The sequence below is a fragment of the Camellia sinensis genome, chromosome 5, assembly GCF_055761805.1.
Source record: "Camellia sinensis isolate YWXY chromosome 5, ASM5576180v1, whole genome shotgun sequence".
Lineage (NCBI taxonomy): Eukaryota > Viridiplantae > Streptophyta > Magnoliopsida > Ericales > Theaceae > Camellia > Camellia sinensis.
In genome coordinates this window covers 22,370,570-22,425,127 of record NC_138965.1, presented here as the reverse complement: position 1 = coordinate 22,425,127, position 54,558 = coordinate 22,370,570, and the positions used below count along the sequence as shown (strand labels likewise).

General features: G+C 36.3%; 1 protein-coding gene across 1 annotated transcript; it reads left to right on the top strand.

The window, feature by feature from the left end:
• Nucleotides 1–15,638: 15,638 nt before the first annotated feature.
• On the top strand, nucleotides 15,639–21,594 carry LOC145790479 (bHLH transcription factor RHL1-like). The gene is made up of 7 exons (XM_082868389.1): nucleotides 15,639–15,860; nucleotides 15,982–16,490; nucleotides 16,573–16,809; nucleotides 16,928–16,993; nucleotides 17,998–18,063; nucleotides 19,071–19,139; nucleotides 21,040–21,594. Exons 2-7 carry the CDS (start codon nucleotides 15,984–15,986, stop codon nucleotides 21,478–21,480), a joined length of 1,386 nt encoding a protein of 461 aa, XP_082724515.1. The 5' UTR covers nucleotides 15,639–15,860; nucleotides 15,982–15,983; the 3' UTR covers nucleotides 21,481–21,594.
• Nucleotides 21,595–54,558: the final 32,964 nt, after the last annotated feature.

The following is a 54,558-nucleotide window of genomic DNA, read 5'->3' as shown; positions in this document are numbered from 1 at the left end:
AACCGACCATCGGGCCGCTTGATTGTTCTAGGTCATCGGGGTGAAGGCCTAGCTCTTTGTAACATCTGACATACATGATGTCACAGGAGCTGCCTTGATCTATTAGGATGCGTTTGACTTGGCACTCCCCGACCTGTAGGGATACTACCAAGGCATCATTATGCGGGTGTTGGACCAGTTCTAGGTCGGCTTCAGTAAAGGCTATTATTGGCCCTTGGCATTCTTCTGTCCGATGTCTCTTTTCCCCGACTTGATAAATATGCTGTAAATGTCTTACCCTCTGGGTTTCTCCTCTGATTTCGTTTTCATTGACCCTTGAGTGGATTACATTGACCACCCTTGGTTCTCCTGCTTGCGGTAGCTGTGCTGGGGGAGGGGGTGCTGCTGGTGCTTGGGGCAGCCTTGCCTGCTCTTCCCTTGTTCTGGCCTCATCGACCAGGTCCCTCAGAAGGCCTTGTCTTACTAGGTCCTCCAAGTGTGCTTTTAAGGCTCTGCAACCTTGAGTTGGATGCCCTTCTTCATTGTGGTAGGCACAACGTCTACCAACGTTCCTTCCCATGAATTCCCCTGGTGCTCTTGCCGGAGCCCTGAAAAAAGGTTGATTTCGAATCCGATCCAAGATTTTATGGATTGGGATCCGGAATATTGTGGTTACCGCCTGTTTATTTCTTAATTCTATTTCTTGTTTGGTCGGCCCATTGTTGATTCGGCCTCGCTTTGGCGAGCCGTTTCCCTTTTCTTGTTTCACCTCTTTGTTTCCCGATGTATCTTCTTCGGCCCTGGCATATTTCTCAATTCTTGCCATGAGTTCTTCCATGCTTTTTGGCAATGTTTTTGCCAAAGACTTCCGTAGAGGGCAGTCATCTTTCAGGCCGTTCTTGAAGGATACGACTGCTACTTCCTGGTTGCATTCAGGTATTCGGTTGAACACCTCGTAATACCTCTTCGCATAGGCCCTGAGGCCTTCTTCTTTGGTGATTCGTAGAGCCATCAAAGCATCAACCCTCAGGGGTTGCAGCTTGTTGGTCACGAATCTGGCCACAAACATCTCGGCCAAGCCTTCCCATGTCTTTATACTTCCTTTTGGTAACTTGTGGAACCAATCAGATGCAATTTCCCTAAAGGATGAGGGGAATACTTTGCAGAGCAACGGCTCGTTTCCGCTATATAACGCCATTGAATTTAGGTACAACCCAACATGAAAGTTTGGATCTAATTTACCGTCATAGATTTGAAACCTCGGCATACTGAATCTTTTGGGCGGTTCGAATTTGTCCAGTTCCGCCAAGAAGGCTGTCTTTGGTTTCACTGGGGAGTTTACCTCGACTTATGCATTCTGTTGCCTCCTCTTGAGGTAGTTCCTCAAGTCTTCTTTGTTTTTCCCTGGAGCTCGGCTGTCTTTGGATTTTAGTCTTTTTGGTACACTGCTTTCGGCCTCGTGGTGGGGTCGTTTGGATCTTTCTTCGTGGGATGTGTCAAAATGGAGTACTTGCCCCTGAACATGTCGATGTTCTTTGGGGTCTGGATTCTTCATGTGGTGTGTTCGTCGGGACTCCTCTTGCCTCGGCTTTTCCCGTCCGACTTCCCTGGAAGGCCGGTGTGAATGCCTTCCGCTTCTGGTATGCTGAGGGACCTCGGGGATTGTTTTTCTTACCTCCTTCTGAGTGTTGTTCGCTGGCATCGGCGTATCTTGCAGCGGGTATGGTGGCTGCATAACATTATTCTGCATCATGAAGTTGACGACTGACTGGAGGTCCGCCAACTTGTTTGCTAGTTCTTTTACTTCCTCATCCCTCCGTAGGCACCTGTCCCTCCATACCTGGAGGTTATCTTCATTGTAGTATTTTCCTTGGTTAGCTCTTTTTGACGTGTCGCCTTCTGGGATGACGTCGTTCTCTCTGTGACCCTGGTAACGGGCTTCTACATTGCGGTTATCTCCTTCGATATCAAGATCAATTGGGCTGTCACTCCCAGTGGGAGCGTCATCCCCAATATTTTGCTGTCCGTTACTGGCCATCTATTCTTCCTTCGTTCCCACAGACGGCGCCAAATTGTGTGGGTGAAAATCTGACCACACTGCCCGTCTAGTGATCAGCTGGAGAGCACAAGCGGAATAGATGGCTTAAGCAACCTGAAAGAAAAAGCTCCGACGGTGGTTCTTCCACCCGGGGATACTCCGACGATCAAGTCAGTATATCTCTCAAAGATAATCAAGTACTAAACTGAATACTCAAAGTATAAATTACATACCTTAGACCCACGGGGGTGCCTCTCTTTTATAATATACTCAATCCAAGTCCCACTAGAAGTATGACTTCTATGAACTCTTGTTCACTGCTTACTCTGGACTCTTTTAAGTGATAGAGATAAACTCCCTAAGAGTTTAATCCTTATCTTGATTCAATCCTCTTCGCCTTAGGATTCTCGCCCCTTATCTCGGGCTCCGACATCTTCGGAGATGACCTTGGCTTCTCCGATATTACCTCGGCTTAACTACCAGGGCACGTGGCACCTCGGCTGACACGTCGGCGTCACTATGCTACGTGTTGGTATCCTGAAAATACATCCCCACACTTTTCATTACAATTTAATTTTTGAGTGTATATAGACCAAAACAAAAGTGTACACACACACATATATATATATATATATTATCAATTGTTAAAAAATAACCATATCAAACATGTAGGCCATCTACCTTGTTGATGGTAAGGACAATTTCTTGTCATTTTACAACTTTGGGAACACACATTGCCTCATGTCTATTAGCATGTGCTTGGTTAACAATAAGGAAGTTGAGTAACCAAGAGTTATCCATTTTGTAAACATTTTCCTCTAATCCAGCCCTACGTGTCTTGATACATGCATTCCATCATCTTGTAGGCTAGCTTTATCAATCTTTATTTAAGTCCTTTCACATAGCACACAGTCTTCACTAGAGAAGGAAATTTTAGAATCTTATCTTAACCTTTTTCTTTTTTTCTTTTTTTAATTTTTTTTTATTTAAATACTAAGAATATTTGGAGCTTTGTCGAAACTAGTTCACAAGTACATGCAGTTCTCAATCCTACACATGCCATATAATTAATGAGTTCATACCTTGGAGGTCATCCCATCATATAATCAAGTGTTTCATGAAATTTGAACTCATCACTTACACTTTCTGAAGTGCTAATCACTACTTAACTTAGTATTAAATTAACTCCTTGAGGATTTGTCTTAATCCTTTGAACCTAAAATAACTTTGGATCATGTTTGTTTGGCGGGCTAAATTAGATGAGATTATCAATCTCTTTCAATTGTGTATCCTATCTTACATTTGGATTGACCCATAATTACAAGAAGGGATTGACAAAATCATATCAATTTTTTAATTTAGACAATTAGTTTGAAATCTCTCCTTAATCAACTGTTTTGCATCCCACCCTCTTTTTGGGATTAAATAGTTCCCCTGTATGAGAAATACCATGTCTGAGTCAATTATTAGTCCAAATTTCAATTTTCTTAACTAAACATGAGATTATGTATATTTTTATTAGATTATTAATCCAATTCTAAGACCATGTCCTTTTACAAAGCAATAGACTGATTGGATTCAATGGTTTATTTTGCTTCATTGACATTATCAGAAAGGTAGCTATGGAATGTGTGAGGGTATAAGTAAATACAGTTGCATTGCACCAAAACATAAAAGATTTTCAACTTTCAATTCTCTGTCATCTAACAACTATATACTTTTATATTTGAGTAAAATTCTATATAAAACACAAAATTGAGAGTCGTTAATTGGTCAAAATGTTCTACCCAAGCCCTATGGAGGTGAATTAATAATCTTTCATGTGTGTTTTATACCTAGTTTTTATGTAAGTGTTAGTATTTCCTAATTATAGTTGTTTTTACTTTTGATGGCACTAATGATAGTTAAAATTAGTGGGTGACACACGCGATGGATGTGCAATTCAAATAAATAAGAATAAAATAATTAATAAAAAAATATTAATATTATATTATGTATGTTGCCTAATTGATTAGTGTATTTTTAATGAAACTCAAGGTCTTGGGTTCAAACCTTATACACTATTTCTTTATATTATTTTTTATTTTAGAATAGAAAAATTTACCACGTGACATGAGGAGAAGATAATAGAAAAATCTACTATGTGGCATGTGGAGAAGACTTGGATACTAAATGGTGCCTTCACTTAATAATAGAAGAGAGATAGATAGAAGATGTAGATACACTAGAGAATGTTTCCCACAAATTTTCTTTATAAATGCACTATAAAGTCTATCTTTTAGTATCCAAAACTTACATATTTTATTTTATTTTAAAAACTATACACCTTTTGAGGAAAATATCCCCCTTGCATCAAGAACTCTAATGTATATCCAAATGGCCATATATATACCATTTCAAGGTCTGCCAAAATGAAAGGTGAAACTATAAAATTAATTAATAAGATGACTCTCTCTCTCTCTCTTGATAGGTGACTCTCTTAAAAATTTAATTACGTTCAAAATCTCAATGAAAATTGTACCAAAGATGGGTTTAAATCTTTCTAATACAATCATTGAAAATAATGGCTAATATGTCATATAACAAACTCGAAAGTTGGTCAATTTACATGTAAATCTTGCTGCCATAATTCTTGCAACCATGTTTTTTTACGGTTAAGTTGAATGAACATGCCTAAAATGATGAATAAGCCATGTATGCCGAATAAGGTTTGCCATTAACATTCTAATAACGCGTGTTTCTGGAAAGAAAATAACTTACACCCAAAACATCTTACCCTTTTTAGATCTCTCGCTTTTATAGGCGGCTTGTGCACTAGGTCGTCTTTTTTATTTTATTTTATTTTTATATGCCTAATTATATCAAAAATGTAAATTGGGACCATCCAAATCAAATTGTGAACTCAAAAGCATATACTAAATTGTGGCACTTTGATACAAATTAATTTCGTGTTGACATAATAAAATAGATTAAACTACAAGAGTATATTGATTGTCAAATCTCACTCAACAATTAACAATAAAAGAGACATGCATGCCACCATGTCATTCTTCTTGCCATGCATTATATATATATCATTTTTTTCCCTCTCTATGATTTAATATATCTTTTAGATCTTATTTTGATACAATGAATATGGGCATCAACAACAAACCAAAATCATCTTCAGAATGAACTAACATGTTTGACATTATTACTAAATATTGACATAGTAGTCTAGATCTTATGCTTAATGGATATTCAATTAATTAACAGCATTATTATCGAGATTGAACATTCTTGGTCGGATTATAGCAAACATGAATCAAACACGAAAATGTAGTTGATATTTATTTCATGACGAATATATATATAGTTTTGTGCATAGATATATTAAACTTCATAAAATAGTGAACTATTCATTCATTGAGATTGCTTTTATGTATCATGTTGGATCTTGAAAACTACATAATCTTGATTTTATTGATTTGTTTTGGCCTTTTAGTTATGCATTGTATCTTATATATATAAGGATGGGAGTGGATCACGGGAGAGAATAGTCTACTTTCGTTTCTTATTTTTTTGTACAAACTACGAATTTGTTTGACGAACTAGTTTAGAAAACTCTTTTTTTCAGAAATTTTTTATGAAAACAAGTCACTTTTTAGAAACAATAAAAAATTTGATTTTGAAAAAAAGAAAAAGAGAATAAAGAAAATATGAAAACAATGGATGTATTTGAACATTTCCTTGTTTTTGTTTAAAAAAATAAAAAATGAAAATACAACAACATAGACTACCTTGCTGATTTCAGAACTCTTTTTAGCATTTTCACTCATTTCTAATGTGCTTTTTAAAACTCTTTTAACATTATGCCGTAGAGCGGTTGAGGATCCTTTATTTCAAAAACAAATTATTCCTCTATTTCAATTGACTTAACTCCATTTCATTATGTCTTAAGATTTTCATATCTTAAAATTTTTACAAGATTTAACTATTGTGAGACTGAGAGACAAAAAAATTTTAGGACAAAGGATTCCCGACCCTCAAGATTGGGACACTTATTTGCATTTACCAATTATGTTTAGTTATGCTTTGTGTGCCCTAAAAATTATGGGGATGCTACATTACACTCATTGGAAACATCACAAAATAATAACCAATTGGTGTGATTCCAAGGAATTAAATGGGCGTGGAGAATCATAGATTTGGTAAGCCTTTTTTTTTTTTTCTTCATATATTCATCAACTTATTTGGAAGGAAAAAAAAAATTTATTTTAATGTTATGGACATTCACTAAAGAGAAATCGATCTCATCAACTTAACTCATTATATTAAAAGGAGCTTAAAAAGCATTGATTTTACAAGCAATTTGTGCGTAATTTGGCCAAGTGAAGTGGTCTTTTAAATTATAATTGTTGTTTTAATTTAAAAAAATAAAAGATCTTGCTAATAAGGGATATTTGTTAAGATAATAATAAATATACTTGTATCCATTGAAATGTATTAAAAAGAACTCGCAACTCATTACTTATCTTCACGACTTTTAATAGTAACCACAAATACTTATAATATTTTTTCTAGTGACAATTTTAGGCTTAATTTATTTGTACAGAGAGCCAATCCATCAGTGTGCAAATATGAGCCAACCTTTGGTGTAGTTTTTTTTTTTTAATTCTTTTTTACACTTGATGTTAACTAACTCAATTTTTTTTTTAATTTCTTGCTTTTTATTTATTTAAAACAAAGGATATATAAAATTACTCTATTCGGTTGAGTTTTTAAAATTTATTTATTTTTAAATAAAAATTTAGTTTGACAAAAATAAAAAATATATATTTTAAAATTTTTAAAAATATTTTCTCCCAAAAATAATATATGAAATTTATGAGTGCTTTTTATTTTTATACAAAACCAGTTTTCAATTTTTTTGGGGGGCCAAAAAGCTATTATTGAAAACTCAACCAAATAAGATATATATTTATATTTTGAATATAAATAGAACTAAAGTTTTGGTGGAAAAATTCAAAAAACTTTGGTGGAAAAACTCAAATTGGATGAAAATTCAGGTTGTCAACATTATACAAAATTATATATGTGAGCTAATAATTTTTATTTTCTTTTTATTAGGTTAGATGGAAAGTCAAGACATGTTAATACCATTTCAAACATTACTGACTTTTTTAATGGAATGGGCTGCTGTGAGGTTCGAAGAGGGCTTGTTCTGAGTCTCTTTCAATGATTCGAATTACTCATATTATAAGATTTATTGAGTAGATTATTCATGTAAAAATCAAGTTGATTGGATATTTGTAACATCATAACAAGAGCATATTTATTTTTTAAAAATTAAACGGTTAACATCATTTTGACAATTTTTTAAAAACAATTACGACTTGATCATGAGATTACGAATATCTAATTAACTTGATTTTTTTTATAGATAATATACTCGATGAATTCTATAATATGAACGGTTCAAATCATAAAAATTAACTTAGGAAACACTCCCAAAACTACTCACAACAGGGCTAATGTACCTCAGGATACAGTCTTCCAGTCCTCTTTTAATAGCATTCTCTACTATATTAAATGCTATTTTTTAAATTTTTTCCTATTATTCTACACGTCTATTTATATAAAATTAAAAAATTAATTAAAATAACTAGTTCTTAAAACAACTCCTCATAAAATATAGGATTCAGGATTTTGTATTAAGTGATTGAAGAATAAGAAATGTATGATTTATGATGATTAGTCATAAAATATGAACAAGTAGAGTTCCTGAAATATTGAATAACTTTTATTAACGAGGACACTTACTAACATTTGTCAAAAATAAAACTTGAATATATTAGCTTACAAATTTTAAAATTTGAATTTTGACATGAGTATCCAATTTAAAATACTGATGAGCCCAACAAACTATGAGAAATTTGGGCAGAAATTAGAATAATAAATTAAGAAAAATAAATTTGCTTGGTGGCTTTAATGCTAGGGGTGAGCATGGTTCGGATTGGATCGGATTGGGGTAAAATCAGAACCAATCAGTTATCTACGGTTCTTAAAAAATTGAAACTAATTCAATCCGTTTAAATCATGGAACCAATCCGAACCAATCCATTTAAACATAGAGTAGATCGGTTTAGGACCACAGATTCACATAATTAAATAACAAAAAAATATATATATAACATTTTAATTTCATAAAAACATAAACATAGCGCTATATTAGTTCCACAATAGCAACATATTTTTCTATAATAGCGAGATACTGTTCTAAAATTTAAACAACCCTAAAAAAATTAGTTTCACCATAAAAATTTAGATCATTATAAATTAAAACTAAAAATTAAAAAACAAAAGTAATAAAAGAAGATATTATACGGGTTTAGGTTTGAGTTTATGTTTAATATAGAATAAGAGAAGATATTATGAGGGAGGATATATAATGAAAATATAGACTATTTGTATACGGTTCGGATCGGTTCTAATCCGGAACCGTGGGGTTCAATCCAGAACCAATCCGTGAATTACAAATTTTTAATTCTTCAATCCAAAACTAAACCACAGATTCAAAAAACTAATCCAAACCTATCAAATTAGATTAAACTAAATCGAATTATAAATTTTACGGATACTTTGACCAGCCCTATTTAAAGCGTGAAAGTAGGGACGTGAGCCGCTGTGAAAATTAATTAGAGTTCTCTGATTAGACACGTGTCAGCTTATCTGTGTTTCATTCATGATTGGAACACACCACATTGGTAATTGTAAATTCTTTGTCCCCTCTTATCATCAATCTAAAAAAAAATCCAAAACTCAAAAATTGGAAAACAAAAAGATAAATTAAGGGTAAGACCAAAAGAAAATTATAAAATCATGAACATGTCTATAATTTCAATTATTAAAGTTGCTACGTTTTATTATTAATTTAAAATTTATTAAAAAAAATACTCACTAGGATGTAATTTTTTTTAAAATTAAGACCTATTTTAAGAAGATAGTAAAAAATAATTTTTTGACTTTTAACTAAATTTTTGACTTCTTTAGACAAATGATTTGAGAAGCTGATAAAAAGTTATTTTTGACTTTTTTTTATTAATATTTGTTTATAATATCAAATCACAATAAAATGGCTAAATTATCCCTATTTCAATTTAAAATATTTACAATTTCACCCATGTAGTACATTTTGACCCATGAGGGGTAGAATTGTAATTTCACCAGTGGTTGAAAACCAACTTCCCAAATTAAAAAAAAAATACAAAAAAGTCAACTTTTAACTTTTGCTACAAGCCTAAAAAAAACACCCCTAAATTGAGAAATACTAACAAGTGTTTGATGGCATTGTCTAACATTGAGAAATGTATAAAAAATCTCTTCAAAATATACTAATTTGAATAAAAGTGTATTAAAGTTGGTGATAAATATATTATATTTTATAAATATTTTGTCTTTACTTTGTACCTTCGGAGTACTTGTTAGCACGACCCAATTAAATTAGTGTTTCAGTTCAAAAAAAATAAAATAAAATAAAATTAGTAATTCTTACATTTAGTCTTTTGTGTTATTTTGATTCATATAATTTTAATTTTTAATTTTATATCAATTTAGTTCAATTGATAATGTCAATTAGAATTTAGAAAGAAAAAAAAAGTCACTGATATGGTTGAGATTAAGTCACCCATTTGAACAAATTTTTTATTTTATCTTAACACATGTTTGTGTGTAGGGGTGGACATTGACCCGTTGGCCCGCCCAGCTTGCCTGGCCTGTCTTATTTTTTAGGGCTTAGGAAAGTTATTTTAACCCACAGGGCTGGACTGCGCCAGCATTTTCAGCCCGAAATATTAATGGGCTGGGCTTGGAATTTATGCTTTTAACCCGTCCAACCCAACCCTCTAATTATTTATTTATTTATTTATAATACATTAATATATATTTTTGAGATCTAAACTTTATTTTTGTTGATTTTATTAAAACTCACATTTATGGTAATGTGTGATTGAATTTATTTAAGAAATTCTTCAATTTATACACAAAATCTTTCAATTTACAATGATACTAATATATTTATTTAAGAAATATAATATGTGATTGAATTTAATTATGAAATGTTTTAACTTTTTTAACATATAGCCCAGCGAGTGGGCTTGAGATTTATAATTATTTTTTGAACCAGACTTGGGTAGATATAGAGGTCTAATGTTAGGGCTTGGCCGGACCGGGCATGGGCAGATGCAAAATCTCTTAGTATGTAGTGTCGACCTGGTCAAACTTGACCTAGCCCAACGTTTGTCCACCCTATTTATGTGTGTATTTTTTTAATATAAAAAACGCTAATAATTGTAATCAATTGTTTCAATTGAAATAAAATTATAAATTTATTATCAAAATTGAATCAATTAAAATTACAAAAATCAAAATGATATAAGAATAATCATCAGTATAATTTGTCAAAAAAAAAAAAACAATTGAAATAAAAATTGCAAAAAAAGAAAAAAGAAAAAAAAGTGATGGATTTTGAGGGTATTTTCGACAATTCATTAAGGTTGAAAGATAAGCCTATTTGAAACGAGTCCGGATCGTCGGTCGCCTTCTCCTGCCGCCCTTCTTGCGGCGCCCCAAACGTTTTGGGGCCAAATTTCAATTAAAAAAAAAAAAAAAGAGGGAAGAAGAAGACATAACAGAAGTGAGAGGGAGAAGAAGAAAGAATGGAGAAGAAGGAAGGTAGAGAAAGACAGGAGGAGGAGGATGAGGAGGAAGAAGAAGAAGAAGAAGAAGAAGAGAGGAGGAGGATTAGGGATGGCAATTTGAACCCGGCCCGACGGGGACCCGACCCCCCGACCCCGATTAGAACGAGTTTTCCTTGAAAATAATCCCCATAGGGCCGGGGATGGTATTAAAAATTCAATCCCTGTTGATTTTCGGGCCGGAGACGGTGATAGATTCCTTGGCCCCGGCTCGGCTCCAAAATCCCCGAATAATCCCCTGTATATATATATGTTTAGGAGTGCACTAGATATATATGTACCTACACTCAAACTATTATATTATACCTTTATCTGAGTTACTATTATTACAATTATATTATATTATATCTAATATTATACATGTACCTACACTCAAAGTTACTATTATTATATTATATTATATCTAATATAATATCTACCTATACTCAAACTTATCTATCTAAACTCTCTCTCCCTCACTGACTTCTCTTAGCTCTCTCTATCCTTCAAACTTATCTAATATAAAATCTACCTATACTAACTCAGACCTCTCTCTGTCTCCCCGGTCTCTCATCTCTCTCTCTCCTTCACTGACTTCTGTCATCTCTCTCGATCCCTCACTCACTGACTCAGATCTCTCTCTTTGAGTCTCACCGTTTCTCTCATCTATCTCCCTCACTCACTCAGCAATCATCCAGATCCACCACCATCGATCTGAAAAAATCCTGAACCGTGGCCTGTCCGTGAAGCCTCCGTTGCCACCGATCTGAACAGGATCAGGACCGTGACCGTGAAGCCCCCCTCTCTTTCTCTTTATATATATATATATATATCTATTGTTGATGTTTTAATTTTTTTTAAAGTTGTTATATATATATATATATATCTAAGTTGTTGCCACCGATCTGTTGTCTGTTGTTGTTGATGAACAATGTTGGTGATGATTGTTGTTGATCTGAATAGTTGGTGTGGTGTGGTGTGTATGTGTTGTGAAAAGATAAGTCAAGGATTTTTCGGGATCGGGGAAACCCAATCCTTGTTAGGAGACGGGGGTGGGGGAGGTAATGGTTTCCTCGCCGGGGTTCGGGGCCGGGGACGGGGATGCTTTCACTTTCGGGGATCGGGGGCGGGGCGCCTCGTTGCCATTCCTACGGAGGATCGATCAATTAAAAAAAAAAAAAACCCAAAGAAAGAAAGACGAGACAGTGTCTTCTATCATCATCATCATCTACTCCTACTACAAGCTAAATCAACCAACACTCCATAGTTCAGAAGTGAAATTCACTATACACATACACAGATATAGGCATAAGATTATTATTATCATAAGCACACAATCAATCATGGGAAATTGTAAATCCTGTATCTCTGTAGAGCCCCAAACCGGAGCGATCCTCATCGACGCTTCTGGAATTCTCAAACAAATCAAACTCCCAATCACAGTTAAACATTTGACTTGGTTTGCTCCACATCTTAAGTGTCTTAATTTTGAGAGACCAAAATAAGAAATATTTACTACAAAGTTTCCCTTTCATTTGACTTGGTTTGCTCCACATCCAAACACAGTGAACGGAAACATAAAACAGGGTTTTCAAATTCAAAAGAAGAGAGAGAGAGAGAGAGAGAGAGAGAGAGAATGGGACAAACCTATAGTCTGCAACCATGGAGTTCGAAGGGCCTCGTTGAGATCGATTTCAAAAGACCTGGGTCAAAAATTGGTACCGGGTTTGGGTAAATCTGTGATCCTCCTCCTCTCCTTCTCTTCTTCTTCTTCTTCTTCTTCCTCCTCCTCTCTTTCTTTGCCTTCCTTCTTCTTCATTCTTTCTTCTTCTCCCTCTCGCTTCTGTTCTGTCTTCTTCTTTCTTTTTTCTTTTTTTTAAAATTGAAATTTGATTCCAAAACGACGTCGTTTTAGAGCGCCGCAGGAAAAGGCGATCGACGATCCGGACTCTACTGAAACTGGCCGACCGCGCAAGGGGAGAAGTGACCTGTGTGTTACAGACTTAAACATCACACTCGCATTCAAGAGCGTGAATATCAGTCATGCCATAGTAGCCATTAGCAGTCGTGTTTGTGCTCCGAAAAGTAAAAAAAATTCGACAAAATTGAAACGGATAATTTTTAATTTGCTTTTTTTATAAAGTACATATTTTCTTTCTTTTTTTATATTGACAAATATTTTTATATTTTATTTCTTTGACTATTAGGAAATAAGTCATTAAAAATACACATTTTATAATAAAAATTAGAGAGATATGCATTTATAGATTATCTTTTATCTTATTTACTTATTTATTTCTAATGTGGGTTTTTACAAATTTTATAAAGCCCTTTAAAATTTAATGTAATCTTTTTTTTTTTAACACAAAATTAGAAAAATCGACAAAATCAAATTGTAATATGTGATTTGTTTCGATTTCTTAATCAACAAAATTGAAATATTCGGTTCAATGCTAAATTTTCTCTCAATCCCAACAAATTTTGATTGGACGGACTGGATAAGGGGGGATTAGAATCCATCGGACTTGAGTCCTGGGACTGTGAATCCCCTGGACTATTTGGTTGGATTGGATATGTTTCCGGTGTTTGTTTTTTCATGCGATTAGAAGTCTGGAAAGGACTATTTTTAGTAAATCCAACATTTAGTTGGACGGATTGGATAGGATAAATAAACAAAAGATTATTTTATCCTTTTTCAATTTTTTACTAAGTAATAGCAATATTAAACATATCTCTAATATTTTAATTATTTTTAGATAGATTAAATAATTTTTTTTTACACAATTAAATAAATTTATTTTTTTAAAATAAATAAATAAATAAAATATCAATAAAAATTTATATTATTTTTTTTAATTAAAATTTTAAATAAATTTGTTTTTAAAAATAATAATAATTAAACAATGAAATTAAATAAAACATCTATTAACATTTAAAATATAAACAAAATTTTAAAATAAAATATCAATAAAATATCTATAAAAAATTATTTAAAAATAAATAAATAAAACATCAATAAAAAGTTAAATAAAATTATTTTATTTTTAAATTGAGACATTTAAATTTTATTGAATTTTATTAAATATAATACATAATTAAATAGTAGAGGGTCAAAATAATTATTTCACCACCTAATCCCAACAGTAAATAATTCCCCAAAATTATCCCACACCCCCCTAGGACAATATAATCTCCCATATGGGGGATAAGGAGTCCGGCCGGACTCCATGTCTGGCAGACTAAAAAAAAAATAAACATCGGAATGGATTTACTGTGCGGATTACAATCCGCACAGTAAATAATCCCCCCCTTATCCCCCAATCAAACACACCCTTAGGTCATGTTTGTTTGGGTGGACATGAACTTGGGATTGGATTAATAGTCCAATAAAATTATTAATCCGATGTTTGGTTAAACAATTGAAGTACGGACTAATTATTTTAAACTTGATTATTAGTTAAGATAGGATACATAATCCAACGGATTCGTAGTCCTAGGACTATTAGTCATGGGAATGCTAATCCAGTCCGCCCAAACAAACATGGCCTTAGTGTTATGTCGGATTCTCTTTATTCCTATGAGTTTACATCATATTTCAATACAAACTAATATAAATGAATTAAAAATTCACTGAAAAGTCATAATCAATATTGCTTTAATAAATTTTTTAGTATCATTATAAATACCAAATGACTATTCCACAAACCTATATCTAAAGTCTCAAGCCTGTACCTAATAAAAAGTAATTTTAAATTCAACTCTTTTAAATTCACTTTAAGAAAAATAATTATTATACCATGAAATGATGAAAAATCAGAGGGGATGATGACTATGAATGATGTGAAAGGGTTATGTTGTGGTGGTCAAAGGTGAAGAGGGGGTGGAGTTTGACGAGGGAGTTGGATTAAGGATGACAAAGAGTGCAGAGGGGTTGGCGAGTGGCGGAAAAGCCGGCAAGAGGTGGAGAAGGAGGCTGAATAGCTTTCGAAGATGATAATTATGGACCAAAGTTGGATAAATTTTTAATTATTTTCATTTTGGATAATTTGATTTAACAGTAACGATAGCTAAAGAGAACTAAAATGTCAAGTACACAATTGAAATTTTAGAATACATTTAGATACTTATTATTAAGAGAAGTTATTTAGTGGCCTTGAAATATTACTCTACATTATTCATTGACAGATATTTGTCCATTTATCGCTTAAAACGAGACAAAAAAAAAACGATGAGTTTCATTATTTTAACGAATAAAAATCAAATTGAAGCATACCAACACGAAAAAATAATTTTCCCATTACAAATGAGCAATATCATCTTTATTATTCAAATTATTTTAAAAAGAAAACAAGGCCTTCACGCGCCAACCGAGAGAGTGGTGGAATGTTTGTTACAACAGACTACCCAATAACATCGCTCCACGTTTCACGACAGACGGAGAGTGTGTGTTTTAGCCATGGATATCAAAGCATAGAAACATTGTTTGCTTTTGGAATTTTATTGTGTCTGTTTGGTTTGAATTTTTTATATTTTTAGTGAATATTTTTAAAATTTTTAGTATTTTTTTTTATTTTTTTAAATATACCTTACTTACATGTATTCTAAAAATAAAAAATTTATAAAAAAATATTTTAAAAAATTAATAAATACATAAAAGTATAAAAAAATATATTGAATTCTTTTTTTTTTTTTATATATATATTTTTAGTATTTAGTGAATTTTTAAAATATTTTTTTTTACAAAAATTATATTTTTTTATGTGTATTAATGTTAAGCATGTCTAAAAATTTTAAAAAATTATTTAAAATATTAAAAAAATTCAATAAAAGTGAAAAAATCAAAAAATAAGAAAATATAATTTCTGAAGAGTTTTGGAAAAACTAAAAATAAGTAAAGTGATTAGTATATAGTTGAATGAGAGAGCGAGCTTATATATAAACAATTTTTTTTTGTTTTTTTTTTGTTTTTGGGAAGGAGAGCTTATATATAAACATTCGAAGCCCAGAAAAATGATGTATTGATGCTGTGTTTTGTGTTTCTCTCTCTTCATATACAGAAGCAGCATAGAGAAGAGAAAGAGACTCTCTGATCACTCTCTTTCTCTCTCTCTCTTAAAACCAAACCTCAGGTATGCAATGAATTCATCAAAAACCCTTTTCCTCTCTCTGCAAAAAACACTGTATTTATCTATGTATATATATGTATATATGATGATATAATGATGTAACTGTTTGGTTGTTTTTTGAAAGCAATGAAGTCAATCCTAAACCAATCTCAAATGTCTCTTCAAGATCTTCAAAACGGTCAACAACAGATCGAAATCAACCCTCAGATTCAACAACACTTCGATCCGACGTCGTCTCACGACGATTTCCTCGACCAAATGCTCTCCACGCTCCCTTCCTGGGACCTCTCCTTACCAAACCCTAAGTCCCCCTGGGACCTCTCCTCCGCCGACGCCCCCCTCAAGTCCGGCGACGACGACGACGACGACCAGTTCCACTTCAATCACGATCACTCGGCGGTGCTGGCCTCCAAACTCCGGCAACAACAGATCAGCGGCGGCGGAGCAGCGACTTCTGCGGCGGCGGTGAAATCGTTGTTGCTTCAGCAGCAGTTGCTGTTGCAATCGAGAGGCGGTGGTTTGCGGTCGCCGACTGGTGGTTCCGGCGGCGATTCCGGCCTGTTGCCGATGATGAATCTAGGTAACGGCGGCGATGACTTTGTTGACGGTTCTTCCTTCAAATCCCCCAATCCGGTGAGTTAGAGAGAGATTTTGGAGATTTGAATCGATTCCGTGATTGAATTTATTATTTATACAATTGTTTTGATAATTACAGGGAAGTGATAGTCAAGTTCAAGCTCTGTACAATAAATTCGCTGGATCTATGCACGGTACTGGTCAGACATTGAACCAAGCTCAACATTTCCAGAACTATGGAGCGGCGGCGCCGGTGATGAACCAAGCACCGGCACTGGCGGCGGCGGGGGGAGGAGGAGGTACGGCGGCGCAGCCGAGACAGAGAGTTAGGGCTCGGAGAGGTCAGGCCACTGACCCTCACAGCATCGCTGAAAGAGTAAGTATTACATGTTTTTTTTTTTTTTGGGTTTTGGTTTCGATTTTGCTTTTCTTTTTTTTTTTTTTTTTTTTGGTGGTTTTGAAATGGAAACGAGGGGTTTGAATTGTTGTGGCAGTTACGCAGAGAGAGAATTGCAGAGAGAATGAAAGCTCTGCAGGAACTTGTTCCCAATGCCAATAAGGTAATTTCACATTCCTGCTTTTAAAAAAAAATAAATAAAAAGAAATTGTATCAACAATTTTATCATGTATATGGAATGCACTGTCTTGTGCTGAGAAAAAAAAAATTAAATGAAAAATAAGAAATTGATTACTAAAAGTTCACTTTGAACTCCAATTTTATTTATTTTGGGTTTTAAAAAAAAGTTAAATTACACTTATTTCTTCATGAGATTTGAGAAAAATATAATTATGACACGACATATTGCCATTCTTTTGAATGAGATTAAAATAATTAAAATTAATATAGATAGTAAATAGGCATAAATTTTATTAAGAAAATAGATGACAACGCTATCCATTTTTTTAAGGGATTTAAATAATTATTTAAATAAAAAAATTGAGAAACATTAATATATTTATATCAAAATTATAGAATTAACTATGAAGTTGTTTGGGATGATCTAAATAAGTGTATTTTTTATCTTTTTATAAAAAGATATGTAAAAAAAAATAAAGATGTGATGCGATGAAAAAAAAAATAAATAAATAAATAAAATTACCAAACTTGACCAACATGTGCTTTCTCATTCTATTAAAAAAAAAATATTGTACTTTTTAACCGCCGGAGAAGACAGGAGTGTTCTTTAATTTCGCAATTAATGAAACTTTTTTGGGGACTTTTTTGTCAATTTATTATGTGCTTTTATCAGTGACACGCGTCCGAGGTTGTAAGCGAGTATGTGAGATGTTATATATACTGTCGTGTATAGATAACATTTGTGACAAGGATGTTTGTATATCTTTCCGTGCGTACTTAAAAAGTAAAGCTGGAAAGCACAGACGATATTAGGGATCAGAGTCGCATTCAGTAACAGGAATGTTTATTTTAGGGTTAATTTAGGCTTTTTACATCACATTATTATATGTAATGTTATATATATATATATATATATTATTTTGATTTTTAATTGAAATTATATTTATTATTATATGTTGAAGTGTTTGTGGGTTTCGGCTTTGACAGACAGACAAGGCTTCAATGCTTGATGAGATCATCGACTATGTTAAATTCCTCCAGCTCCAAGTCAAAGTATCTCTTACCTCTCTCTCTTTATAAGTATTTTATTTTTCTAATAAAAATCTATATAGTGATTTTTGGATTGCGTTTGGTTAGAAGATTAATTGAGGAAAAAAATAGAAATGTAATTTCACTTTTTGTTTAGTTTACAATAAAAATCACAAGAGAAAAGAAAGTGAGAAGGAAATTCATTATCACTTTTTGACTTTTGGATTCACTTAGGTTCTTTTCTTTCCCCAAATCTTAACTTAACCAAATATAACTTGAAATTCAAATTCTATTAATTTTTTTCCCTTTTCTTTTGGAAAAATTAGTGAAATATTCTTTTCTAACTTTGGATAGTAAGAGAGGTCCAACATATTTTTTTTATTAGTTAAGATCTCTCAATATTTTCACAGAGAAAATTTGACTAAGAAAAATTTCGCCTCGACTCAAAGAAATTTCAATTTTTATAGAGAAAATTTTTGTGAAAATTGAAATTTTTTAGAGACGAATTTTTTTGGTAAAAATGTTGAGAGACCTTAACTATTATAAAAATATTATATATCTTTTATCTTATAAAATCTTAATATCAAAAATCTTAAAAAAAATTTCTCCTTTTCTTTCGGTTTCTCTGAATAAATTTTTTAACCAAATGTGACAAAGAAAATCAGGTTATCCTTCATATATGCAGAATTGTGTTTCTTATATATGACAGATACACAACGTTATGTTTTTAATATTTATACTCACATTTTGCATAAAATATTACACATTACGCCATTTTCAACACATATTTAATAATAATTTTATAGTTTTCAAAACATATTTAATAGCAAATTTACAGTACAATTGAAAAGAAATAAAGTGCTTTGTTTAATATAATTTTTTATTTATTTATAAGATTCGACTGGATGGGTTGACAAATTTTTATGGGAACAAAAACATTTTATAGTGGAGAGTTGTTAGTTGTTACATGGGGGGTAGGTGTGGGTTCTTCTAAAATTCCATTACTAAGCTGAGGCTCTGGCTTTGTTCAGGTTCTGAGTATGAGCAGATTGGGTGGTGCTGCTGCTGTTGCTCCCCTTGTTGCTGATATGTCCTCTGAGGTATTAATATCATCTCTCTTTTTCTATACACATGCAATGACACATTTAAAATAAAATAAAATAATAGATCTGTATGCATATACCTACCAAGTTTGTAATGTGAAACTATTACGTGCTACACATATATATTATGTAATTGTCTTATTATTATTATTATAATTTCTTTGTAGGTGTGGGGATAAATATAGGATCGTAAAGTTGTTAAATTTGAAAAAAAAATTAACTAAATTTAAATTATGTTCATATTTAATTCGTTTACCTTTAGACTCATGTTTTTTGGTTAACAATTTTCTTTTTCTTTTTCTTTTAAATTTTCTAAAAATAAGACTGAACTTAAAAAAAATTAGTAAGATTTAAAATGTATTCACGTGTAATTCATTTATGTAATGGATCAATGCATTCAAATAAAATATCATGCTCTCATTCTAGTTTCTTTTTAGAGAGTAAGACTTTGTTTGACAACGTTACTTTTTAGTTTAAAAGTAAAAAAATCACTAAAAAAATTAAAAAGTAAACAAATTTTTATAAAAAAATTAAATATTTTATTTTCTCTCTACTTTTTATATATCTTTTCGTTAAAAATTAAAAAATTATTTTAAATATATTAATTTTTTTATATTATATTTTAATTAAAAAATTATTAAAAATATCTGTTTCTAAACTAGGCCTAAACGTGTCGTAAGCAAACCTTATAAGCATTCCTTAAAAAGAAACGCAAACAAAAATGCAAAAAGCGTCAAAACTATTATTGAAGAACCCAAACAAGCCCCCACCCCACAGCTCTCTCCTTCCCTTTCTCTGTCGCATCGAAGTTTTCAAATTCTCAATCAGCAAAAACGACAAAAACAAAAAGGAGCACGCGTGCCCACTTTCCAGATTCCACTCTCTCTCTCTCTCTCTCTCTCTCTCTCCCTCTCCCTCTCTCCCTTTTCATTTTTCTTCTCTCTCTAAATACTGTACTCATATGTCTATCTGCACATGTTTGTTTGTTAGACAGACTCAATAAAGGGGTTATCTCACATATTGATAATTTTGAGATATATAATTTTTAAATTATTTGACTAAAAATAATATGTATTTTAAGGTAATTTTTTCAAAAAATTAGATGTATGAAAATAATTATTTTTATAAATTTTATGTTTGATTTGAAAATTATAAAGTATATTGTTTTAAATTGTTTACATGGTATTAAATTTGAAGTATAATTTATTTAGTTTAATTTAAATTTATTTTATTTTTATTTGAAATATATTTAATTTTATTTTATAAAAATCACATTGAATTTTATTTAAATATTTATGATTTTGTTAATACAAAGAAGAAAAAGAAAAAAAAATAAGAGAAAACTATTATATATCATGAAATTAATATACAAAAGTTCAAAATAATTCAACATGTTCAAAAAAAATTTAAAAAATAAAAGAAATAAATTTTGTAGAGAGTTAATTTCATCATTTAACTAACTAATCTGGGGATTAGTTTAGTCCGACCATTTTTATCCCACACTCCCATGAAATTGAGTTATTTCACATATGAGAGATTATTAGTTTGACTGGACTAATAGTCCAGTCTTTATTTTCCAACCAAACATTAAACTATCTCCAATGTTGGACATGAAATCCAATCGTATGCCCTAATTCCACCAAACAAATACCTCCTCTATGTGTGAAGTTTCAAGATGGTATTGACACAAACACAAAATATTTTATATTTCAAATTTTTTTTAAATATTCATATAATTGATAATTGTGTAAAAATTTTGGTAAGGGTAAAATTATTTGAACAAAATATTTTATGTATATATTTCTTTTTGTCATTATTATTATTATTATTATTTTGAATTGCACAGTGATCGATTGTGTGAATCATTAGTATAGATAATGTCTGTATATCTGTGTAGGGAGGTGGTGACTGTATACAAACCAGTGGAGGAGGGAGGGGTGGTAATGGAACGCAGACGGCGTCAACATCGAACACCAACACCACCAACAACAATAACAACGACAGCATGACGATGACGGAGCAGCAAGTGGCGAAGCTGATGGAGGAAGACATGGGGTCCGCCATGCAGTACCTTCAAGGGAAAGGTCTCTGCCTCATGCCCATTTCTCTCGCCACCGCCATCTCCAGCGCCACCTGTCACTCCAGAGCCCCCATCGCCACCTCCAACCACCACCATCACCACAACCCACTTCTCAACGGAGGAGGAGCTGACGGTGGTAGTGGTGGTGGGCCCTCCTCGCCTAGCATGTCCGTGTTGACTGTCCAATCCGCCACGATGGGTAACGGTGGACTTGACACTGCTTCGGTTAAAGATGCTACTTCCGTCTCCAAGCCGTGATGACGGCGTTGACCCACGACCGCCACTGTTTGGTTGCTAGGAAAAAGAAATGAGATAGAGACAAAAAAAAAAAAAAAAAAAAAAAAAGATAATAAAAAAAAGAAAAAAGAAAAAGGGGAGACTTTTTGACTTTCAGCTTCCAACGCCCCTCCTCAAGTCTACCGAAATAAGGGTCTCTTAGCCTTTCGGATTCCACGTAACGACGCCGTATTTACGTAGACTTGGCATCAGCTCCACCTCACACTGTCAAGTTTTTTAATTTATTATTTGGAAATGTTATTTTAATTTTTTTCTTTTTAATTGTAAGATCTATCTATTTAAATATGGATTTTACCTTTATTTATGAGCTGTCACGATCCTATTATGAGATGATTAACTAAGGTTATTATTATTAACTTTAAAAAATTACTAATACTTTATGTGATGTATGAATCAAATGGTTGGCAGCTTTAATTGGCCTTTTCTTTCTGTGTCATTTTATACTTTTATTTTATTTTATTTTATTTTTATATTTGGTTGTTTTATATTAATGTAGCTTTCTTTCTTTTTATTTATTTGTTTTTCATTTGATTCGTAGCTTTGATCTGTTTTCTAGTACGTTGTTTTTATATTTGGTTGGTCCTTTTGACTCTTCTATAAAAGAATCGATTCGTCATTATTATTATGATCGGATTCATGTATGATATAAATAATGTGTAGAGGATTAAGGTGAGTCAACGGGGTTGTGGTGACTTTTGTATGCTATGAAAATGAATAATATTATATGTATTAATTGGTATATATTAATTAGTATATTAATGGATAATGCATTATAATTTTTTAGACTTTGAATTTTTATAATTTGTATAATAGGTGGGGTTATAATTTTTAAACGACTATCATAATTATGTTATATTAATTACTATACCTAGGCTTATCTTGTGATGAATCATAAATTTGAGCATGTGTTTAATTTTTTTTTTTTTCCTTCTTAATATTGTGCTTAGCTGTAATTGATACATAAAATTTTTATATTGAGATTATTTTATAGAGATAAACAAGGGGGTAATGCTATGGAATACACTGTGTTCCATATACCAATATTACTAGTAAATTTAATTATCACAAATGATATAACTCAATATTATGAGAGTTTAAACTTAAAAAAAAAAGAGAGAGAGTCGTAACTAAACAATATATAAGGTATAACAAAGAATTCTTGAATCATAATCAAAATAATATCATAACTAATATCACAATAAATCACAATTAACAATATAATAGGCCATACTCAAATATCACAAATATTGTAAATAAGGTACAAATGGTATAGAATTTTTCTAGAGAAGGAGGGTATTCGTTAATATATATATATATATATATATATATGTTAAATTTAAATCTCAAAGACCTCACCAACAAGAACTATTTAAAGTTTTTTCTTTTGGGGTACTCTTATTAGTTTTGGTCCTAAAACTGTTCAATAGCAAACTTCAATAAGTTTTAAAAAAAAAAAAAATTAATTATATTGACAAAGGAAAAGGGGACGATTTTAATTTTTAATTTTTAATTTTTAATTATCAGATTGAAATTAAACAAAATTGTGTCATAGTGAACTTGGATTACTACACTTTCGTTTGGAATGTGGGTTGAATTTTTGACTTTTTAGCTATTTTAGCCTCGAGCAAAGTCTCGTTTGGGATGAATTTTTTAGTTTTTTTGACTTTTGTGAGAGAAAAAATGAAATGGTAATTATGATTTGGATGTGATATTTTATTTTATTGAACTAAAAAGTTCATTTTATTTTTTTGTGGCTAAAATAGCCCCAACCCAACCCAACCCAGCCTAACCCAACCCAAAAATTCATGCCAAACGATCCCTACCTAAATAAAATGAAGCTGAAAGATGCTTGATCATTGACCTTGCAAAAAAAAAAAAAAAATGCTATTTAGCATAAATTTTTGCCCTATATTAAAAATAATATATATATATATATATATAAGAACTGCTTAACTGCTTGAGGTTCGTCTTTTTTTTCTGATTTTTTCCTTTCATTTTAAATAATTTACTAATGGTAGCTTATACATTAAGTGAATATTTTTTCGCAATTACGCAAACATTGGTCAATTATGCAATAGGTTAGTTCAAAAAAAAAATAAAAAAATGCAATAGATTTTTTCGTAATTACGCAAACATTCTTGGTCAATTATGAAACAGGTTTTTTTTCATAATTACACAAACATTCTTGGTTAATTATGAAACATAAATCTTTTGTTTTTTAACAAATTACAAATACACCAATAAGGTTTATTTAAAATATGAATCGGTAATATTAGAAATTATAACTATCGTTTGTTATAAATTTTAATTTAACACAATACTCAAACGAAAAAAAACTTTTCGCCTATACAATAATAAATTATCAAAATTGTTTATTGAAAAATATTTCTCATATCATTAAAAATTATTAATTGACTTAATGATTTATTTATTAACAAAATGGTTAACTAAAAAATATTTTTCATATCATTAAAAATTGTTAATTTGCTTAATGATTTATTTATTAATAAAATTAGTCATTTGTTATGCTGAGTATGATTTATATATTAATAAAATTAGCTATTTGTGTATCTATGTATTTTCTTCTATTTTTTTTATTAATTCAATTAATTATCTTAATATTTATTTTATATTTATCTGTTAATAAGAGCAGCAAGCCCCTTGCCCTCAGTCTCCATTTGTGTATTGCTTAAAGAGCTGTTTTGAAAGCCAGTATTTTCGAAAGATCCCACTCCGTGGAGGGCGTTTAGGTATTTTATATTTATCTATTTTGAGAGAAGTTACACATCATAAATATATCTTCTAAGATTTGATTAAAATATGAATCATTCTCTATGATTTTAAAAATTACATTTCATCCCTTGAAATTTCTAATTTCATAACAAATCACCTATTTTATTAATAAATTATCAAATCAATTAACATTTTTTAATGATGTCAATAATATGTTTCAATTAATAATATAGATAATTTTATTATTGTATAGGAGAGCAATTATAATTTTTTTTTAGTTAATTCTGTTCAATAAAAAATTCTAATAAGGGTGTATTTGTAATTTTTCAAATTACAAGGGACAATTTGTATTTTAAGCAAATCTTAAGGGGTGTATTTGTAATTTGCCTTCTTTTTTTTATTTTATAAATTTGAAAGAAATGTTAAAGACTCATAAATTTACCGAAAATGATATAACAATAAAATTGGAGTCTATATCATTGTTTGTATAACAAATTAAAAAATAATACATACCGCACAACCTAATTTTATTATATATCTAATAATTTATTCTATTCAATTTCATAAAATAATATTTTAATTTTTTAAAAATTATCAAAATATAAAACTTAAATATACTATAATAATAACACGGACCTTTTTAAACTAACACACATATATATATATATATATATAAAAGAATAGCTTTGGTCAAAGAGATTGTACTTTCTTTTCTCATTTTGTCCTCTTGTTTTGGTAATATTTACTAATATTACTGGTACTAATTTAGATGACGGTTTTTTTCGTGATTGTGTAGAAAAGCTTGTTTAATTATGAAATATGAATATTTTATTTTTTAAAATAGCTTTGGTCAAAGAGGCTTGTATTTTTTTTTTCATTTTGTCTTTTTTTTTTTGTGGTAATATTTACCAATATTGCTGATACTAATTTAGATGATGGTTTCTCTTGTAATTATACAGAAAAACTTGGTCAATAATAAAATATGAATATTTTGTTTTTAAATAAATTAAAAATAAACCCATGAGATTTGTTTAAAATATAAATTGCCACTATAATATTAGAAATTACAACTATAACAAAAATAAATAAATAAATAAATAACTACTTTCTTATGCAATAATAAAATTATCAAATTATTTGTTGAAAGATATTTCTTATATCATTAAAAATTATTAATTGACTTAATGATTTATTTATCAACATTTTAATTTAAAATATTAAGATGTATAAAATATATAAAAATGCTTCATTTAAATTTTAGTGCCTAAAATTTAGAAAAAATTAAGTCATGTATGCTCTCATAAAAGATAATACATAGGTAATCAACTTAAATAATTTAATTAATTTACATTTTTTCATACAATTTTTTGTATTTTAACATTTAACCGGTGCCCATAGGCCATGTGACGAAAAAATAAATTAAAAGCTCAGATTTTTTGCACACCTTTAGAGGTGCATACCATATGCACTTTACCACCAAAAAAAAAAAAAAACCTTTACTACAAAATTTCCCAACATCAATCACAACATGCATAATCTTGCTATAAATTGGTTTAATAAAAAAATGTAGTAACTAAATTACAAATTTTTGCACCATCAATTACCCAAATTTGAACAGTTTTTACACCAATTTGTTGCAAAGTTACTCATTTTATTGTTGATGTTACGAATTTTGGTGGTTAAATTACGCATTTTATGGCAGGACGCACATTTTATTGTAAAGTTATATCATAGCATTTCTCTATTTTCTTTTAAAGTGATTTTAAAGTGATTGTTTGTATAGGTGGTATGTTCTCAATTTTTGACTATTGAATCTTGAGCTTTTGTAAAACTAAATATTAGTCATCGAAAAAAAGAGAAAAACTCATGGAAAATGGTTATTACCTCTAAAAAGAAAAAAAAATAAAAATAAATAAAGTTTCACATTTATAACAAAATAACTTCGCAGTTTTGAATTTTGTCAATTTAAATTTTATCTTCAGTTGACTAAAAAGATGAACGCTTAAAAATTACATCATTATAATCATGTTACAAATTTTAAAAAACATATTTATAATTTATTTAAATTAAAAAATAAATTTTAATATCTTGTGCAACTAGCCCGTGTCGGGCATGCTTTACTATACCCAAAATACTTATACTTCATAAGTATATTTTAGTGAAGAAAAATGTTTGGTGGTCATAAATTTTGTGATTTAAATAGTCTAAAAACATCAAAACGACGTCGTTTTAATATTTTCAAAGTTGTTTTGTACCCAAAATGATATCATTTTGACATTTTCAGACTATTTAAATCATAAAATTTATGACTACCAATTATTGTCCTTTAGTGAATATGTAATTTATTTATTTTTTGACCAAGCAAACAAGCAAGCACACAAGCCAACAAGTCACTTGGGAATGGATTCTAGCAAATATAAAATGCGTAGAAATCATAAAATCGAGTTTTTGGAGTGGACATATTGGTTGTTTGTGGTGCAAAGTCTAAATGGGGACATATTATTGCTAGTCAAATATTTTTTTATGGTTCAAAGTTTAGTTAGTGGAGACAATAGTCAACCCAAGGTTTTGACCAATACACTATAGTTTGCTCTCGCCGACCACTAAAATCATCCACTAAAAAAAATAATAATAATTTTTTTTAATAAGATCACGTGGAGAAAGAAGATTTATGTAGTCGATCCTGTTTGATGGGATTTGAGACTTGATTTGGTTTTGTTTGGTTTAGTTTAGACAGGCCCGACCTTGAGATTTTTGGGACCTAAAGCCGACAATCAACTAATAAATTTTTGGGACCCTTCACATTTTTTTTTTTCATTGAATGAAAAAAAAAATTGAAAGTAAAGGATAAAAGATTTGTGTCAAAATTACAAAAAATACTTAGCATTACATTACATTACAATAACTAATAAGTATCGTTTGATCTTCACTCTTCTTGTATTTTTAGAAACAAATAAATCAATCACACTTGCATAATCTAATTTTTTTGCAAAATCATTTTCAATGAATGACAATACTAATTATTTTAAATGGGCCTTTCAATTTTTTAATGGATCAATTTATTTTAAGTTAATGTGGGTCTTCCTTAATTTTTTTTGACTTAAAATATACTTAATCTATTAGACTAAACTATAATAAGCGAGACCCCTTTTTTGGATCTACTTTCAATGGATAACCATGCTAATTTTTTTGAGTGGCCTTTTAATTTTTTAATGGATCAATTTATTTTAAATTAATTTAAGCATTTTTTAATTTTTTTAAATTTAAAATATACCTAATATATTACACGGCCTTGTAGCTTATACCCTAAGGCCGGCCCTGGGTTTAGACTAAATTGTCTTTGTATGATAAATGTACGTGTTTGGACATGTTATACAATTTGCTTTACGTTTGTATTTACACTTTGTGAAGACAAAATAAAATAAAAGAGAAAAAAACAGAAAAATAAATGTCCATGTTTGGACATGTAATACATTTTTTTTTCTTTTATTATTTTTTTCACAAATCTCTATTTTTTTTTTTTAAATTTAAAATCTAGACAAAAATTTAAAAAGATAATGTAAATGCGATCAACATTGTCTTTGGGTGACACTAGATCCTTTTGAATGGGGCAATGGTTGAAATGGGGAAGTGTTTTTTTTCTTTTTTAGAATGGAAAAGTAACGTACTCTTTAAAAAAAAGTACTTAAAAAATAAAATATATAAGGTAAAATACAAATTTGTTGCGATGATGCAGTCAAAATAAATCTAATACACATTTTACTTTTGAAATTCTTTTTTCCACTTCTTGATGGTTGAAATAAGCATCCCTTCTTTTATCCAAAACGTTTAAACTTTAAATTACTAGTAACAAGTTAATTAGAAGTTTCTACTACATCCAAGATCACCAATACAAATTCCAATGTAACATACAGAGTGGGTCGTGATTGTAAGAGGAGCTAATTTGAACCCACTAAATTAATTAGGCCCAATAGTCCCAGGTTAGTGGGCCCGAATTTATCGCAAGTCGAAGATTGGTGGGCCTGGATTTATCGCCATTAAACGGGCCGAATCGCTCTAAGCCTCGAAAGGGTTCAGATCCGCGAACTTAGAGACGTACTTGGGTTCGGACTCGAAAGGGTTCGGATCCACGAACCTAGAGATCCAAAGCACTTGGCTTCGAACGGATTCAGACGCAATCTAGAAACCGCTCCATTAATGAGTCCTAGAACACTTGCGGGCTCGGAGCTTTTCCGAGATCTATGCAGCAGAACCATAGGCGTAATGGAGTTCGAACAAAGGACCTGATCCTGAGGATGGTGAGTGGAGATAAATTCACTTTTCGGTTAAACTAGCCTATACTTGGGTTGAGGTGGCACAACCTCGGGGAGTCCATGAGACTTGGCAATATTTAGCGGCGTCGAGTTCTTTAGGACTACCTCGACCCTTTAGGATGATTGGGGATCATTGGTTAGTTGTGGCTAAGAAGAAGGGTTGGCCGAGAGGTTGATCTCCTCTTCGGGATTTTTCTCATCCTCAGAGAGGTCACCTCCTCGGACAAGGTGGTTAGAGAGAATATTCCTCATGTGTCTTGCACATGGGCTCCATCCTACATCATGAAGTGCCTATAAATAGCACACACCCATAGTTTTACAAGGGATGGATTTTGGAGAGAAAACTCTTAGGAAAAAACTAATTTCCCTTCTCCATTATCAACCTTGAGAGTGAAAGTAAGAGATCCATGGGAGAGCCTTATCATTATTCTCTCTCTTGCTACTTTGCCTTCTTCTTCACCCAATCTCTTATCTCCATCATCTCTTTACTTTTGTGTTCTTAGTTGAGACTATTGAAGAATCTAAGCCTCTCATCATCTTCTAGAGAATTCGAATTTTTCTTCAAGGATCTTCGAAGATCTTCGAATTTTGCAACGGCGTTCTTGAACCCTCTTATACATTTGGCGACTCCGCTAGGGAGGCAGATTGGTTAGTGGTCTCAACGAGATCTGTAACCCACACAACTCCAACAAGAATGGCGTGAGAAGATGGAGTTCACCAACAAGGATCCTCTAATGGTGGTGATGACAGGACCATGGCTTCAGATCAACCACTTTTGCTCGAAGTCATTCAAGGACTTCAAAATACTCAGCAAGAGATTCTTACCACTCCTCATAATCTCACCCACACAATGTTGGTGATGAGTTCTAATTTTGCACCAACGCCAAACGAAAATCAAATTGGCGGTGGAGTTATCTCCGCCGGAGTGCAAAATCAAATCTAAGGAGAAGTAGGCCTCAGTTAGCTTGTGGCTCATGGCAACATAGCCGCAGTAACACCGGCTCAAACCACAGTAGGCGGCAGTAGTTTGCCCATGCCCGGGCTTCATGGCGTGCCAAGCCAAGATCCAATGGTGACTAGGGGAGGTTTTGGTGTGATGAATGGCGCTTCGGCGACTGTTGGTGTCTAGGAAAATATAAGGGGCATAATGACGCAAAAAAGAGCTCTGCCCGTACCTAATCTTGTTACACCACCAGTAAATCTTGCTCAAGTACCAAGCGGGCCTCCTTTGGTGCCGACAACAAATTTGCAAGCCCAACCCAGTATAGCTGCACCGTGCAGTGGATTTTACGGGACTTAATTCAATGTCCCATCACCAACTGGATTGTCCATAGGCGCTGATGGCCAATATCGTCAAATTTCCTTACCAATGATGAATTCGCAACACCAGAATGGCCAAGTTGCCCCTAGCTCAATCTTCGGGCCCATAAGCCAAGTTCCGAGAATACCACCATCTAACTCTCTCCCTCAACAGTTTCTTACTCTCGCCGATGTGCAAGCCATGTTAGATCTCGAACGGGGCAGAAAGACTTTACCCTCTTTGCCTGATTCGGATGTCAAGCAGTCTTACCCTATTGAGATGCTGAGCTATCCATACCCTGAGGGGTATATAGTGCCGAAGTTCATCAAGTTCGATGGTAAACAAAGAAATGCTCGAGAATATGTTGTGCGATTCATCGAGACTCTGGTTATTCATGGTTCAAACCACGTCCTCCGGCTGAGAGAATTCTCTAAGTTCCTTACTGATCGAGCATATAGTTGGTATGTTAATTTGGCCCCAAAGTCTGTCCGAAGTTGGGAGGAAATGGTTAACAGATGCCACTCCAAGTTCTTTCAAGTGGCGGAGAAGGTGACCACACTTACATCATGTAAGGAAAAACATGGAGAAAGTGAAGACATCCTTGACTACGTCAAAAGGTTTCAGGACAAGGTTGTGGATTGCCATGAAGCAGTGGAGGAGAGTTATCTGGTTCAAATCTATCTAAAGGGGGCATTGAGTAGGTACAAAATGTTTCTAGTTAATCACAAGCTACCTACATTCTCGGCACTAATAGAAACAGTTCGGAACATGTCACGACCCAAACCCGCCCCTATGGGATTAGCACCGTGACCGGCCAGTAATCCGAGATTACCGAAGGCCTGCTTAATAGTAAAACAGTAATACAAAGTACAGGGGTTGGCGGAAGCCAAAATAGTAATTAAAAGATGTCCAATGAGCTGTGACAGTCAGTATGCAAAAAGACTTTTTAACACATATTCACATTCAGGACAAAACAGTACTATACATACATATACAAACATTCGGGTTATGGACCAAGTCCCTACCATAACAGTACAGTACAGGTCTATACAATTTATACAAAACAGATACAGAAAGGGAAAAATCTAAAACACTCCGAAGTAGCCTTAGCTTGGCAGCACTTGGAACCTCAAGGTGAGGCACGATGGTTGGCTTGACAAAACAAGAGCTAATCCGACGCTCCTAACTTCGGTCCGGTGCCTGAACACCTACATATATATATAAACAGTAAGCTAAAACCCAGTAAATAACATATGCGTAAAGAGGTTAAGAATGAATGTCCTTTTAGTATTGAAAACAGTCATTTATCAGTATATCAGTCATTCAGTTTCTGGCTCATAATTCATGCCATAACAGTCATTCCGAAACTATAATAGTCATATGTGGTACATCCAATAGCAAAACAGTATAGTAGGTCTTAACAAACCGAGCAGTCAATGATGGCCATCATGTCAGTAAACAGTAGTGGTTCCAAACATGGGAATCGACAGAGATCTCCGTAACAGTAGCAGAAACAATTCAGTAACAGTAAATTGCTATGAATGCCACGAATACAGTTCACAAATAGGACAAACATTCATTCAGTAAACAATGTCATTTCATAAAGCAGTACAGTCATTTGTTCAGAAAATAATCTCAATTGAACATATCTTTACAACATTATTACTCACAGAGTTCTGGGCTATAGATAAGCTAGTACGCGTCCTCGGATGCCAACCCTACACAGTTACAGAACGAACACACATTAAGCTACACAGTTGGAAAAATAATAACTTAATCCCTAAATTGCCTCGATGTGGTTCTATATCAATAACCTCATTAAGATGCCTTAAACTAGGCCTAGGAGTGCCTAGGATGAAATGAGGATACAAAGATGTACTTTAAAACACTTTTCAGAATTTTTCAGAAAACAGGGGTCTCGCTCGAGCGTGGCTTTATATGCTCGAGCAGACATGCAGACAAAAGAGCTCCGCTCGAGCGTGACTTCCATCGCTCGAGCGGGTTGTAAGCTACAGTAAAAATACTGGATGCACAAAAATCACGCTCAACGGGTGCTCGATCCACGCTCGAGTGTGAGACACAAGTCCTCGCTCGAGCGCGAACTCTCTCGCTCAAGCGGACTGTAAACATATGCAAAGTACTAGATACACGCATTTCACGCTCGAGCGTCACTTTTTTCGCTCGAGTGGACTTCATGTATTCAGAGTGTACGCTCGAGCGTGGAGTTCCTCGCTCGAGCGTGGGTCCAAAATTTGGAATTTCCAGATTTGAATCTCAAGCTCAAAACTCAACTTCAATGCATCAAAACTCAACCTCTTGGGCCCATTTTATGGAAAAACACTTTAAACCCATGATATAACATGTTTTGAAGATCAATTTGTAAAATCAAAGCCCAAAGGTGAGTCAATTAAACACCATTTTCAAATAAAACATCAAGAACATGATGAACATGCAACATGCATGAATTTAATCAACTTCAAAGCTTCCAAAGCATGATCAAATGAGTTAATTCACTCCCAAACATGATGAATTCATGGACTATAACCCAAATATGGACGTGCATGCAATAATTTCTATGAATCATGCAAGATATAACTCAAATGCAAGCTCAAGAAGATGGTTCTCCTACCTTAGACCTCGAATTACAAGTGTAGAAGCTCAAATATGCAAATTTCCTCCAATCTCCTAAGCTTCCAAGCCAAAACAAGATGAAAACAATTCTCTCCTAAGTCCCTCTCTCTCTCTAGTCAATTTGGACTCAAGTGGCTGAGGAAATGTGATAAAGCTAACATAAAGAAATCAAACAAATGGCTCATGGAATAGTCCATTAAGTGGCATTCTTGTAAATAAGTCCAACTTTGATAATTTAGCTTATTTAATCCAAATTAATCATACCAAATCAATTTTCAATTAAATATACTATAAAATCACATAAATTCCAATTAGCATAAAACATTAATCAATTTCAGATTCGGCCGCCGATAAGGCTTTCAATTTGCAGTTTAAAACATAAAACATGAACAGATAATTTAACAGTCAGACAGATAGACATGCATTTAAACTAACACACTCAATCAATTAGCTCAGAATTTTAATCAATTCAATTACTTATCATGATCCGTCTCAGTTTAGCAGTAATTAGTGGTGTTATCAGTAAACAGTAGTGAGGGTTGTCACAAAACATTAGCACTCCTCAGGCTCAGGAATCCAGATTTAAGGCCAGTTACAAGACTAGCTTCAAATCGTCTCATAGACCTGTTGTTGCTGCTACCTCTGCCCCAGGTACCCAAAAGTCACAAGGAGGGGGTCATAGAGGCCAAAAGAGGAAGCAATATAATGGTGAAATGTGGAATCAAGGAGGTAAAAGCTCTAGTTAAGGAATGGGTGGCTGATGGAGAGCTAAAATTGCCTTGTGTCGAAGAAATGCCATAAAAAAAGGATCGCGAGAGCCTCGAATTTTGCGTCTGTCATCGCACATGGAAACATCCGACAAAGAAGTGTTGGACTCTTAGGAAAATCTTCAAAGATAAAGTCGAGGCAGACGAATTGAGGTTCAAAAAGTAAGGGACTCAAGACATCCGAGAACGACCATATCCTCAGCACCGAGACAAGGACAAGAATGTTGCTATGATAGCTTACGAGGGCCTGATGATTGAAGCTATCGCCAATCTCGATGACGATGATTGTTATCTAGACAACGTTTTCGAGCCCAAGGGTGAACAAGTTTACTATGGAAGTGCTCTCGATCCAGAGGGCAAAACCTTTATTACTCATGTCGAAGATCCCTTTGATCCAGAAGGAGGAGAAAAGTACTACGGAAGAGGACACCATGTTTAGATGGCATCTTATTTTGAAGAAACCGAGGAGATGGTTAACTACGAGCCTCCAAGAGTGGAAAAAGATCTGGATCACTATGCCAAAACCCTGCAAGACTGTGTGAAGTTCAAGCAATTCTTCGACCAGCTTGAACTTTTTAGGGACGCAAGAATAGAAATCACTAAGTCTATCATCAATATAGCCGAGGCACGCCATGAGAAATGCATGTCGACTGAGGGATCTATCCCGAGGAAGGCAAAAGAGCTATCTAGTGCCATTACTTTCTCCGAGACTGATCGGAAGTATCCATTTTCTCACAACCGCCCACTTTATGTGATTGCTTTTACTAATGGGGTTGAGTTCAAAATGGCCTTTCTAGATAGTGGAGCCTCTATCAACATTATGACTCGCGCTACTCTAGAAAAGGCCAGAATCTCTGAAGAGCGCATTGTGAAGCAGCCGATAGTCATCACTGGCTTTGGTGGATAAAGGAGAGTTACTATAGGATGCGTAACAGTTGATTTAGCCATCGGAGAGATTCGCTCGGCCACCAAGTTCCATATTATCGATTCCGAGGCAAATTATCACATCATTCTAGGGAGGACCTGGATGCATAGATATAGGATTGTATCGTCAAGTTATTATCAGTGTGTTAAGGCTAAATGAAGGAAGAAGACGGTGACAATTTAGGCTACAGAAAGGCCTTTCGAGACCCATGAAGCTCATTATTTTGATGCCATCTACTTCACCGAATTAGCTGTCGAAGAATTTCCCACCACCTCTAAGCCTCGGGGGGTCAAAATTCCTCGTTGGGAGGATATCAAAGACGACAAGGAGCCAAGGGTAGAATCAAGTAAATGGGCGATGTCTCGACCAGAAAGTCCGCCTATTCCTCGGAAGGTGATGAAAGTCCGAGAATGAGGCAAGACGGTGTATTATTTGTGAAAGTGCAGGGAGTCGATTTCTTCATCCACCGACTCCGAGTTAAAAGAAGAGTCTCCTGACAATGACATAGTAATAAAGCCTGAAGTGGCTCCAGAATGCATGCAAGATGGGCCGAAGCCTAAGCCCGAATAACTTATTGAAATAGATCTGAGTGATGGACAAGATGCACCAAGGTTGATATTTATAAGTTCGAGCCTTAGCCCAGAGAAGCGGTAACAATTGTTAAAATTGATAAGCCGGTACTTAGATGTGTTTGCTTGGTCATATAAAGAAATGCCCGGACTAGATCCTGATCTAGTCTCCTATTATTTTGATGTGTTCCCAAACTCCAAGCCAATCAAGCAAACTGCTCAAAAATATCATCCAGATCTTAAAGAGAAGATTAAGGAGGAGAATGAAAAACTTCAACAGACAGGTTTCATCCAGCCAATACAATACCCCACGTGGTTGGCAAACATAGTGCTAGTAAAGAAGAAGAACGGTCAAATCAGAGTATGTGTAGACTTTCGAGATTTGAACAAATCTTGCTCGAAGGATGAATTCCCTTTACCTCATATACACCCTCGTGGATGCCACCTCGGGACACCAGATGTTCTCATTCATGGATGGATTCAGCGGATACAATCAGATTAAGATGACTGAAGAAGACGCAGAAAAGACTGCTTTTAGAACACCTCTTGGAAACTTCTTCTATACAGTCATGCCTTTCGGACTCAAGAATGCCGGAGCAACTTACCAAAGGGCTATGACTACAATCTTTCAAGACATGATCCATCATGAGGTGGAAGATTATGTTGATGATCTAGTAGTGAAATCCAAGAAAGAAGAGGACCATCTCCGAGACCTTGAGAAAGTATTCAAGAGGTGCCAGAAATTCAAAATGAGAATGAATCCTCTCAAATGTGCTTTCGGGGTGACGCTTGGGAAATTTCTCTGATTTCTTGTACATAGGCACAGTATCGAGGCAGATGAAGACAAGGTCAAATCTATCAGAGCAATGCCTCCCCTGCATTCTCAGAAGGAGTTAAAGAAGTTCCTTGGGAAGGTGTCTTATATTCAGAGGTTTATCCCAACACTTGCAGAGATCTCTGCCCCTTTTGGCTCGTTATTAAAAGGAGTGCCAAGTTCGAGTGGAACCAAGAGCACCAAAAAGCCTTTGAGAGAATCAATGCGGCCTTGACCTCGCCTCAGACCATGATAGCCCCATAGTTCGGGGTGCCTCTAATGTCGTACCTAACCTCAACCCCCAAATCCATAGGGGCATTATTGGTCCAAGATGTAGATGGAGTAGAACGTCCGGTGTATTATATCAGCCGGAAGATTCGAGGAGCAGAAGTCCAATATACTCCGGTAGAGAGACATTGTTTAGCTTTGGTATTCACCGTCTAAAAGCTCAGACATTACTTCTTAGCTCATCAGATTCAGATTGTTACTAGAAGTGATCCAATCCGATACCTCCTCAGCAAGCCTGCTTTAACCGGGAAGGTGGCAAGATGGTTGTTAGCACTGGATGAATTCGAGATCACGTGTGTAGCTCCCAAGGCTATCAAAAGCCAAGCCTTAGCCGATCTCCTTGCCTAATTTTCAAATGGTGACTATGAACCAGTCAATGAAGAATTAAGAGGAAAAGTGCATGTAGCTATGTGTAGACACTCCATTTTTGACCGCCTTTAAGACTTGGACGCGATTGATGGTTTTGGAAGTTGTGCAGTGCAAATGGTCGATTTCTTCGGCAACAGGAGAGTCAAATCTCAACTTCGTACCCCTTTTTGGACCAAAACAATCTTGATCAAAAGATTTTAGACCTTAAAACCCTCTCTTTCAAAACGTTTTTGAAATAAAATTTTTACGATGTTCCGAGGCTCGCATTTTGTCAAATGTTGCGCTTTTCGGTAAACCGAGCAAGGACAAAGTGGAAATGAACGAAAGAGAGATGAGATCTTTGAAAAATCTTTCAAAACACCTTGTCTAGGGGTTTGGAGTTGAAGAAAAGAGGAGAAGAGAAAGCAAAACTAGTTTGGGAGAAGTTTGGCATGAATCCGGATAGGACCAAATCTGCGCGGCTTCACCGAAACGGGCATAACCCTTTGCACAAGAGGAATTTTAATGCGAGGTTGGTGCCATTGGAAAGCTAACTTCTGGGGCTTCAATCTAGCCACATGGAAAACCAGAAAATCAGATGGCCTACCAGCTTTTTTGGTCAAAAGTGGTTCAGCATGAATCCGGGAAGGAGAGAAAACATCTGCGCGGCTTCACCGAAACGGGCATAACTCTTTGCACAGAAGGAATTAAGATATGAGGCCACCACCGTTGGAAAGCTTACTTTCGGGGCTTTATTTTTCACTCAAGAATATCCTAAGGACAAGTCCGGGTGGGGGAGATATGGTTGGTTGAAGTCCGTTTGGACCGAATCTGCGCGGCTTCACCAAAACTGGCATAACTTTTTGCACAGGAGGAATTTTAATGCAAGGTTTGCGGCATTGGAAAGCTAACTTCAAGGGCTTCATGGACGTCTAGCTTTGGGGCTTGAACCTTTTGACCCATGGCCGGCCGACCAGGGGGAGTGGCCGGCCGGCCACTTGAACTGGCCGGCTTGCTTCTTGCTTTTTGCCCTCTCTGAATACTTTACAGCTGTGCCAGCTGGGGGGCATTTGGTGCATCCTCCATACACATCTTTGAAGCTTCCAAGAGAAGCTTTGACCTCTCTTCTCTATAAGAGAGGCCCTCGTCTTCATATCTAAGGATTGAACATTTTTGCTTAAGGCATATAACCTCCCTCTTCCATTGTCACTATTCCAAGCTCCAAAACCCTAATTTTCTAGGTCCATTTGCACTACAACCCTTAGCACCACACCTCCATCATCCATTCCAACACCTTGGAAGTCATTTGCAGATGTTAAAAGCTCACCAACTTGGTCCAAAAGCTGCTGGAGGTCGGCTCTTCAAGGGTAAGTGTCTATTTCCCTTAAACTTGCATTTTTTTGCTTCATTACTTAGCCTTACTTGCAAGCATTTTTGGGCTTCGACCCAAACTTTAAAATGTCTTATTTTGATCCCCTCTTCAACTTTGTTTAAGGGCACTTTTCTGTTTGAGGTCATTTACTTCCCTTTATCCTCTATCTCTCTTTTAGGGCTATTTTTGCATCCTATTTTAGCCTTACTTGTGAGCATTTTCGAGATTTTGTATAAACTGGAAAAAGTCTTGTTTTGACATCCTCTTCAAGTTTTGTTAAGGTCCCATTTCTGTTTGGGGTCATCTTCCCCCTATGCATGCTTCATCTCTTCATGATTAAGGCTATGCAATAGAGCACTTGCATTGGCCATGGTTTGGCCTCTTAGCCACTGAAATCCAGTGGATTTTCAGTGGTTTTGATGCATTTTTAAGGGCCAAAATTAGAGGGGGGTGACCCCCTCTCTCCTTGTCTTGTTTGGGGGTTTTTTTGGCTTTCCAAAGGGGCTCTATTTTTCATGCATCGAAGTCACTTTTTGAGACCAATTTTGTGGGTTTTAGGGTCTGCCTTAGGTCTGTCCAGGACCCTTTTGATCATATTTTATGTCTACAATGCATGTGTAGAGCAATCCCATCCAAGGCCTTTCAAAGGGGCCTTTCTTTGCATGTTTCCTAGACCCATTTCAGGGCCAATTTGGTGAGTTTTAGGGCTGTCATAGTCCATTTCTAGAGGTGATTTTGCTATGCTTCATGTCTATCTTGTATGTGCTTAACAACCCCTTGCATGGCTCTCCAAAGAAGCCTCTCATTTTTGCATACGTTGGCTGCATTTCAATGATTATTTGGGCATATTTTGGCATGTTTTGTTCACTCATTTTGGCTGGTTTGATGAGATCTCATGCGCATCATATAGTTGTCATACAACCCATACTTACTAGCCAATGTTGCATGCTATTTTAGTCCATCATGTTAGCATCTTTTGGCTATGCTTTAAACTGAAAATGTGCATGTTTTGGGACTTCCTTAGCTCTGTCTTTAGACTTCATGATCAAATAATACTTGCTTTGTATACTTGTGGTTCAATGCATTGGATTAGTTTTGAGTTTCGGGGCTTATTCCATGCATCGAGTGCCATATTTTCATGTTTCGGGATCATTTAGCATCATGTTTCAGCGCTGAAAATTACATGTTTGTATGCCATCTTTCATCCCTTCTCATGTTTTGGTAGAGTGGTATTTTATGCCTTAGGTTCGGTCCTCGATATGCGTGCACGTGTGCACGCATTTCGGTTGTCTCATTTTCATCTAATGGCCACTGATGTGAGTGTGGCTGAGGTCCACTCATGTTGGTGTAAGTCAATCATGCATTGTGTATGCCGTTTCGTTTCATAGCATTGCATATGCTAGGTTGCATGTTAAAGCATTGTGTATGCCATGTTACATCGAGCATTGTGTATGCCATCTCATAGCATTGCGTATGCTAGGTTGTATGGTAGTCGTATTGTGTATGCCATCTTATTTGCATTGTGTTTGGGATAGGAGTTAGCCCAAGCACGAGAAACGAGGGACGTTTTGTACTCTGAGTGACGGAACGTGTCTCAATTCCCGGTCGCCGACACTCCGGATTACCCATGATGTAGTTTAGGTCTTGTTGTGTTTTGATGTGCATTCATTCACATTGAGTCGTGCAATTTGACTCCTCAACCATCATGCATCGAGATGCGTGATTGATGGCACGAGAATCGAGGACTACACTCCCTGAAGAGTAGTCATGCATACATATGTGAAAATACTTTGCCATGCCCCTTTGTTGCTCTCTATTGTAGCAAATCAGAAATCAGTAGCCTTTTGGAGCTTTGCACAATATTCCGAGAACAATTGCTAATAGAGGCAAACGGGGCATCGTAAAGAATTTCCCGACGAAGGCAACCCGAGCATGCATCATTCATCATTCGGAACAGAGCCGAGGCGGTCCATAGCTTGCATGCTAATTTATTCGCTTTCCTAGTTAATTTGTTAATTAATTAGGATTTTGTACTTATTCGGATTGTATTATTCTTTCGGACCCTCCGAGCGAGGGCACAATTGTAATAAGTGTGCGCGCGTGTGATATATGTTTTCCAACCCTATGTCTTTCTCCCTTTTATTTACCACCTTATGATGGTTAGATTAGGGCATGTTTCAATTAGCATACAGTATGATAGCATGTTTGCATCATTTATCTGTCTTACATGCACCGGGCTCGGCGCACCATACTAACTGCATTTGTATTTCAATTCCAAGTTGAATACTTGTTAGTTGTAGCATTTCATATGCCATCTTTAGAATAGCCGAGCCTATCTTAGTTGCATTTTGCATGTGTTGCATTAGGCATTTCTGTATAGCTAGGATCATGAATGGATTTCTAACATTGCTTTTGTTTTGGCTTGGAGTACTCGGTAAGTTTTATGCTTTAGCATCCTTGCATGCGTGTGAGTGACTGCCACGATAACATGCTTACCATGAGGCTATGTGCTTATATGATATACCTGCCTGAATGCCTGTGGGTGAAGGTTGGGTTATCCGAATTGGAACAATTCATTAAATGCGAGTTTAAAACCCACTAGATAGTGGCAAATCATCTTGTTTTCTAAGCCCACCTGAGGGTGGCAAATCCACATTTTAGCCTACTTGTGAGTAGCAAACCGCTTTAAAAAAACAAACATTCTCCCTTTTATTTACCAGCTTATGATGGTTAGATTAGGGCATGTTTCAATTAGCATACAGTATGATAGCATGTTTGCATCATTCATCTGTCTTGCATGCACCGGGCTCGGCGCATCATAATAACTGCATTTGTATTTCAATTCCAAGTTGAATACGTGTTAGCTGTAGCATTTCATATGCCATCCTAGAATAGCCGAGCCCATCTTAGCTGCATTTTGCATGTGTTGCATTAGACATTTCTGTATAGTTAGGATCATGCATGGATTTCTAACATAGCTTCTGTTTTGGCTTGGAGTACTCAGTAAGTGTTTATGCTTTAGCATCCTTGCATGTGTGTGAGTGACTACCATGATAGCGTGCTTACCATGAGGCTAAATGCTTATATGATATAACTGCCTGAATGCCTGTGGGTGAAGGTTGGGTCATTTGAATTGGAACAATTCATTAATTGTGAGTTTTAAGCCCACTAGATAGTGGCAAAATCATGTTTCTAAGCCCACCCGAGGGTGGCAAATCCACGTCTTAGGCTACTTGCGGGTAGCACCATCAAACCATTTTCAAAATAAACAAACATGAAATGTTTTATTCCAATTCAGGTGATCCAGTCTATACTTGTATGCTGTGCACATCACATAGTAAATCTAGGCTAATAACCGGAATAAGAACGCATAATGTTTTCAAAACTGGATATCATGGTTAGTAGAGGCCGATCTTTGATCGGGCGAGCGGGGGTGCTCACGAAGTGACCTTCCCCAATCGTACCCAAGTTCCCGAGCCGAGGCAACTTTGGTGATGACGGACACGTGGCCTTAGGCAACGAGTCAGGGTTTCCTAAATTTTTCAAAAATAAAATATTTAGGTGGCGACTCTGTATCTGGCAAAGCAGTCCATGTTTGGCATTTCTTTCAAAAAATCTGTTTTAAAAAATGATTTGCCGGATTTGGACTCTTTGATGATTCATCGGTCTTGCATTGCACTCTGCGAGATTAGATATAGGACCATGACATTGAGTCCTGAATTGTAGTGACCCCAAATGAACAACACGGGATTTCCCTCCCGGGACGTTCGGGGACGTCTACACTTTGGCTTCCGAGGAAAGCTTTTGGACATTGAGTTTTGACAGAGCAGCAGTCGGAGGGAAAGGAGGAACCGGGACAGTCCTTACAAGAAAAAGTGAAAAAAAGTTATATTTGTCTTATAAACTGGATTTCCATTGTTTGAATAATGAAGCTGAGTATGAGGCTCTTATTTTAGGCTTGATAGCAGCTAAAAAGCACAGTATCAAGAAGATTCGGATTCAGGGGGACTTAAAGCTGACAGTGAAGCAAGTTTCAGGACAGTTTGTCTTAAAGGAGCTTGCCTTGGCCACATATCGAACAACAGTCCAAAGGCTTCTTGACAAATTTCAGAAGGTCGAAATAGAGCATGTGTCTCGCTCCGACAACAAGTTTTCAGATGCCCTTGCAACATTAGAGGCAAGAGTTGACATTCCAGAGGAGGAGGCGACAATTGTTATCAAGAAGAGAACAGACCCTTCAATAATACCCGAGGACAAAGACCTTCCGGCGGACTGGAGAGGAGAAGTCCTCGAACAACTCAGAAGCAAAGTTGGAAAACTGACTATGGCCAAGCTTGCCCAATTCATAATTATTCAAGGTGAACTTTACTTCCAAGGAGGTACCAGAATCCTAGCCTAGTGTGTTGGCCAACAAGAAACAAGCTTTTGACTACAACAGATTCATGACAAGTCTTGAGGGGATGGGGATATTTGTTTGTTCAGAAGAATCCAAAGACAAGGCTATTATTGGCTCGTGATGGAGAAGGCCTCAAATCAACTTCAGACAGAATGCCCCAAGTGTCAGTCATACATCCGAGAGGATGATGGTTGCTTTGAAATTGATACCCCTAACTGGAGACAAGTCTACATCGACTATCTCAAGGAAGGGACACTACTTGAGAGCCCGAGGGACATTGCACACCTTAAGAGGAGAGCGAGGCGGTACTTTTTTGATCAGAACAAGCCTTATAGAAGAAGCATTGAGGGCACTTTCCTGAGGTGTCTCTCCAAGGAGGAGTCAGATCTAGTCATCGGAAGAGCCCACGAAATTGAGCATCAAAGAGGGGCTCGGCTGTTTGAGCAGCTTATACACCTTGGGTATTGTTGGCCGACCATGGAGTTAGATGCGTCCCATTACGTGAAGAGGTGCCAGACTTGTTAGAAACGCAAAAATTTGATCCATGCTCCAGCCGTAGACCTGCATAGCATCTGAACGCCATGGTCATTTCATACCTGGGCTTTTGATCTGATGGGGTCCATCTCCACACCTTCCAAAGGGTACAAATGGATTCTCGCAGCTACGGAATTAAGCACAAAGTGGGTTGAAGCAATCTTTCTGAAGAACGCTACAAGGCTTGCAGTCGCGAACTTCATCAAGGAAAATATCATTTGCCAGTTCGGAGTGCCGAACACCATCCTCTCGGACAACGGCACACCCTTCTTAAACAAATATGTGAAGAGCCTCCTAGAGACTTACCAAGTAAAGCATCACAAATCCACACCCTACTATCCAAAAGGGAACGGGCAAGCGGAGGCCACAAACATGACACTGATAAGGATTCTGAGTAAGATGATGGATGAATTTGGTGGGACTTGGTCCGAACAGTTGATAGTAGCCCTATGGGCGTATCACACTTCAAAGAGAAAGCCAACTCAAGCAACTCCTTACTCCCTTGTGTATGGGTCTGAGGCAGTGTTACCTATAGAGTCGGAAACACCATCTGCTCGGATGGCTCTCGCCTCGAACCACCAGATTAGAAGTATTAAAGGAAAAGCATGACAGACCTGCAAAAGTCATGGAAAGGTATCATGAGTCCATCGCCCGAGCCTATAATCAAACTGTGGTGCCAAGAAAGTTCAAAGAAGGTGATCTAGTTTGACAACCCTCACTACTGTTTACTGATAACACCACTGATTACTGCTAAACTGAGACAGATCATGATAAGTAATTGAATTGATTGAAATTCTAAGCTAATTGATTGAGTGTGTTAGTTTAAATGCATGTCTATCTGTCTGACTGTTAAATTATATGTTCATGTTTTATGTTTTAAACTGCAAATTGAAGGCCTTATTGGCGGCCGAATATGAAATTAATTAATGTTTTATGCTAATTGGAATTTATGTGATTTTATAGTATATTTAATTGAAAATTGATTTGGTATGATTAATTTGGATTAAATAAGCTAAATTATCAAAGTTGGACTTATTTACAAGAATGCCACTTAGTGGACTATTCTATGAGCCATTTGTTTGATTTCTTTATGTTAGCTTTATCACATTTCCTTAGCCACTTGAGTCCAAACCGACTAGAGAGAGAGAGGGACTTAGGAGAGAATTATTTTCATCTTGTTTTGGCTTGGAGGCTTAGGAGATTGGAGGAAATTTGCATATTTGAGCTTCTACACTTGTAATTTGAGGTCTAAGGTAGGAGAACCATCTTCTTGAGCTTGCATTTGAGTTATATCTTGCATGATTCATGGTAGATAGGAGCCTAAGGTCATAAATTGGTTTTAAATTGTTGAATTAGAGCTTGAATCATGCATGCATGTGCATCTCTTGAAGTTTAGAGTTGTTTTCATGGAAATTATTGCATGCACGTCCATATTTGGGTTATAGTCCATGAATTCATCATGTTTGGGAGTGAATTAACTCATTTGATCATGCTTTGGAAGCTTTGAAGTTGATTAAATTCATCCATGTTGCATGTTCATCATGTTCTTGATGTTTTGTTTGAAAATGGTGTTTAATTGACTCACCCTTGGGCTTTGATTTTACAAATTGATCTTCAAAACATGTTATATCATGGGTTTAAAGTGTTTTTCCAGAAAATGGGCCCAAGAGGTTGAGTTTTGATGCCTTGAAGTTGAGTTTTGAGCTTGAGGTTCAAATCTGAAAATTCCAGATTTTGGACCCACGCTCGAGCGAGGAACTCCACGCTCAAGTGTACACTCTGAATACATGAAGTCCGCTCGAGCGTGAAATACGTGTATCCAGTACTTTGCATGTGTTTACAGTCTGCTCGAGCGAGAGAGTTCACGCTCGAGCGAGGACTTGTGTCTCACGCTCGAGCGTGGATCGAGCGCCTGTCGAGCGTGATTTTTGTGCATCCAGTATTTTTACCGTAGCTTACAGCCCGCTCGAGCGACGGAAGTCACGCTCGAGCGGAGCTCTTTTGTCTGCATGTCCGCTCAAGCGTATAAAGCCACGCTCGAGCGAGACCCCTGTTTTCTGAAAAATTCTGAAAAGTGTTTTAAAGTACATCTTTGCATCCTCATTTCATCCTAGGTACTCCTAGGCCTAGTTTAAGGCATCTTAATGAGGATATTGATGTAGAACCACACCAAGGCAATTTAGGGATTAAGTTATTATTTTCCCAACTGTGTAACTTAGTGTGTGTTCGTTCTGTAACTGTGTAGGGTTAGCATCCGAGGACGCGTACTAGCTTATCTGTAGCCCAGAACTCTGTGAGTAACAATGTTGTAAAGAGATGTTCAATTGAGATTATTTTCTAAACAAATGACTGTACTGCTTTATGAAATGACATTGTTTACTGAATGAATGTTTGTCCTATTTGTGAACTGTATTCGTGGCATCCATAGCAATTTACTGTTACTGAACTGTTACTGCTACTGTTACAGAGATCTCTGTCGGTTCCCATGTTTGGAACCACTACTGTTTACTGATATGATGGCCATCATTGACTGCTCGGTCTGTTAAGACCTACTGTACTGTTTTGCTATTGGATGTACCACATATGACTATTATAGTTTTTGAATGACTGTTATGGCATGAATTATGAGCCAGAAACTGAATGACTGATATACTGATAAATGACTGTTTTCAATACTAAAAGGACATTCATTCTTAACCTCTTTACGCATATGTTATTTACTGGGCTTTAGCTTACTGTTTATATATATATATGTAGGTGTTCAGGCACCGGACCGAAGTTAGGAGCGTCGGATTAGCTCTTGTTTTGTCAAGCCAACCATCGTGCCTCACCTTGAGGTTCCAAGTGCTGCCAAGCTAAGGCTACTTCGGAGTGTTTTAGATTTTTCCCTTTCTGTATCTGTTTTGTATAAATTGTATAGACTTGTACTGTACTGTTATGGTAGGGACTTGGTCCATAACCCGAATGTTTGTATATGTATGTATAGTACTGTTTTGTCCTGAATGTGAATGTGTTAAAAAGTCTTTTTGCATACAGACTGTGGTTCATTGGACATCTTTTAATTACTGTTTTGGCTTCCGCCAGCCCTTGTACTCTGTATTACTTTTTTACTGTTAAGTAGGCTTTCGGTAATCTCGGATTACTGGCCGGTTACAGTGCTAAACCCATAGGGACGGGTTTAGGTCGTGACATCTAGTATGGAAGATCGTAGAGCCAATCATGCGAGGACAACCCTTGCCTAAGTTTTCTCCAAAATGGGAAGGGCCCAGCAGGGTGGTTCAAGCAAGCTCAAGCGGGTACTACAAGCTTGTAAGGGTTGAAGATGGCTTCCGAACTGGCCCACTCAATGCAAAGTTCATCAAACGTTATTACCCGTAGATAGACTCATCTATGTTGAAATTTATTTTCATGTTCTTACTTTGTCTAAAAGTTGTATTTCCCTTACGTTATGAAGAAGCTGGTTTTCTTTATGGTGTATGTTTATCCCATCACTTGCAGTGAATATATTATACTTTTGTCAAGAAAGTGGAAGAATTAATGAGAATATTTTAGCTTTTATAAACATGTGCATATGATTGTTCTTTCCATTGTATCATTTGAAATAAATATTTTATCAAGTAGAATGAGAAAACAATGCGAAAATCTCCAAACAGCAAAGATTTTGTCATTTCATTGCATTGTCCTAGATAAAACATTTTTATCGAAAGGGGCAAGAAAGTAATACAAAAAAAAAAAACAAAACTCAATCTCTCTTAAAAACACCCTCGAAGAAGCTGCCCGTCACATCCACATCCTGAGGACAAACAGTAGAGTGTGCCTTTAAAGTCTCCAAGGCCCGAGCATAGTCTGACTCAAGTTCATGAAGAGTTGCCTTTATCTCATCTATAGAGGTCCGATAAGAGGCAAGCATAGACAAAACTTCCACCCGACGACTGGCATTCTTCGAAGCTATATCCAGGCACTTGCGAAGCCATGATAAATCCACTTGGTGATGCTCCATGTCAGAGATCCCTTGATACGCTGTCTCGACCACTTTCCCGTTAAGGTCACACAGTCGTTGCCTATCCAAGCTATATAGGATAGTGGCAAAGGACTCGAGAAGAACAGTCTGAATGAGCGGACATTGGTAAGAAAATGAAGCAAAGGTCTCAAGGTAACTTGAATGCACAAGCTGTAGAACTGAAGCAAACTCAAGAGCTACCCAATAATGGAGAAATGATACTTTGCCAGAAGCCGAAGGAGGAATTGGGGCTGGAAAGGTACTAGTCTCAGGAATCTCCCCAATGTCTATCGGGTTAGATGAACCACCCGGAGGGATAACTTTCGGCAGAGGTCCCGAGCTTGAGAAGCTGGATCGATAAGGGGAAAAACCAAAAGCATCATTATCAAAGGGGAAATCACTAAGATTCAGATCCAAAACATTCGAAGGCACTTGCGACAAAGAGCCTCTAGTAGTCGTCTCAAAGGCAAGTGTCTTCCTTTGAGAAGGAGAACCATGAGAAGTCACAAAGAGAGTCGGAGCAGAGTTTGAGGCAGGTGAAGGCAGGACACCGGTAGCGGCCAACACTGAAGAAAAGATAAAGAAGTCTTATTAGGGACAGGGAGCAGTAAAACCATTTGAGTAAAAAAAAAATTCTCACAGATAGAAGTACATGACAAACTTCAGAAAGAAAGATTACCTGAGGGAGAATCATTATGCAAAGCTGTGGCAACTAAAGGGCTCCTAGCATTAACAAAGTCACTTGCCGTACAAGGGGCACCTGATCGATCTCAACATCTAAGGAAGCCAGAACAGTAGTAGTCATCCCTGAAGAAGGAAGGAAGCCGGGAGGATGAGAATCACCATAAGTACCAGAGCGAGTCTCAGAGACTTCTAGCACATCCACCTCCACACTATTCCCAGAGGTGCACCTTATCTTTACATTGCTTCCAAAAGCATGGCCTGCGGCATCAATTTCTGTAGCACAAGTCCCTTCAACAATCTTAGCATTAGAGCCACGGTTTTCAATAATCTCAACATCAGAACAGTGAGCCCCGATAACCTCGTCACCAAGATAGCGCTCCTCCTCTGAAACTAAGCGATGAGGGGAACATCAGACCAATGAAGAGGCATCCTCAGTCACAATAGGACGGTGACGACGCATACGTGGGACAAGGTCACAAAAATGATCGAAGGACTCAGCCTCATTATCATCATCATCATCATCATCATCATCATCATCTATAACTGCTATATGAGGGGTGCGCATCTTCACGAGTCTTACAAACAAATAGAGAGTATCATCCAAGTCTGAGTCCGGCCTAGTAGGGGCAACATGGCCAATAGCGACGGTACCGAGAGCGTCAGCAACCGCAGGGTCAAAAGACCAAGTAGGATCCTACACAATAGGAAAAATAAAAAGTGTTCATTTAAGAAGGTATAATCGCAAGAAGGAAAGTAACTTCAAATCAAATTTTTTTTAAAAATTTAAGATGTCTATCTGGTACCTGATGGAGCCTTTTGGAAAGACGAGGAGTGGAAGGACTGGCATTAGAAGCCCTCTTGTGGGCCATCTTCTTAAGGCGGGTCGTCTGAGGACCAGAGGCCTTGTTCAAAGGGACTGGCTCTGGAGAAGTAATTGCCAAGCTAGAAGCAGACGCCCGAGTCGGAGGGTCAGTCGGAGCAGATGAAGAGAAGAAACTCTCATACATATGATTAGATTTTCGGCTCTCAGGCAGCCAAAGAGAAGAGTCCTTCTTATCAATTGGTGGAGGCAAACATATGGTCGGTCTGCTCTGGAAAAACTCAATAAACGGATCAATATTCTTTCGCCAATATCTCCTGAAAGAGGGGGTGAAACCCCCTACTCGGCTCAAGCCTGGCATCGTTAAAGAGCTGGATATAGGAAGCATGGTGTGTACGAGTCCGCGAGTACAATGCTCGTAGCTCCCCGAAAAAGATAATAAAGGAGGTGCTGGCCCCGGGGTACACTGGTCAAACTCGAATTGGCATGCTACTCTGTCAGGTCTGTAGACGGTGCTATCAACGCCCTCCTCATGCCATACCGGTAATGAACTCGTACGAACCATTATCAACATATCAACAAGGTATGCAGAGATACCCTTCGGCAAGGGAAATGACACTAGGCGGGAGGAACCGTGATAGATAAGTGGCGTTGCCACACCCACCGGTGGGCATACATAGGGGCGTGCCACAAAGTACTGGGGATCATCCACCAAAGTGTTCAAGGATTATGTGGAAATGACACGTGACCAACGTGTGATCAACGGCTGGCAAGACTTTGCTTTCTCAAAAGTGCGAAACCCGTCAGTACTGAGCACAGGGATACCATCTTTATCCACTATCTTTCACAGTTGGAGTAGGGGCAAACTTTGGGAACCTCTCGAAGAAAAAACAAAGCAGGAACTGGTTGTGGATGAAGAAGACAGACTCTTATCGATCCACAAAATGAACCATGTCTCGATGTAGTAGATCCAGCCGGTAATAAAGATTTCCAAGAAATAGCAGAGCTAAAGGAATCCGATCTCCTTTGAAGAGCTTAACTGCCAAGGGGAAGACAAAAGGATTGAGAGAATCTGGAGGTGTGCTCGGAAGAATGAAAAATGAAAGGAAGCAAGTCAGAAATCCCAAAAAATAGAGCCTAGAGCCATACATCAGGCCAACCTCATACTCCCGAGAATTAGGGTCAGCATCTCTAGCCAGGGGCTGAAGATCTCTGAAGAAGTGGTGGATCCATGTGGTGTAGGAGGCACGGTCCGTCCTCACTCGATTGGTCCTCCTCGCTGAACCATCAAATACGGAACTTCACCGATCACAAGCTTGAAGATTTAGCTTTAGAGATTGGATCGAAGAATCATCCTTGAAGGGTGTTCGCTCAAGGTAAAAGGCATCAGGGCCGGTCACTTCCAGACGCAGCAACATGAACACATCCTCGAGGGTGCGCCCCATCTCATGCTGGCCAAGTATGAAAGTGTGTGTTTCGGTGCTCCATGGAAGAGCCATGGCTTCAAGGCTAGCATTGTTGCGACTGATGGATAGGGATCGAGATATTTTCACTGGGATCAATAGCCGAGCCTCCTGAAGCCGCTGACAGAGGCCCCTTTCCAAGAGGACATCATCGACTTACTCCTGCCAACCAAAAGGTGGGTTTGAGAAGGCCTTGAACTGGGGATAACAGTATGGAAAATTCCCTCGCTCAACCCTAAAGCGTAGCACCGAAGAAGGGGAAATGAGGGTCTCATGTCTAGAGTCAGTGTCCTCAGAGAGACATAATGGAGCCCTCTTTGGAGTCAGAAGAGAAGTGGTGGCGGTAGCCGCTCGCCAGAACGGGTCCTTCCGACCAAAATAAAGAGATTTCCTCCACTCGGATGCCGGAGGTACATCCCTCTCTTTCATGAGAGCTGGTTCTGATGACCTCAAAACAACAGATTTTTTTTGAGAAGACATATAGTTGAAATAACAGGTGTAAGTAGCAAGGAGTCGACCGTATCGAAATTCAAAATATCGGCATTGAAGCAATACAAATTCGTAGGAATTCAAATGAAATTTCAGTATCAACTATTCATTTCTTAGAGAATCCGTGAATTTAACAAATTCTAGGAGGAATTTTACATTAAAAATTCAGGCACGATGTCTACTATTCTAAGGGTTGCAACAATCAGTCATTTTTATAATAAGATTTACATGCAACATGATGGGTTTATCAACAAATTCAACCTCAGACGTCATCAACAATTCACTTTCTCGGGTATTCACAAGATTAACAAACAGTAATATATAGCCCTATTCTATACTACAGCTTTTTGACTCTCTTAAGTAAAGTGCTAGAGTATTACAAGATTCAAAGTGCAGAAGTATTATTCGTAAAAGATATATGGTTTGAATATGGCATTATCTTCCCCGAAACTACAATGATCAATTGCTCAATACCAAAATTTATGTTCAACATTATGAGTTTCATCACTGAAATCACTCCATCGAGCATCAACAACAACAACATCTTTGTTTATTCTACACTTTTCGATACTATCAACATGAAGTGGTATATATATATATATATATATATCAACAACAAAAGCTACAAAGTTCAAAGTATGAGTTCAAGATTCATGAGCACTAGTTCAAAACTGAAGTCAAAATTACCACCAGAGTTCACAAATTTGAAATGTATCAGAGCAGGAATTTATTTTTGAGCAAGGATGTAGAATTCAAGGCAGGGGGTTTTGAGTATTTACCCACAGACTGGTGAGCAAAAATAATTTTTATTATTAATCACTCCCAAGTTTTACTAGTTTCAACATTGGGGGAATTTAAAATCACAAGCACTAAGGCCCAGTAGAGCTAAATTCATGAGCACAAAAGTCTATCAAAGAAAGAAGAGAAAGTGGGTTTGAACAGAGCTTACCTACAGATCTGAGAGGGCAATAGTGGATTTGAAGTAATAATGGGCAAGAAATAAATTGAGGATAGTGCAAACCAAGATAGAGAACCGCGGCTGGAAGCAGTAGCTGTTAACATACAATATCCATCATAGTGCATTTGTAGCTGTCAACCCACTACCACACACTTTCACTTTTATATTTGTTAATATATTTTATGTAGATTGTATGTTAGTGCTTTAGGCTTTAGATTAGTGCATTTACTTTCAGTTAGTGGATATACTTTTGGCATGATGATGTTTGTAATTTTCTCTCCTATATAACAGAGAGTGTACCTCTTTATTCAATACATCAATAGATACATTATTCTCTCTCTATCAATTTATCTTACATGGTATCAGAGCTAGGTTAACAACTTAGTAATTTCGCTTCACCGGCGGGCGGCAGCCTCGCCTTGGCCGCCCGCCGGACCTCTACACATACCTTCGCTCTGCTGCCCCAAAATACATATCATTATCGAGCTTCCACCCGCGATACCTATACCCTACCGAAGCAACCTCTTCGCCCTCATGGGTTCGGCTCTTCGAATCCAACCTTATCACCATCCCTAATCAAAACCTGTTGTGAGAAATTCTGTTTGATATAAGCAGCCTCAACACTCAACGAATAAGCAGAATTGATATCATCCTTAGCTTCTGGCAAGGGTTCTTGAGATGTCTCGTGAACCGCAAGCAAATCAAGCTGAGAACCATCGTCGTCTTCTTCCTCTCATCTGTTGCAGTCTCTCTCTATCTCTCATCAATGGTGGGCGTTGAAGTCGGAGAAGTCCCCTTCAACCCAGATGGTTGGGGGCCTACCCACCTGTGTACACACACTCACTCTTTCAATTCCCAAAACCCTTTCAGCTTTCTCACCAGACCATACTCTTCACAGAACTTCACAAAAGAATGGCCTCAAGTTTTTGGTTTTGGTTTTTGGGTTTTAAAAAATGTAGAGCCACACACCCACGGGTCACTCTCTCTCATTCCATGCACACACTAGAGCTTTAACACTGATATGGAGAGACACTGAGGCACGGATCTCTCCCTCCCCTTCTCTCGGCACACCACACCACTCACACCAACACACACTCATTCACACTCAACACACGGCATACACACACGGTTGATACACACACAGACCCAACAAGGGATAAGACATAGAGATACACATGCATGTCTGCGGGGCGGGGCTCCAGATTTTTTCGATCTCTAAATTCGTGAGACCCAAGGTGTGCAGACGAGGCCGATCTCTCTCTTTCTCTCAGGTTTTGAGCTGCTGAGGGATAGAGCATAATGGGTGTTGATCATGTTGTTGACTGATATACCCACTACACACTGATATACCCACGATACCCACTCCCTCTCTCGGCTTGGGGAGAAGAAGAGCTGGACACCCCAGATTCAACACACCACACTGAGACAGAGGAGAGAACACAACACACAACACGGGAAAAGGGAGGAGCGGCTCTCTCTCTCGAGGGAGTTGTTCTCTCTCCCAACCTGGTCTCTCTCTCTCTCTCTCTCTCTCTCTCTCTCTCGCATGAGTTGGTTCGGAGATAAAGACATCAACAAGGAACCAATCTCTCTCTCTATGCCAGCGACATCTCTTCTATTCTAGTCTCAATTCCATACACCTCGTGGTGAACAATTTCCCATGAAAATCTGCCCTCAGCAAAGGCTCCTGCCCACATGGTCTTGTTCCCTTTTCTTATCTTCAATAAAAAAAAAAAAAGAAGTTACCCACGTGATCCCACTAACCAATGCACTTTAATCTCTCTCGGGTCTATGTATGAAAGCTGCACAATCTCTCTCTCTGGTCCCTTTTTTCTCTCCCCAGACCCGCTTTAATCATATCCATCATTTCCCTTAATTTTATTCCACCCACTCTCTCTATGGTCCATTCTTCCCCATTAATACATTTTTATTATTATTATTATTATTATTAAAAAAAAAACACAAATACTCCAAACACCATTCCTGGATTTAACAAAACCGTGGACCCCGAAACCACGTGAACCACTTTCCTTCTTTCCCGACTCTTTCGTTTTGATTTCAAATATATTTTTATTATTTCTTTCTTTATTTTTCTTTCACATTATTTTTAATCTTTTTCAAATTCCATTCATACCATATAGATTTGCACACCACAGCTTGTTTTATTCATCTCAGGAATCTACTTCCATCGCGTTCTCACTCCCAACGGTCCGACATGACCCCATAAACTGTCCCGACATTGATTCCGGTTAGCTTCTCCAACGGTCCGGCATGACCCCATAAACTGTCCCGACATTGATTCCGGTTAGCTTCTACAACGGTCCGGCATGACCCCATAAACTGTCCCGACATTGATTCCGGTTAGCTCCTACAACGGTCTGACACAACCATACAGTGTCTTCACCAACGGTCTGACACGACCATACAGTGTCTACTATCCTCTTTTATTTGTCATTTTATTTTCCTATTTTGTTACTCTCTCCAAACTCAAGTTGGTTTCTGCCTACCCTCCTTGAGTTTGCAGGGGGCTGTTAACATACAATATCCATCATAGTGCATTTGTAGCTGTCAACCCACTACCACACACTTTCACTTTTATATTTGTTAATATATTTTATGTATATTTTATGTTAGTGCTTTAGGCTTTAGATTAGTGCATTTACTTTCAGTTAGTGGATACACTTTTGGCATGATGATGTTTGTAATGTTCTCTCCTATATAACGGAGAGTGTACCTCTTTATTCAATACATCAATAGATACATTATTCTCTCTCTATCAATTTATCTTACAGTAGCAAGACTGCAAACGTGAGATGCATACACCCAGAGTTGATGCCGAGTTGAGCAGTGCTAGGCAGGCCCACACACACGTTGCGTTGAAAGGGCGACGTGTGTAGTCGGTGCTGGACAGTTGAGGACGAAGGCAGTTTTGAGGACATAGTGGAGTTGGTGTCGGCGTTAATCAACAAAAAACTGAGCTTCGGCGTGTCTGAGTCTTTGAAGAGCTGCTCATTACACTGAAGAGAAGCACCGAATGTGAGCTATAGCTTGGGCCACGATGCCTACGGCTGTCGGGGCTGCGACAAGTCGATGGTTGGTTCGTGGCGTTGCTTGGAGCTGCGACGACGGCCAGCATGAAGGCAACGTTGGTCTTCACAGAATAGAAATGCTGGCTTGCGAAAGAAGAAGAGAGTCGCTGGTCATAGTAGTCTCTTGTTTTTTTTTTGAAGAAGAAGATGCAAGTTAAGTGAAAGAGTAGGCTGAGAAATGGATTTGGCAAAAAAAGAGGCAAGTTATGGAATAGGGTTTTGGGCCCTTTCCTTAAATAGAAAAAGAGGGGTGTGATGCTTGGGATATTCCCTCAGATATTCTATATATATGTATGTATATATATATATATATAAAGGGGCCAACTTACTTTACTGACTTGCCAAACAAGAAAAAAAAAAATGTGTATGAGCCTTAGCTTTTCATATTTGTTCAAGAATAAAAAAAATGGGTGCTTTATTGTTCTTTGCTTGGAATGAAAAAAAACAAATATATGTATTTACATTTTTATTTTTTTTCAGATGTTCTAAAAAAATCAGTGGCACAAAAAAAAAAAGTGTAAATTTTTTTTTTTTTTTGTACATGTC

Excerpts from the sequence above, each read along its gene's own strand:
- LOC145790479 (XM_082868389.1), top strand. The coding sequence starts at position 15,984 with ATGAAGTCAATCCTAAACCAATCTCAAATGTCTCTTCAAGATCTTCAA. Across the intron at positions 16,491-16,572 it reads CCTTCAAATCCCCCAATCCG|GGAAGTGATAGTCAAGTTCA; the intron begins GTGAGTTAGAGA and ends TGATAATTACAG. Across the intron at positions 16,810-16,927 it reads CTCACAGCATCGCTGAAAGA|TTACGCAGAGAGAGAATTGC; the intron begins GTAAGTATTACA and ends TTGTTGTGGCAG.